This window comes from Saimiri boliviensis, chromosome 3, assembly GCF_048565385.1.
Source record: "Saimiri boliviensis isolate mSaiBol1 chromosome 3, mSaiBol1.pri, whole genome shotgun sequence".
NCBI classification, from domain to species: Eukaryota; Metazoa; Chordata; class Mammalia; order Primates; family Cebidae; genus Saimiri; species Saimiri boliviensis.
In genome coordinates, this window is record NC_133451.1 from 145,931,754 (window position 1) to 146,003,842 (window position 72,089).

The 72,089-nt window shown below is 36.6% G+C and overlaps 1 protein-coding gene across 2 annotated transcripts; it reads right to left on the reverse strand.

The window, feature by feature from the left end:
• Positions 1–3,263: 3,263 nt before the first annotated feature.
• Positions 3,264–50,629, reverse strand: USP38 (ubiquitin specific peptidase 38). Of its 2 annotated transcripts, XM_003928019.4 has the most exons (10): positions 49,400–50,629; positions 47,702–47,837; positions 39,750–39,879; positions 37,025–37,126; positions 31,392–31,550; positions 28,754–28,947; positions 25,237–25,330; positions 17,936–18,042; positions 15,425–16,781; positions 3,264–9,996 (listed from the first exon to the last, which is right to left on the reverse strand). In XM_003928019.4, the coding sequence occupies exons 1-10, from the start codon at positions 50,079–50,081 to the stop codon at positions 9,835–9,837; spliced, it is 3,123 nt and encodes a 1,040-aa protein (XP_003928068.1). In that variant the 5' UTR covers positions 50,082–50,629; the 3' UTR covers positions 3,264–9,834. The 2 variants fall into 2 exon arrangements, with proteins under 2 accessions (XP_003928068.1, XP_010336944.1); XM_010338642.3 differs by lacking the exon at positions 37,025–37,126.
• Between the last annotated feature and the right edge of the window lie 21,460 nt (positions 50,630–72,089).

Here is a 72,089-nt window from a genome sequence, read left to right on the forward strand (position 1 = left end):
AAATGTAACATTAATTACACCCTAGAAGTCCCCTATTCATGATCTTTTCTGATCACTTCTCCTTCTCTTTCTCCAAAGGTAATATTATCTGTACTTCCAATACCACAAATTAGCTCTGCCTATTTTATACAAATGTAATCATAAGATAGTACATTCTTTTGTGTCTGGTTTGTTTCCCTCAGTATTATAGTTGTGGAATTCAAATGTTGTGACATGTATACAGAGTTCATTCATTTTCACTGCTGTAAAGGAATTTAATATATATGAATGTCCATCCATAATTTGTTTTTTTCCTAAAAGCAGCAAGAAAAAAATGAATATCCACAGGTTATTTATCCATTCTGTTCTTCATGAATATTTTGATTGTTTCAAGTTTTAGGCTACTATGAATTATACTGCATTGAACATTTAAAAGTTTTTGCGTATACAACTTTTAAAATGTGCTTTAGGCACACATTTTTGTAGCAGCTATCTTTAGCAGTGAAATTACCAGATAACACAGTATGCACATGTTCAGTTTTAGAAGATAGTGCTAAAGTTTTCCAAAGTAGTTTTTATCAATTTACACTCTTGCAAGTCGTATATGAGAATTAACTTTCTACATCCTCACCAATGTTTGGTATTGTCATTTTTTTTAAGTTTGTTCATTCTATGAGCATTTAATGTTGTATTATCGAGTTTTTGGTGAAGTCCAGCATGTTTTTGTATGTTTACTAGAAACTTCTTTTCTTTTGAAGTGCCTGCTCAAGTCTTCTGCTCATTTTTCTATGGCTTTTCTATGTTGATTTGTAGTTCTTTATATGTTCACTTATGATTTACACAGACGTACCACTTTGTGGCTTTGTATTTTATTCTCATTTATTTACTTATTTTTTAAAATTAGTGACGATGTCTCACTAAATTTCTCAGGCTGGTCTCGAACTTCTGGGCTCAAGTGTTGAACACCTTGGCCTCCCAAAGTGTTGGGATTACGGGTGTGAGCCACCGCATCCGGCCTGTATTTTTTTTATTCCTAATGAAGTTTTAGATGAAATGTTTTTCACCTTAATGTAGTCCAGTTTATCACTGTTTTCCTTCACGACTAAGGATTTTTTGGTCCTGTTTAAGAAATCTTTCCATATGCCTAGATTTTAAAGATGTTCTAGGCCGGGCGCGGTGGCTCACGCCTATAATCCCAGCACTTTGGGAGGCCGAGGTAGGTGGATCACGAGGTCAAGAGATCGAGACCATCCTGGTCAACATGGTGAAACCCTGTCTCCACTAAAAATACAAAAATTAGCTGGGCATGGTGGCTTGTGCCTGTAGTCCCAGCTACTTGGGAGTCTGAGGCAGGAGAATCCCTTGAACCCAGGAGGCGGAGGTTGGAGTGAGCCGAGATGGCGCCATAGCACTCCAGCCTGGGTAACAAGACTGAAACTCCATCTCCAAAAAAAAAAAAAAAAAAAAAAAGATGTTCTAAGTAATTCCTTGGAAGTGTAATTTGACTTTCAGTTTAGAGTTAAAATCCACTTGAAATATATTTTTTATATATAGTGTGCAGTAAGAGTTAAGTTTATTTGATATGAGTACCCACTGTACCACTAAAATTTATGGAAAAGACCATCCTTTTTACATTGCTTTGAAGTGCCACCTTTGTCTAGGGGGCCAAGTCATTGCAGTTTGCCTGAGACTTTCTTGGTTTTAACTGAAATTTCTATGTCCTGGGAACAGTCTCAGTCCATTTTGTCATAAATTACATATGCATGTAAGTATGGGCCTGTTTCTGATAAGCCCCTTCATTTTAATTATTTTAGCTTTCTAAGTCTTGTTTATCCTGTAAAGAAATTCACTCTACCTTGTTCCTTATTTCCAAAAGTCTTGACAATTTTTGGAATTTCCCCCTTTACACTTCAGAATCAGCTCAATACAAAATAGAATTCCAAGATTCGGATTGCATTGATTCTATAGACTGGGAAAAGTTAACTATTTATTTTGAGGAAAAATTAGGTATTTATAATATTGAGTCTTCCAAGCTATGTTTTATTTAGGTCTTCTTTAATATCCTAAATAATGTTTTGTGGCATTGCATGTCAGTCTTTTTTTTTTTTTTTTTTTTTTTTTTGAGACGGAGTTTCGCCCTTGTTACCCAGGCTGGAGTGCAATGGTGCGATCTCGGCTCACCGCAACCTCCGCCTCCTGGGTTCAAGCAATTCTCCTGCCTCAGCCTCCTGAGTAGCTGGGATTACAGGCACACACCACCATGCCGAGCTAATTTTTTGTATTTTTAGTAGAGACAGGGTTTCACCTTGTTGACCAGGATGGTCTCGATCTCTCGACCTCGTGATCCACCCGCCTCTGCCTCCCAAAGTGCTGGGATTACAGGCTTGAGCCACTGTGCCCGGCCGCATGTCAGTCTTATGCATCTTTGAGTTCTAAAAAACGGTTTCTTGATTTCTAAAAAACTGATTTTTTACATTATTATAAATATTTTAAAATTTCATTTTCAAATACCTGTCACTGGTGTATTAATATACCCTTGAATTTTGTATATTGCCTTTGTATTTAGGGAACTTGCTAAATTCAATTCTAGAAGTTTGTGTGTCTGTTAAACATTCTTATTTTGGATTCTACATAAACAGGTGGCTGGGTCAAAGGCTGTGGTTTGCTCACCTCTGTGTTAGTTTGTTTATACTTTTACTGGGGCTCTTTGTCTGTTCAGTGTACGTTTGATGCACAGTGGATGGAGCAGGAGGTCCAAATTGCTGCTCATGGGCACAGTGCGTCTTGAGCTTCCCAAAATTGTCCCTGCTTTCTTGTTTTGTAAATTGAGTCAGTGGTGTCAAATCCATTTCTAAACCTTATTTTCTTTTTATAGATCCAAGTTTCCATCTGGTATGTTTTTTCTCTTCAGCTTGAAGAATTTTAACCTATCTTGCTGTGCAAATATTCAAGAAAAAAAAATTCTCTCAGCTTTTGTCTAAAAATATCTATTTCACCTTCATGTTGAATGAATATTCACTGGATATCGTAAATATTCACTAGGTTGACACTTTTTTTTTCCACTTCTGTACTTTTTAGATGCCATTCCACTATCTTCTGTCTTTCATATTCTGATAAAATGACTGGTCTTTTGTTTCTCTATATCAAGGATCAGAATTTTTTTCTCTACCATAGTAGATATTTTAGGCTTTGCAGGCCATATGGAGGTATGGATAGGTTTTGCGTTCCCACCCAAATCCCATCTTGGATTTAATTTCCAGGTATTGAGGGAGGATCCTGGTGGGAGGTGATTGGATCATGGGGGTGATTTCCCTCACGGTGTTCTTAGGATAGGGAGTTCTTATGAGATCTGATGGTTTTATAAGGCAGTTTTCCCTGCTGTCTCTTGCCTGCCACCTTGTAGTGTCTGCTTCCTTTTCTGTCATGATTGTAAGTTTCCTGAAGCCTCCCAAGCCATGCAGAACCTTTTCTTTATAAATTACTTAGTCTTGGGCAGTTCTTTACAGCAGTATGAGAACAAACTAATACATATGGTGTCTGTCACAACTACTCAGCTCTACCATTGTAGGGTAAAAATAGTTATATACAATATGTCACAGGTATAGCAGTGTTCCAATAAAACTTACAGGATATAGGATAGACTTGGCCTGTGTGCTGGGTATTGTTTCCTGACCTTATATTCTTTTCCTCTGGGTGCTTTTAATTTTCTCTTAGATAACTAACTCTTGGATCTTCCATTTTTCTCTTCATTGTGCTCATAATTTTCTTTAGATTCCTTTTAAGCTCCTACTTCACAAATTCCTTTCTTACCATAATTTCTGGATTTTTCTCCTTCTTTGAATGCCTCATACTTTTTGATCAGGTGCTGGATATTGTAAATTTTACTTTTTAAATGCTGGCTATGTATACTGCATTTCTTTTCTTTTCTTTTCTTTTTTTTTTTGAGACAGAATGTTGCTCTGTCACCCAGGCTGGAGTGCAGTGGCACGATTTTGGCTCTCCGCAACCTCTGCTCCTGGGTTCAAGAGAATCTTGCCTCAGCCTCTTGAGTAACTGGGACTACAGATGCATGCCACCATGCCCAGCTAATTTTTTATTTTTAGTAGAGACAGGGTTTCATCATGTTGGCCAGGCTGGTCTCAAACTCCTGATCTTGTGATCTGCCTGCCTCGGCCCCCTCAAAGTGCTGAGATTACAGGCATGAGCCACTGCGCTTGGCTTGCATTTCTTTAAAGAGCGTTGCACTTTGTCCTGTATGCAGACAAATTAAAGAATTTAACCAGCATTAGAATTCGATCCTTTTAAGACCTACTTTTAATCTTTGTTGGGTATAAACTTTACACGGTAAAGAATTGGACTTTACTCCAGTGCTAATTTAGCCCCACTGCTAAGCTATGGCCTTCTCAAAGGGAAGCACAATACATACCCCAGGATAAAGGAAGGTGGGGTGGTGGGGGGGAGGGACTAATCTGTTTGGGAGGTCAGTATGAGAAGATATGAACATACTGAAGAGTGAGAGGCAATTAGTCAGCTGAAGGCTGGGAAGAGAAAGTAGGGTGAGGCAAATGATATGCTATCCTGAGACCTGCATGTACCAAGGTCTCGAGATGGCAAGTATATGGTGCTGTGTGAATAAAAATGATGTAAGGTCCAATATGCATGAGAGAGGACATAAAGGCAAGAATGGAAGAGATAAGGGTAGTAAAGCAAGCAGACACTAGATGGATTTAACAAATGAGTTTGTTAAGAACCACATTTCTCAACCCTTTATATTATCACATAAAGGTTTGAACAAAGTAAATTTTATTTTTCTTAAAGAATCATGTTTGGAGTGCAAAAGGATAAGTGAAATACACTGAGACTTCATTTTATAAAATGCATTACGCTTTTGTTAATATGTAATTTGTTGAAGTCCTGTCGCTTTATTAGAGTATTGATTTTGGAGTTCTGAAGACTTGGGTTAAAATCTTAGTTCTGATTTTTACTAGGTGTGTGATGTTGAGCAAGTTCCTTAATTGGTATCTTTATTTTCTTTGCCCATTAAGGTGTGAGGGACGATATGGGTATGAGCACACTTACAGGGCTGGTGTAAGTTAAAAAGACACATAAATAACTGCCAGCACCCAGCACATGGTAGACTCTCAGCATACGTTGATAATCCCCTTGAACAAAAGACCTACGAGGGGAAAAAATTCCTTTTGTAGTCCAGTTAGTTCTCAACCCAGGTGGCACAGTAAAATCATGTGAGGAACTTCAAAAAATGTTGATGCCCAGTCTCCACATTAACGTAATAGGTCTGGGATGAGGCTTGGATGTGGTATTATTTTAAAAAAAGCTCTTCAAGTGATTTTTAACATGAAATGCAAGGATAAAAACTGATGATCTGGCCAGGAAAGCCTAAATTTTTCACCCTCTGAAATCAAGGGGTGTCCGTGTGTGTTTCAACAACACAAGCAAAACATGAAAACATGAGATCCATGAAGAGAAAAACAACTGCAGGTCATAACAGACACTGATGAGAGCTGGCAATACACTTGGCTGACTTCTTAGATTCTATTTTTAATATTAAGTCCACTCTGGTTATATAACTGGGGCTAGTGGTTTTACATAATAAATCCTTTTGAATTTGTGAAACCTAGATTGCTGATTTTATAAAAATCTTGATTCTCATTTCTTTAAAAATTATTTCGATGATTATTATTCCTAACTTCTTCATATGAGAAAGCTTTTGTTTTAAACAAGCTAGTTTTTTAAAAAGCAGGTTTTTTTTTTTTTTAATCCCCCATTCATTTTGAGGTTTGTTCACTTCTAAAAAAGGATTCTGTTAAAAAATTAACATAGGCTAACACTGAAGATATGGAACAGTTTGATAAAGCTTAAGAATAGACACAGGAAATAGCTTATATTTTAGAATTATTTGTTTCTTTGGGATAACAATTTTTAATTCACATTTCCTTACTGTTGTGCTTTAACTTCCTAGTTACAGGTTTGCATTATCCAAGATTTAACCTTACTCTTCTGGATGATGCCACTGAGTTGCTAATGACAACCAGTTGGCATTTCCTAATAAGTTTTCTGTAAAATGTGAATAACTTACTATTCTCTACCTCAGGACTATTTAGTTCTAGAAATCTAAACTCATTAGAAACAATGAATGATGAAAGGATATATAAACTATAGCATTTTTATGAGAAAAAAATATATAAATGTACAGTATTTTTGAAATACTCGTTTTAAAAGTGCTCTTTAGGGCCGGGCGCGGTGGCTCAAGCCTGTAATCCCAGCACTTTGGGAGGCCGAGGCGGGTGGATCACGAGGTCAAGAGATCGAGACCATCCTGGTCAACATGGTGAAACCCTGTCTCTACTAAAAATACAAAAAATTAGCTGGGCATGGTGGTGTGTGCCTGTAATCCCAGCTACTCAGGAGGCTGAGGCAGGAGAATTGCCTGAACCCAGGAGGCGGAGGTTGTGGTGAGCCAAGATTGCGCCATTGCACTCCAGCCTGGGTAACAAGAGCGAAACTCTGTCTAAAAAAAAAAAAAAAAAAAAAAAAGGTGCTCTTTATATTGAATATATTTTATGAAGTACACAATCAGAGGAAAAGATAGACTGAGAATTAAAACCTGGAACAAAGTACACAGCAGCAAAATGAAGATTTCCAGTAACTGGACAAATTATGCCAATTATTTTTTTCCAAAACTGTGCTGGGCACACAATAAGCATCCAACCCCACTTATAAGAGAATAGCTTTAAAGAGGTAGTATGTTAAAAGAAAACAACTACCTTTGTAAATAATGTTGTGATACAAAGAACAGAACTAAAGAGAAAAAAAACATGATTTAAACTTAAGACTTAGCTTGAAATATTTTTATTCCTTCCAGATGTGCTGTTTGAACCTTTCACATGGACCCCTCAATACCTCTAGACATCATAATGGATTTTTATCTCTATATCCAAAGGATCTACCAATAATTTAAGATATGGAGACAAAAGTCAGGGACCTCCAGGCATATGTTGCCCTGCTTCTCTGATTATTTAGCTGGAAGAGAGGCAGTGGGAAGATGCTTGGAGAATGAGTTAGAATCCTTCCTCCAATTTGAGATATGTTAATGCTGTAAGTCAGAGTTGCATAGGCAACTGCTTAGTAGATAGGTTACCGGGGCTTGTTTGACATCATATATATTTCCTTCTTTGCATCTCTCTAAACAATTTTTTACTTTTTTAAATGTGTCAATAAACATCTTTGAAAGAAACAAACCCAGATTTATAGTTTTTCATTTTGCTAGCAGTGAAGCCTATGCTTCTTAGCAGCAACGAGTAACTTCATTTACTGATTACTTTGGACTAAAGAAAAGACAAAGAGCAATTGTACTCTACTCAGTTTTCAGAGTCAAACCTCACAACAGTATTTCCTAGAATCAGAACTAAGTACAAGGGTTAGAAACACAAGAGAAAGAAAAAACCTAATATGACAAATAAATCTGTAATTAAGTAAGAGGGATCTGTTAGAATCAGAGCAGTCCTGAGTATTACCTTACTAAAAAAGTTCAGCTGCATAGGTTTTGAATGAAGCTTCTGATTATTGTGGTTCCACATATGTTGAATTCAACAAATAATTTAAAAGTTTACTATATTTTTAATGTTAAAAGGAAGTCTTCACATTTTTGGTATTGGTATAAAGTTATCATTTGAATACTCTCAGTTACTATATTCAGTCAGCTTTCCAAATCCTCAGGCTCTGTATCTGTGGATTCAGACAACTTTGGATAGAAAGTTGAAAAAAACCAATACATATTATAAAGGATAATACAAATGAAAAAACAATACAGCATAACAACTACATAGCACAATGTAAGTGCTATGCAATCACATCTAATCATCTAGAGATTATTTAAAGAATATGGGAGGATGTGCATAGGTTATATGCAAATACTGTGCTATTTTATAAAAAGGAACTTGAGCATCTGTGGATTTCAATATGAGGGGATGGTGTCCTGGAACCAGTCCACTGTGGATACTAACTAGAATTCATTTTATCATTTAAAAAAGTCAATATATATCATCTTGATACATAAAATCCTTGAGAGACCTGATATTCACAGATAAAGCTGTGTAAGTCTAATTGCTTTCATGAAAGTTCCTAGAAGCATCTTAGCCCAATATCAATCTACCAAGTATTAAATGACTTTACCAATTTCAATAAATGCCAAGACTGATATAATCTGATCATAAGTTACTATCAAGTAAGTGGATAACTGAATACACAGGGTAGTTCAGAAATTCACTGTTGGGAATGGAAGATCACAGAAAAGCATGATAATTGGTTCATTCATTTATAAGGAGGAGAATCTTGAGTAAACCTGCAAATAATTTTCAGTTTTTAGTCTAATCTGCTTTCCTAATCTTCCCGGTGACTAGAAACAGGTTAGGAATGGGAGGTAGTGGAATAAACATGAGGATTTCTGTTTTTTAACCACTGCCATAAAAGCTTGGGAAAAAGATAAACTCCAAATCACCCAAGAACATTCTTTCCGTAAAATGTTTTCAAAATAAATGAGACCAATCTTCAGAACAATGCACAACTGTGGATAAGTTAAAACCTTTAGGAAGGGGGATAACTGGGATAACTCTTGAGTACTGTATAATCCAGACTCAGGAGAAATGACATGTTTCCAGTTTCCTGGCAAAAGAAAAGTATAGGAAGGTAGGGTTTGGCATTTTAACATTTTATCTAAAACTGTGAAAACAGAAACAAATGTGCAAAACATATGACTGAAACAAACAAAAAACTCAAATGTACAACTCTAAAAATATGTGATCAATGTTTAATATTCTGAGGAATAAGTAACAAAATCAAGAAAGATTTTTTACTTAGCTGGATTCATTTACTCTGAATTCTTCTGAGAGTTAAAAATGAACTATCACACTCATTGATTTAGAACGATCAGATTTTACTTCTGGAAAATCTAATTCCTTTCAAAAGTTATAATTTTAATGTTAGCACAAAAATTACTTCCTAACATTTCATTTTTAAAAAAACATTTTGCAGCCAAAGATTCCTATTTTTGAATTACAGTACTGCAAGGCACATACAGAACTCACCTCCTTCAAAACACACAGAAGATATACTCCCTGAAATAGAATTTTAAAATCCTTGAACAATTAGAAATACTACAAAGTTAGCATTTTTTAGGTAAAAATGTTGCTCCTACAGGATCATGCAACTTTCTTAAAATCAATTCAGCACATATGTCTAAAGAATCCTTTTTAAAAACATTTGCACTTAAAATGCAGATACAGTGATGCTGAAGACACTAAACAAAAAAGGAAAAGTACTATATCTTGATAAATTTTGTTATTGCCTTCTTTAGAGATTTTATCATCTCTAGTTGATTTTCAAAGACTTGAATTTAATATTGAATGGGGTAATTACACAAGACATGAAGGATTTTTTAAAAAACAATTATTTTCTTACCTCTAGCATCAATTCTTTTATAAAGAATGCTAAATAAATTACATTTTTTATTCAGTAAAACCGAAGATAGACCATTTAAATGCTTCTACCAAATTTAATGCAGCTTAATTAGGGACCGGGTACATATTTTCTTCTGAACGTTTTTGGTCAAGCATGTCTAACCATAAAAGCAAATGGAATTTAAGAGGTAGATTTTTTTTTTCCATGATGCATTTTGTTAATAAATGTGTCAAGAAAATAAAAACAAGCACTGAGTGTGTTCTCTTGAAGTATAAGGGTCTAATGAAAAATAAAAGATAGATATTTGTTATAGTCTGACATTTTAACAGTCATAGTATTAGACGTTTCGTGACCAGTGCATTTTGGACTCTCTAAGGATCAAAATACGAGTCTGCCAACTGTATTAAATCCTCCTCCGCCCCCTCCACCAGTTGGTCCGCAGCTTCCTGGTGGGTCATTGTCATCAAATCCATTGGGCCGAAATGAACAAGAAGCAGATGAAGCTTGTAGCGCTCGGGCTCGAGCATTCAACTCTTGTTCCTAAAATTAAAAATAAATTTTATAAAATTAAAATGCTAAATACAATGGATGGTTATATCACCTAGAGAAATATTTTAAACTACCTTAATCCTTGTAAGCATTCTTCAAATCTTAGTAACTTTGAAATTAAAGCACCTAAGAAAAAAAATTTCTCTAAGAAAACATTACAGTTCCTGCAACACTCTCTAAAACATATTGGAATAGATTGTTTTCTAGTATATTTAACATAGAATTCAAAGATTATCACAATAGATTATTCCCCAGCAATTGGGGCTATTTTGGGTGATAACAGTTAAAGGTATGGCTAAAGGAAGAAGACTGAATTTTTTTCTACCCTTTCCATAGACTACTTCTCAATAAACAATAAGACTAGTCTCAGAAAACACTGACAAGTAAAATGAAGCCTACCTCCTTACAGTAATATCTAAAACTTTTCCTTATCAGGAAAACTTTTATCAGAAATCAGTTATATTCATCTAGATGCCAGGCATATATTAGGTACTCAATAAATATTAATGATTTCAGATTAGAATAGTATTAGGTGCTTAGCTTCCAAGGGGGCAAATGTGAATAAATAACGGCAGATTCATTTGGCAAGGTGTACAACTGTATTCTAAAACTGGGGACCCACAAACTCTTTGGAAAATATGCGGAATATCCTGGCATGTGCCTATTTTTCTGGGAGAGGATCTATAGATTTCAAATGGAGTTAGTGAAAATAAGGTTTAAAAGTTACTGGTCACAGGATAACCCTGAACTTGTTAGCATAAGCATCCTGAAGGGCTTTTAAAATACAGTTAACATTAATAACAAAAATTTTATTATTTCAATTTTTCAACTTAACACCTAGTGACTTTGTTCCACTTGGCAAGGTAATGTTACTATAATTTCTAGCTAAAATGATTTAGTTAACTATTCTTCCCCTTTTACAAAATGCTCAAGTTTTCATTGTGAAGAAAATACTCAGGCATACCCTAACACTTACCCCTCACATTATGGATACCTTATTTTTTCAGTAGAATACAGGACCTTCTGTTCAAGTCTCAATACACAAAATCATCAAGAAACACCTATTTTTATGGCTGAAAGGGACCTTTGCTAAATCCTTGTAACAAAGTGGCTTAACTAACCAGTCTCTGATACAGCTTTTAAAACTTAATTTGCAAAATATTTCTGAAAAACATTTTTGTAATCTACTGCATCATTTACATTTGTAATTGCTGGCTCTTTGGTATAATGTCTACCTACACAGTATTTTTGAGGTGATATATATATATATTAATTTATCCTTTTATCTATAAAATTAAAGAATTACAAATGTTTTACAGATTTAAAATAAGTGCCATAAGTAAAACAGACACACAACCCCCGCCAATCCTCATTGTTCTATCTCTCTAATGTATTAAATTATCCAAACAAGCAATGAAACTATGACTCTGTATCTGAGAAACAATACACGGTTTCAGATATATAGATGACGTTCCCTAATAAATTAAAACTTAACAATCATGTAAGGTAGAGCTCAAGAAGTTCTGCCTGAACTTCTGCTACTAAAAAATATGGCAAATTTTGCATACACATTTTTATACAGTGATTCCCTTTCAGAAACTATGTCGAATGACATAAAATATAAAATTAGTAACTCCATTGCATCTGTACCCATGAAACCTATATTGTATTTTAAGATATACAGCATCCCAAAAAAGAAATATTCCTTTTCTGCTTTATTATTTATAGAAGTATACGGCTGACAGAAAAAATGTGTGGTATTCTGTTTTCTGACAATAGACAGTGGATAAAAATAGGAAAAACTGTCTTTCATTTTACTTAATATAGGTAACAACATTGTATACAATGCCAAAATTATGATTATCATAGAATGTGTAATATATATCAAGTACTAAAGTTAATTCTAATTTCAGTTGACTACAGGTTTAGTCACAGAAAAGTTACTGCTCCTTAGACAAATAATTTTCAGTATATATTTCTCATTCAAGTAAAACTGTTGGCATTAATCCTTTTTTCTTTAAACTGTACATATATGTATATTGAATATACTCTTCTGAATGTATGAAAAAGAAAAAAAAGAAGTTAAACTACCACTTCCTCCAAAGAAACAAAGGAAAGAAATCAAGCAAGGTAAGATGGGAAGCGGCCTGTGGCTGATGCAGGATATAGATGGGTGAGGAATCTGGACAAAGCAATGATGATGCATTATACAATCTCTCACTGGATCCTAACCAAAGGCTTAGTTTTTGTAATCCAGACACTAAAACAATAGTGATACTCCTAATGGAAGCTGGACTGAAGGGAAATAAATATATGAAGGAAAAAGCCCTTTCAAAAAATTTGAGATTCACAATTTGTATTGTTTTCTCAAATGTCAGGCAATGATACACAGAGTAGAAAATGGTTTGTCATGAAAGATTTTTTGCTTGGGTTTTAAAAAACCACAGATCTTGCCAATACTTAAAAGAGCAACATTTTTTAACACCTGTAAATCTGGTTGTGGCTAGATTTAAAATTGAAAAATAAAATCTTAAAATTTAAAAATGAAATCCTAAAAAAAACCTCCTTAAAATTGTCACAAGGTGAGTTTCTCTTGTGATTATGAAACATTAAAATGAAAGCAGCTACCCTGATATGAACAAAAATGGTAGATTAGCAATATTGTTTAAGAACAGAGGAAATAAAAATGTTCACTTCACATCCTTACTTTTACTATTTAAGTTTTTATAACTGTTTTATAAATAGGTATACTGCTATTTCTTAAAGCTATAGTACAGACATAATAATCTATTATGAAGCATGACTTATTTTTATAATTGTATCTCAAAAATGGATATAAAAATGAAGATAGTAGTAAGAATGAAAACACACGTGTACATGATCCATGTGTTTAAAACTAAAAAGTGATAGCTGAAAACTGCTGTATACACAACCTCAACACTATAGTTTCCTATTGCCTGGCAATTATGAGCACGTGTGCATTCACATAACAGAATAAACAACGTAGTCTCTTAACATGCACTTAAAATACCAGAATGATCTGATTAAATGGTATGAAAAACTTCACAATTTAAGCCTTTATCAATCACTGTATTTAAAAGTAAATAGGCTGGGCACAGTGGCTCATGCCTGTAATCCTAGCACTTCGGGAGGCCACGGTGGGCAGATCACTTGAGGCCAGGAGTTTGAAACCAGCCTGGCCAACATGGCAAAACCCCATCTCTACTAAAAATACAAGAAAATTTACTGGGCATGGTGGGGTATGCCTGTCATCCCAGCTACTTTGGTGGCTGAGACCTGAGAATTGTTTGCAGTGAGCTGGGATCGCACCACTGCACTACAGCTTGTGTGGCAGCATGAGACTCTGTGTCAAAAACTAAATAAATGTAAATAATCACACTCTTAACTATAAATTTCTAATCAAGAGTTGATTATTGGGCCACATGTAGTGGCCCAGCACTTTGGGAGGCTGAGGAAGAAGGATTGGTTGAGCCCAGGAGTCCGAGACTAGCCTGGGTAAAATAGCAAGATAGTCTTAAAAAAAATTTTTTTTTTTTAAATTAGCCAGGCATGGTGACATATGCCTGTACTCCTTAGCTACTCAGGAAGCTGAGGCAGGAGGATCACTTGAGCCAAGGAGCTCAATGCTACAGTAAGCCATGATCATGCCACTCTGCACCTCAGCCTGGGTGACAGAATGAGAGTCTCAAAAAAAAAAAAAAAAAGAAAATTGAATATTTATTATATATTATATTTTGCTTTCAAAGGGTACTCTGATAATGAAACTTTGATTTACTACCTAGTCTTAATACATGTAGATACCTTAATGGAAAATTTGGCAGTATCTTTTTTTTTGCATTAAACAACTTGTCAATATGAAACTTAAGATCAAATTTAGAACTGCACAACACTGAAAAACTGAATTAACAAAATACATAATGCTTTTTCTTTAAAGTTACATAAGAGCCTTAAAATAATAATGAAAAATGGTTCCTCATGCTCAAATACTGCATAATTAGAAAGTAATGGCCTAAACTGCAAGATAAAATGGACAATCACTTAAAAGCTAAGCTACAAACAAGTGTTGCTCTGACTATACAAGCATTTGGGATTCTAATCACAGAAATGAGGTAGTTTTTTGTCTTTCAAAACCTGTATTTCTCCTTTGACAAATATATTTCACTAAATCACTGATACATAATAATCCAAAAGTCAAAACTGTAATAGGCCTTGTATCTATCTTTTATATTATAGAAATTTTCTATTTCAAACTAACCCTTTCCTCCTCATTCCACCTTTTCAAACTTCAAGAATTGTGAAGATCTAACTAGGGCTTATATGATATCTAGGCAGAACACAGTTGAATATATTCTATTTCTAGTATGTTGATCATAAGCCATCTGACTGGATGTTAGAGTCTTTGGTAGTTAATCAGTTCAAACAAATATTCTGATTTTCTTTTTTATTTTCCGTAAAGTTAATTTTTTTGTATGTCATGCAAGAACACTGCTATACTTCTTTAAAAATGTGTCAGATGAGTATTTTATAATGCAGTACATTTGAAAGCTTTTGAAAAAATTTTCCTCTAAAAATCAGTATTATATTGGCTTACTTATTTTATCTGTATTTTTTAGGAGTGACATTCAAACACAAAAATTTTAAAACATACTCATTAAAACTCTAAATCACTTGGACTACCTAATTAATGTACCTAGAATTTCACCTGTAATTACTGCTAGCCCTGTATGTTGAGAAATTGGTAAGCTTCCAAAAAAAAAAGAAAATTCTTTCAGCAAGACTTTTTTATTAGCTTTTACTTAAGTAATAAAATCACTAACTTCTTGAAAGAAGTATATTTATGAATAAACTGGTATCATATAAAAACATTCCATGGCTTTTATTTACAATTTTATTATCTCCTTGGTTTTACTGCCCACATCCTCAAAGAACATGAATACTTTTCTTTACATAATCTATCTTTTAGTGTTTTTAAAAATCTTATCCACTTAAATATCAATAAATGGCTCTTAAAATATTTACACAAAGTTCTTGCAGGTATAAACATCACATTTAGCAGTTGCTTCCCCTGGTGGGTGAAGAGGGAGGATATGTCCACTTTATTAAACATTCTATATTTCTGTATGGCGTGATTTCATCATGAGCCATTGTTTGTAATGAACACATAAAGTGCTACATTCTGTATTACATCTAATTGCCACTTTTCATTTAAATTAAGTCACAATATTAGAAAGTAAGGCAATTTAATTTTACAGGCTGAGAATGTCATATAAATCGAGAATCAAATTTCAGAATTTCATAAAAACTTATCAGTTAGATTTTAAAATTAGGGCACTCATTTAACTATCTGTCAATTATTTAATATTTCCCACAAATAATAAAGCTTATAATTCCAACTTACCTGTAAATATAGTTTATTGTCTTTTGTTATAGCATCCATAAGTTCTTTCTGTAGAGGTGGGTCTCCATTTATCCAGAGTCCACTGGTTGGGTTATTACCACTTAAGCCATTAGTACTATTCTGTTTTTTATACAAAAGCACATAAGCTGTGTCCTTTGGAAATCTACTTGTAATTTTCTGGACTGACTGAAATGAAGTAAATGTCACTCTACTGTCATTAAATAAAAACCATTCTTTTGACATTTCTTTATTTTCTAAATCCTGTTCGATAATTGCACTGGGACTATCTCTCCCTAGTAAATGACTCTGGGAGGATGCTAATGCCAGAGCTTCAGATTGGTGGCACATCTGATATGAAGACTCTCTACTTGTGACATTTCTGGCATAAGAATAGTAATGGCCACTTTCAGAGGATATACCAGAGTGAACCACAACAGAACTTAATAGATAGGGCACCAATTTTGTGCAGGAAGCTTCATCAGTCCCTGAAGGCTTTAATTTTTTAGCAAGGTTCTCACTAATATCAGTGAGGTCAACATCTACAGACCAACTTTCTGACAATGAAGAGAAAGAAGTAGTTCTTTTAACTGGCAACTCCAAAACCAGTGGCAGTGATACATTGTCTAAAATTTTTCTTCTCACATGATACTTCTGATCATATGAAAATCTCAGCAGAGTAAGAATAAGGTATTCCGGTTCCTCCGTGATTTGCATAGTTTTCTCAGCATTCTGCAGAGAGGCACAGTTTCCACAATAATATTGGTTATCGCCAGTAAGAATCTCTGGAGCCAAAAAATAATTTAGTAAGTCAGTTACTGAAGGTGTGGTTTCACCTCCTGGTTTCTGAGGTACATCTTTATTAACAAGAATCTTGTTAGATTCATTAGGGACAGAAGTGTTTTCGGAACAGTAAAACTCATCAGGAGGACTGCCTATGGTTCTTTCGTTCACAACTGAGTCACAGATAAAGGCAGCTGTCGTTGGATTATAAACTACTGGTTCTTCTGAAGGACTGGGTACAGTGGCTTGCATTAGACCACCGTCTTGTGTACTGGGTGATGACGCTGTATCTTGGAAAGACATGTTTTCCAAAGAGGAAGGACAAAAGGCAAGGGAAAGATCTGTAAAGGCTTCCACTTTTTGTGAGGTACTCCTGCAGTTCAAACAACATATGTGAGTTCGTAGTTTTCCTCCAAACATTTTTTCTATTAAAGTCTTCTCACCATCACTTGTACAAGGGGTCTCTGTTAGTACAGCTGTTTTACTAGTTACTTCCTGTAAAGAAGTTTCACATTCTAGAATTTCAGAAGCCTTGTGCGAGGACTGAACTCTCAAGATCTTTTCTTCTTCATGAAGCCTGCAGGAGAGTATATCATTATATAGTTACTTAAATTAACTTCAAATGTCATTTCTATTTAAAAATATTAGTGGCTTCCATAAACTGTTTTAATCAAATTTAATGCTTAATATAAACAAATCAGGTTTTATTTCTGTTTTAATTGAAAACAAATTGAACAGTTTGAGAATGCAGAAAAAATAGCCAAGTGGCTATTACTACTCTATATTCTCATTACATCTTCTTCATACTGCTACTTAATAGAACTTATTACATTACAGTTAATTATAAATGTTCCTTAATTGTCTTATATATCTCTGTCTTTCTGACATTCCATAGAAAGTCAGGCACAAAGAAACTACTGAATAGATTCTTAGCTGAATGAAGGAAAGCTACACATACCAAGCCCAAATAACTTCATTCCACACAGTAGAACAAAGACAGGAAGATAACAGATGATAACAAGTTTTATTAATTAAGTGGAAAGGTGACAATAAAATATATCGAACCCATACAATTATGAACTAGTCTAAAAGAGTGGCTCTTAAATTTTTTGGTCCCAGGACCCCTTTATACTCTTACAAATAATTAAAAAACAAAGAGCTTTCCTTTATATGGGTTATATCTATTGATATTTACTGTCAGAACTGAGAAAAGTAATAAAATATTAACATTTAACAATAATAAACCCGTTATTTAATATTAATAACATTTTAAAAATGAAAAAGTTATATTTTTTAAAACAAAAAAAGCAAAAATGGTAGTGTTTTACATTTTGTAAATATTTTAAGTATCTGGCTTAATAGAAGACAGCTGGAGCCTCATATCTCTGCATTCTATTGTTATATGCTTTTTTGGATGAAGGATATAGAGAAAATCTGGCCTTACACAATTATGTTGTTGGAAAAGAGAAGACCTCACAGATTCCTGAAAGTGTTTTGGGAACCCGCAGGGGTCCTTGTATCACACTTTGAGAACAGCTGGTCTCAAGGAAGAAAATTCAAAAAGGAAAACAAATTAAAAACAAAAGAAAACATTAAAAAAATATAAGAAATGCAATGGTATTTTAAAGAGTAACATTTGAAATATGTTTTTAAAGGTAAAAACAATATTAAGTAGAATTAAACTGTTATGAAAGACAACATTCAAATCATGATTTTAAGAATACTTTTTACCTGTCAAGGAGAAATCTGAGGTATTCAGAACAGTCTTGCTGTGATCTGGGAGTAAACCATGGAGGTCTGGAAGCCTCAAAGAATATCCGAGGTGCATATGCTTCCCTCTTTTGATGGCAGTTGAGAAAATATAAGGAAGTGATTCTTATAGCATGAACCAAGTAACTGAAATCTTAATATACAGTGTTTAACAATTTAAAGTTACATTGCATCAGCCTTTACTAAAAAGTGCCAGATACGGCAACTTAGGGACAGGTAAAATTATTTAGAAATAAAATTGGATAATTTTTAGCTATAACTTGAGGAGAATTAAGAGCTAGAGAAACTTATGTGACTTGCCCAGGGTCATACAGCTAAATGAGTGGCACAGGGCATTAAAGTAGAACCCATGTCTACTTTACTAAACCCAATACAGTATATATCTGCCTATGTGTACATATATACATAGGTATTTTATATATAATAAATACAGACTAGTGATAAAGTCTCTCTTAAGTCTTGATATAATGCTCTTGGTATCACCCCTCTATGATAGTCACATGTTTGAGTTCACAATTTTTTGAAATATGAAATTTTAAAAAGATTAATGTATATTTTATTAATGTATATTTTGAACAAAGTAATAAGGGGAAAAACTCTACAGAGTTATGCATACTTACTAATTTTCCTTGACTAGGTACATGTCATAAATGTGCAGATTGTGAGTTTACTGGTTAGGGACCCTTGCTAATTTTTTTTTTTTTTTTAAAGTATAGGGGCAGTGTAAACTAGTGATTAAACAGTGGACTCTGGAATTATCTAGGTTCAAATCCTAGATTCTGCCATGACAAAAAAGAACTGAAAAGGCATCTAAAAGATGTGACTATAAGTTGAAACTTCAGAATTCTCTTGACATTTTGATTGTTTGTGGCATATAACAATGAAGTTATCAGTTAAGAAAGATTTTAGGGTAAAAAGGAATGAACAAAGTCTTCAAGAAATATGTGAAAAGACCTAATCTACGTTTGACAGATGTACCTGAGTGTGACGGGGAAAATGAATCCAAGCTGGAAAATACTCTTCAGGATATTATCTAGGAAAACTTCCCCAACCTAGCAAGGCAGGCCAATATTCAAGTTCAGGAAATACGGAGAACACCACAAAGACATTCCTCAAGAAGAGCAACCCCAAGGCACATAATCGTCAGATTCACCAGGGTTGAAATGAAGGAGAAAACGCTAAGGGCAGCCAAAGAGAAAGGTCGAGTTACCCACAAAGGGAAGCCCAACAGACTCACAGCAGATCTCTCAGCAGAAACCCTACAAGCCAGAAGAGAGTGAGGGCCAATATTCAACATCCTTAAAGAAAAGAACTTTCAACCCAGAATTTCATATCCAGCCAAACTAAGCTTCACAAGAGAAGAAAAAATAAAATCCTTTGCAAATAAGCAAGTACTCAGAGATTTCATCACCACCAGGCCTGCTTTACATGAGCTCCTGAAAGAGGCACTAAACATAGAAAGGAATAACCAGTACCAGCCACTCCCAAAACATACCAAACGGTAAACAGCATCAACACAATGAAGAAACTGCATCAACTAATGGGCAAAACAGCCAGCAAGCATCAAAATGGCAGGATCAAATTCACACATAACAATATTAACTCTAAATGGAAATGGGCTAAATGCCCCAATCAAAAGATACAGAATGGCAAATTAGATAAAAAGCCAAAACCCATTGGTGTGCTCTATCCAGGAAACTCATCTCACATGCAAGGATACACAAAGGCACAAAATAATGGGATGGAGAAAGATTTGCCAAGCAAATGGAGTGCAAAAAAAAGCAGTAGTTGCAATTCTCGTCTTGGATAAAATAGACTTTAAACCAACAAAGATCAAAAGAGACAAAGAAGGACATTACATGTGGTAAAAGGATCAATGCAACAAGAAGAGCTAATGATTCTAAGCATATATGCACCTAATACAGGAGCACTCAGATATATAAGTCAAGTTCTTAATGGTTTAGAAAGAGACTTAGACTCCCACACAAGAAGAGTGGGAGACTTCAACGCCCCATTGTCAATATTAGATCAACGAGACAGAAAATTCACAAGGATATCCAGGACCGGAACTCAGACCTGGACCAAGTAAACCTAATAGAGATTTACAGAACTCTCCACCCCAAATCCACAGTATATACATTCTTCTTAGCACCACATCGCACCTACTCTAAAACTGACCAAATAATTGGAAGTAAATCACTCCTCAGCAAATGCAAAAGAACGGAAATCATAACAAATAGTCTCTCAGACCACAGTGCAATCGAGTTAGAACTCAGAATGCAGAAACTAACTCAGAACTGCACAGCTTCATGGAAACTGAACAACTTGCTCTTGAATGTTGACTGGATAAACAATGAAATGAAGGCAGAAATAAAGATGTTCTTCGAAACCAATGAGAACGAAGACACAACATACCAGAATCTCTGGGACACATTTAAAGCAGTCTCTAGAGGAAAATATATACCAAGAAATGCCCACATTAGAAGCAAGGAGAGATCTAAAATTGACACCCTATTGTCAAAATTGAAAGAGCTAGAGAAGCAGGATTAAAAAAAACTCAAAACCTAGCAGACGACAAGAAATAACTAAGATCACAGCAGAACTGAAGGAGATAGAGACACAAAAAACCCTTCAAAAAATCAATAAATCCAGGAGCTGGTTTTTTGGAAAGATCAACAAAATAGACAGACCACTAGCCAGATTAGTAAAAAAGAAAAGAGAGAATAATCAAATAGATGCAATAAAAAATGATAAAGGGGATATCACCACAGATTCCACAGAAATTCAAACAATCATCAGAGATTATTACAAACATCTCTGTGCACATAAACTAGTAAACCTGGAAGAAATGGATAAATTCCTGGACACTTGCATCCTCCCAAGCTAAACCAGGAAGAAGTCAAAACCTTGAATAGACCAATAACAAGGTCTGAAGTTGAGGCAGCAATTAATAACCTACCAACCAAAAAAAGCCAAGGTCCAGATGGGTTCACAGCCGAATTCTACCAGATGTACAAAGAGGAGCTGGTACCACTACTTCAGAAACTATTCCAAACATTCCAAAAAGAGGGAATCCTTCCCAAATCATTTAATGACACCAGCATCATACTGATACCAAAACCTGGCAGAGACTCAGCAAGAAAAGAAAACTTCAGGCCAATATCTATGATGAACATAGATGCAAAAATCTCCAATAAAATACTGGCAAGCCAATTGCAACAGCACATCAGAAAGTTTATCTACCATGATTAAGTAGGATTCATCCTAGGGATGCAAGGCTGGTTCAACATACGCAAGTCTATAAACATAATTCACCACATAAACAGAACCAAAGACAAAAACTACATGATTATCTCAATTGATGCAGAGAAGGCCTTTGACAAAATTCAACAGCCTTTATGCTAAAAACCCTCAATAAACTAGGTATTGATGGAACGTATCTCAAAATAATAAAAGCTATTTACGACAAACCAACAGCCCACATCATATTTAATGGGCAAAAACTGGAAGCATTCCCTTTGAAATCTGGCGCTAGACAAGGATGCCCTCTCTCACAACTCTTATTCAATATAGTACTGGAAGTTCTAGCCAGAGCAATCAGGCAAGAAAAAGAAATAAAGGGTATTCAAATGGGAAAGCAGGAAGTCAAATGGTCTCTATTTGCAGACGACATGATTGTATATCTAGAAGACCCCATCGTCTCAGCCCCAAATCTCCTGAAACTGATAAGCAACTTCAGCAAAGTCTCAGGATACAAAATAAATGTGCAAAAATCACAAGCGTTCCTATACACCAATAACAGACTTAAAGAGAGCCAAATCTATTACGAACTGCCATTCACAATTGCTACAAAGAGAATAAAATACCTAGGAATACAACTCACAAGGAATGTAAAGGACTTCTTCAAGGAGAACTACAAGCCATTGCTCAACGAAATAAGAGAGGACACAAACAGATGGAGAAACATTCCATGTTCATGGTTAGGAAGAATCAATATCATGAAAATGGCTATACTGCCCAAATGAATTTACAGATTCAACACTATCCCTATCAAGCTACCAATGACCTTCTTCACAGAACTGGAAAAAAACCACCTTAAACTTCATATGGAACCAAAAGAGAGCCCGTATAGCCAAGACAATTCTAAGCAAAAAGAACAAAGCAGGAGGCATCATGCTACCAGACTTCAAACTATACTACAAGGCTACAGTAATCAAAACAGCATGATGCGGGTACTAAAACAGAGCTATAGACCAACGGAACAGAACAGAGGACTCGGAGGCAACACAACATATCTACAATCATCCGATCTTTGACAAACCTGACAAAAACAAGCAATGGGGAAAGGATTCCCTGTTTAATAAATGGTGTTGGGAAAACTTGCTAGCCATGTGCAGAAAGCAGAAACTGGACCTCTTCCTGACACCTTGCACTAAAATTAACTACAGATGGATTAAAGACTTAAACATAAGACCTAACACCATAAAAACCCTCGAAGAAAATCTAGGCAAAACCATTCAGGACATAGGCGTAGGCAAGGACTTCATGACCAAAACACCAAAAGCATTGGCAGCAAAGACAAAATAGACAAATGGGACCTAATCAAACTCCACACCTTCTGCACAGCAAAAGAAACAGTCATTAGAGTGAATTGGCAACCAACAGAATGGGAAAAAATTTTTGCAATCTACCCATCCGACAAAGGGCTGATATCCAGAATCTACAAAGAACTAAAACAGATTTACAAGACAAAAAACAAACAAGCCCATTCACAAGTAGGCGAAGGATATGAACAGACACTTTACAAAAGAAGACATACATGAGGCCAACAAACATAGGAAAAAATGCTCATCATCACTGGTCATTACAGAAATGCCAATCAAAACTACATTGAAATACTATCTCATGGCAGTCAGAATGGCGATCATTAAAAAATCTGGAGACAACAGATGCTGGAGAGGATGTGGAGAAATAGAAACACTTTTACACTGTTGGTGGGAGTGTAAATTAGTTCAACCATTGTGGAAGACAGTGTGGCAATTCTTCAAGGACCTAGAAATAGAAATTCCATTTGACCCAGCAATCCCATTACTGGGTATATATCCAAAGGAGTATAAATCGATCTACTATAAGGACACATGCACACGAATGTTCATTGCAGCACAGTTTACAAAGCAAAGACCTGGAACCAACCCAAATCTCCATTGATGATAGACTGGACAGGGAAAATGTGGCACATATATACCATGGAATATTATGCAGCCATTAAAAACGATGAGTTCGCGTCCTTTGTAGGGACATGGATGAACCTGGAAACCATCATTCTCAGCAAACTGACACAAGAACAGAAAATCAAACACTGCATGTTCTCACTCATAGATGGGTGTTGAACAATGAGAACACATGGACACAAGGAGGGGAGCTTCACACACTGGTGTCAGTAGGGGGAAATAGGGGAGGGACAGCGGGGGTGGGGAGTTGGGGAAAGATAGCATGGGGAGAAATGCCAGATATAGGTGAAGGGAAGGAAGGCAGCAAATCACACTGCCATGTGTGTACCTATGCAACAATCTTGCATGCTCTTCACATGTACCCCCAAACCTAAGATGCAATAAAAAAAATTTTTACCCAAATTAAGGCTGTTTATAGCAATCTGAAGGAAGGAAGTTTAGCCTACATGGGCTTCAGAGCTGTTTGGTTCGTATCTCAATCCAGCTGCTCATTTGCATGACCCTGAACAGGTAATGTAAACCTGTTTTCTTCATTTGTAAAATGGGGATATACCTTACTAGACTCTTTTTGATGATTAAGACATAAAAGATATAGACCAGGAGCTAAAAAAATGTAAATGTTCAATAAATGTTGCCTTTATTAATTATAAGAAAAAAGGACTTTTCAATTACATGGGAAAATCCATCTGCCTAAGATAATCTCTGTCAGGCTGCTACCAGGACTTTAATCAGGCTCTTGTTAATTTCTACTTTTCTTTTCTTGGGAGGAGCACGGAAACCTCCCCTAAGGTTTTTTTTTCTAATAGCTCTGAGTTAGTAAGTTAATACAGTATATATCTGCCTACATATACATATACATATACATATATATTTTATGTATAATAAATACAGACTAGTGATAAAGAAAGCACAACAATCAATTTACAAGGAAACAACAGGGGAGTGAAGAAGGAGATAGTTTTCATTTCATGTCCCTTGGTCTAGAAAAAAAAAATTTAATTTCTGAACATACTTCCCCCAGATAAAGAATAATGAAATCATCTGAGTATAACTACTCATAGGCCATTACTATCATCTTATATCAATCCTGTCTAGATTCTTTCCATTTAAGGAGTTACACTTGAGATAGTTCTCAGCTTGTAGAAAGAAAACAAAAGCATTCCCATCAATTGAATCCCATCAATTCTCAACCTATTTTTTCTTCTGTCTCTAAGTACTACTCCTTCAGACCGCTGTGAAATAAAAGCAATGAAAGTAAAATCAGAAAAGTAATCATACATATTACAAATAAATGATATATATATATCATTCATGCATATAGGCTCAAAATCTAATCTAAAACTTCTGTGAACATAAAGACTCTTAATGCTTATCATTGACTGCATATAGTGTCTCTTAATAAATGTCTGTTGAGTGAATATTTACTATATATGACCACCTTGGTGCCATTAACATAAATTAATTACCTTGGACTAATGTGTGGATATGAAAGATCACCACAAAAATTTAAGCTCTGGAACTTATCAGATAAACAGAACTGCAGAGATCTTGATTTACAATGAATGGGTATATATAAGAAAAGAAAAAAAAGCCCAGGCACCACAATATTATTTTAGAAAAGAAAAAAAGCCCAGGCACCACAATATTAATAAATTTATACAATAATAACTCATTATTGTACAAATCTATTAATTTAGTGTCAGGAAATAAAGATGCATTTAAAAATAATTCTTCATGAAGGAGCTTATTTATTGGATAGAAAATCATATCTTCTTTGTAAAAATTTCTAGATCAATGTGTCAGCATAACATTCAGCTACAAAAATAGGAAGCAAGAGAAAAATATAGAAACTTAGGGGATATCCTGATATGTAGATATTTCAGGCAGTACCTCTTTAGCATTTCTAAGGATTTGTTGTACTGGGTGAGATACCTAATATATTATTTCATCAGTTAAAAAGGTATCATGTAAAGTTTAATGAATATTACCATGCAGTTAACCTAAACATACTTTATGCAGATACACACTCACCTGTGTATGAGCCAAAAAGGCAAAAAGATGCTGTAATTTTTTCATTAATGAATTGCACCCATTTAGATTTAAAGATAACACTTGTCTCCTGAAACTGAAAGAGAATATAATAATTTATGTATATGTGTGTAAACACACTTGCATTTTTTTAAAAGCTTTTTTTTTTGAGACAGTCTCCTTTGGTTGCCCAGGCTGGAGGGCAGTGGCACAATCTCAGCTCACCGCAACCTCTGCCTCCCAGGTTGAAGTGATTCTCGTGCCTCAGCTTCCCAAGTAGCTGGGACCACAGGTATATGCTACCGTGCCCAGCTAATTTTTGTGACTTTTGTAGAGACAGAGTTTCACCATGTTGGCCGGGCTGGTCTCGAACTCCTGGCCTCAAATGATCCAGCCACCACGGCCTCCCAAAGTGCTGGAATTACAGCCATGAGCCACTGTGCCTAGCCATTTAAAAGCATTTCTTAAAAGCTAAAAGCAAGTTAGTTTAAGAATTTATTATCCTTAAAGTAAAACTTCATTTACCTACGGAAGTTATCTACCTGTATTACAGTAAAGGAGGAGGGGAGAATGGCAATAAACTAACACTTACTATATAGCCTGTTAATGGCCAATGTGCTATAACATATTATTTCTATTTTCTGGATGAGCAAATAGAAGTAGGTTAAGCCACTAATTTATAACATAAGTAAACAACTTAAATCCTTTCAAATCTTCATGAAATAAAAAATATGCTGTCATTAAAATACACTATAAAGTTAAAGTGATTTCAAGAGCATAGCATGAGAAAAGGATAAACTACTCAAAAACAAACAACAAACAAACAAACAAACAAAACAAAGGGACAATTGGGTGTCCATCTGATAAAAAATGTAGTTATATAAGATTATACACCATCACAGATACCACAGGACTAATGAGCTAGATATAAAATATAAAACTACGGAAGTCCTTAAAATAAAGAAAGAACAAATTTAGAGTAAAGGTTTTCTAAAGTCTGGATACTATAAATGAAAAGTGGAAGGCTGGAATACATAAAATAATCATAAATAAAACACCCCATAAACTTGAATTGTGACTCAAAAAAAGCATGTAGCAAAAAATGATCATCCGAGTATATATAAATCAACAGAAAAACAAAAAAGACCCAACAAAAAGATGTACAAAAAGAACAGATTATTTGGAAGAAAAACACAAATGAATAAACAAAAATAACAGAGGGAAAAACTCTACAATTAGCAGCAATATGCAAAAAACAGAGACTTTTTCTTTATATTGGTGAAAAATTAAAAAGATTGTTTTGCTGCTAAAGGTACAGGGTCTATGTAGAATTTTATATTAGCATCAGAGTTCAAAATGCTACAGCTTTTTTGGAAAGCAAGTTGAAAGATATTCAAAGGATATTCAAGATATGGAAGATATTCAAAGAAAATCCCCTATATCAGTATAAGGGCAGAGATATGTTAATTATAAGGAGAACAATCTAATATTCATCAATAGGAATATTACTAAATAAATGATGGCATACACATTTACTGGGAATGACACAGATCCGTATTGCCTTAATATGGGAATATTTCCAATACAAATTATTAAATGCTAAAAGCAAGTGGCTGGAAAAGATTATATAATTAGGATTCTCTGGAAATTTTCTTAAAAAAACAATGCATTTGTTTTCACATTAGACACAAACATGTAACTGTACCAAAAAAAGTCTGAAACAATGTAAACTGTTAACAAATTACCTTTGGAAATGGGAGTGTCTGATTTTTATTCTATATACTTTAAAATTTAATTATTTTTAAACTATGAAGAAGAATTCATATAATACTTAAGAAATAATATATGCTGTCTTCCTATTCAGAGATAATATTATTGGCCACTGTTCAGTAAGACATAACTTTTATTTGCTCTTGCCAGTTACAGTTGCTTTGGGTGTCTGTTTTCTCTGCCATCTGTTAAAGGAGATGTCTGGACTAGATGACCTCTGGTGGTAAGACAGGGATTCTTTCAGTCTTACACCTAGTATCACTTTTGTCCAAAGGTACACCTTTTCTTAAAAAAACAAAAATAAAACCTTCCCAAATTCCAAATACAAACAAATCAAAAAATTAAACGCTAAGCTAAACCAAAAACACCTGAGTGCTGACACTATAATCTGGGGCCCAAAAATAGAGCAAGTTCTACATTTCATAGTTTACAATTCCTCTGGGCAGGCATAACAACTTGGAAAAGCTTACAACTCAATTTGTAAACCTCTCTGGGCAAGTTCCATGAATACTTTATTGGTATTCAAGAGAAAAATTCAACCATGTTTTTATCTTCAGGAAAAGTATATCATTATTTTGTACCTTTGCAGATAGCATTCACATAACTGGAACAGCATTCTGATTTCTTTTTTCTTTTCTTTCTTTTTTTTTTTTTTGAGATGGAGTCTCAATCTATTGCCCAGGCTGGAGTGCAGTGGCACAATCTTGGCTCTCCATGCCCGGCAGGTGCATACCACCACACCCGATTAATTTTTTGTATTTTTAGTAGGGACAGGGTTTCACCATATTGGCCAGGCTGGTCTTGATCTCCATATCTCATGATCCGCCTGCCTTAGCCTCCCCAAATGCTGGGATTACAGGTGTGAGAAACTGTGCCTGGCCCTGATTTCCTATATGCTTAGTTGCAAAAGAAAATGGATTCGAAAGAAAATTCTTAAGAGGGGAAAAGAATATGTCTGTTTATGTAAATGTGTTCAGTAATTATTGTCCTGGGTTAGAAGTAGAACTTAAACTTCATAAACGGCAACAAAGTTGTTGATCTGATAAACATGAAACTACCAACAGGCAGATAAAATTATATATGACTTCCCTCAAAACACATTAAAAAAATGACAGTCTCACGGGATAACAATGAAGTACTCTAGTAAAAAAAACTGTTTGGAATAGTTGCAATCAATCCTTCTGTTACACTATTAAAAAATTAGAATTTTTAAAGTGCCATTTAAATGCAATGAATAATAAGCAGAATTAATGTTAACATTTTCTTTTCTTCTTTTTTTTTTTTTTGAGACTGAATCTTGCCCTGTCACCCAGGCTGGAATGCGATGGCACGATCTCAGCTCACTGCAACCTTTGCCTCCCGGGGTCAAGTGATACTCCTGCCTCAGCCTCCCAAGTAGTTGCGATTATAAGTACTCACCACCACGCCCAGCTAATTTTTGTATTTTTAGTAGAGATGGGGTTTCGCCATGTTGGCCAGGCTGCTCTTGAATTCCTGACCTCAAGTGATCCACCTACCTCAGCCTCCCAAAGTGCTGGGAATACAGGCGTGAGCTGCCACACCCAGCCTAATGTTAATATTCTCATGGTTTCTGAGCACTAAAAGCAGTTTCATTTCTGAATAAGGCAATATAAGAAATGTTAACAATTTATGCCATTTATAAGGAATAATGTGAAAACAATTCTATCATCTTATATTTCATCAGCATGCATCAACTTTTACAGTTAAAAAGATTCAAATTTAAACTTACTCTGTGGCCATAAACAAGGCTTGTATAACACTGTTCATATAACATGTATTGCCTAGGTTAATAAGACCAGTTTTCCCAGTTTCAGATTTTCCAGAAAGTCTAGACAAGCAAGATGCCAAAGAATTGGATTGAGAAGTCCAGGCACTTTGATTGAGAATTAACTTAATCTTCTCTTCACTGGGTTTAGGAAAATCCTATAGATCATAAAGAAGAAAAGCAATTTAAAAGTAAAGTAAAAACTATTTTTCTTGTTAATTAACACCATTATGAAGATTCTTACACTGACATTTGAACTTTCTTTCCCCCAACTTAGTTTTGTAGTAACTGATAGTACTTGGCTAGTCATCAAAATATCAAATTTCACTGCAAGGCAAAAATAAGTATCTTCTAATAACAGAGTTTATCAAGTTGAAGAATACTCAAAAGTCAGAAATTCAAGTTACATTTGAACTATTTACATTCTATATGCCAGCAAAATGTCTATAAAAAGTCTGAGGTCAGAGAATATACTATAGTGCTATTCAAAGGCAGTAGAATGAAGACTTAAATTTTGGCTATCAGTTAAGCAAGATAAGCCAACAATTAGTTTTCAAATTTTATAATAAAATGTCTCCTTTTCATTAAATACTAATATTTACTCAGTATTAACACTTAGAAATAAAATCCCAAAGTAAGAAATGAGAAATCAAAGTATCAATGCACAATGACTTTTAACTTTAAGAAAATAAAACTTACTCTCATGTTATCCATATAGAAAATTATTACAACATATAGATTTTTCTTATTACTTTTGTGAAATATGAAATAACATTTTAAGTGTAATTATTTCGAGCATGAATAGAGTACTGAAGAATAAGGAAAGTTGGTAAAATCATTAGGACTTATCTGGACTGCTATTAGCATTTAGCACTTAGATCTTAGCAAACATTTTCTGAAGGAGTTTCAATCTTCTGATTTTTTTTTTTTTTTGACAACTAAGAAAAAGTGTTTTCTTTGGGCTTACAGTGAGCCCCTTGTTTCTTCTGAGCCTATATGAGTTATCAGAATTTTCAACATAAAAACTCTCATGAACAAAGAATGGCAATCAATTAACAAGTGCAGCAACTATCACCTATGGATCCAGTGACAATGTTGAAAGAGATGAATATTATCATCAAATCCACTCCACAATGCTCCTATACATAATTTACTTTTAAAGTGTCAGTGTCACACCAGCAATATACATTAATTGCTTAACAGTCTTTGTGTTCTGAGCTCAATCAAAATAAGTTTGATTTAGTTAATGATATAGTAAAAAGAACTGTTTTAAATCCATCTCAGATATGGAAGTAAAGATAATAAGACCTTTATATTGAAATTCATATCTCAAATAAAAACACAATAGAATTGATTTCTAATAATTTCTGATTAAGTTCGACTGAGTTCAGTTCTCCAATTCTTTTGCTATATACACTGATTATGCAGCAAGTTTACTAAGAGAAAAGTTAGCTTATTGTGATCCATTCTTCAACAACAGAAATACTTTTTAGGCTAGGCACAGTGGCTGATGCCTATAATCCCAGCACTTTGGGAGGCTGAGGACCACTGGAGCTTAGGAATTCTAGACCAGCCTGAGCAACATAGTGAGGCCCAGTCTCTACAAAAAATAAGAAATTAGCCTGGTGTGGTGGTGTGCACCTGTAGTCCCAAAAAGTTGGGAGGCTGAGGTGGGAGGATCACTTGAGATCAAGATGTAGAGGCTGCAATGAGCCATGATCATGCCACTGCACTTCAGCCTGGGCAACAGAGCAAGACTGTTCCCCCACCAAGAAAAGTGCTTTTTAGATCCATTTCCATATAAAGTTGAAAAACAGTGTAACTCCACAAATAATTCAAAGATTATAAACATTCATGAACAATCCACAGCAAAAATAGAACTAACTAAAAAGGGGGCCAGGCGCAGTGGCTCACGCCTGTAATCCCAACACCTTGGAAGGCCGAGGCGGGTGGATCACTTGATGTCAGGAGTTTGAGACCAGCCTGGCCAATGCGGTAAAACCCTGCCTCTACTGAAAATACAAATATTAGTCAGGTGTAGTGGTGGGCCCCTGTAGTCCTAGCACTCAGGAGGCTCAGGCAGGAGAATCACTTGAATCCGGGAGTCAGAGGTTGCAGTAAGTGAAGATCGCACCACTGCACTGTAGCCTGGGTGACAGAGTGAGATTCAGTCTCAAAAACTAAAAAAAAGAAGAATTAAAAAGGGGAAGAAATCAAATATTTTATTGAACTCCATTTCCTGTATTCCAAGATGTACTCTACACATACTTTAACACTTCTAATATTGGGGTGCAAATCTGATGTATGCATTAACTTAATGTAGCATTTCTTTTTAAACAAATTGCCCTAAAAGATATTATAAATTTAAAGCTATGTCTTACAATTGATGACACTGCAGAAATGAGAAAATATGGTTATTAATTTAGAATGGTGATAGCAGCAAGAAAGCAGTTACTCCCTAAACATAAATGAAACCTGATTCTAACTGCATTTTTCAAACAAAAAGCATTATTACCATAAAATAGTAAACTGCATAGCTGGTTATAACAGTGTTCACCATATTAATATAACAACTCTACAGATACTGGTACAACTATCATACCTTTATTGCCTCCAGAATAGGCTCATAGAGATCTGGAAATCCAGAATAATGATACATCATACAGTGTATCAATTCTGTTAATTGCACTAAGAAGGCTGTGCTGGAAGGCAGACCATCACTTTTGAAAGAATGAACCAAATTAACCACATGAGGAACAATCTGAAGAGAAAAAAGGACAAACAGTGCTGAATTTATACAAATTGGTAACACATTCTCTATCGTACAAAGAGAATACAAATGTTATGATCAGCAAATATTTTTCTGTATGTTCAGTCAGAGTTTTTTTGTTATTAAGTTAAATGTTTCTAAAATATCAAGGTAAATCTGGTTTTCAGTCACATATGACTGTAATCCCATATATGACCCCCTCCTCATCCTTATACACCATCTAAAACATAAACTAAGGTACAAAATAGAAATCTTAGTAATTGTTGCCATTTTGGAAAACGCTGTAGGTTGAAATTGTTAGGGCTATTGTATTTACCAGATCATTCAATGGGAATAAACTTTTGAAAAATAATCCTAGAATTGGCTAAAGAGCTCCATCTAGTGTGAATTAAACATTTTTCACTTGAAAGTATCAAAAGTACATTGCATGTTAAAGTCTACTTCAAGAAAACCTTTACAAGTGTAACTAAAATTACAGCTCAGGTAATAGGATTAATTTTAGATGAGCACACAGAACACAGCAAGGTCTCTGTGTTTATCTAAAAGTAATCCTATTATCTGACATATGCTTATGCTTATGTTATTACCTAAGACATACGCTCACGTTAGAGTGGCTATTCTTACTAACAAATCCCATTTCCCACCCTCCAAAAAATGAGATGGTTCTAAAAATAAAGGACATCAGCAACTTCTGTTAGTTTTAAAGAACTAAGGCTAAAAATAAAAGTGAAATAAAAAATGATCATTGCTCATAAACATATAGAACATTGTTAAAATTGATCATCAGCATAATCTTCTTTATTTACAAAATTAAACTAAAAAAGTCAACCAATCCAGGGACAATCATATCTTTAAGAGGTTATTAAAATGAAACAACTTCTATTTTATAGACATGGCTCATTCCATTAGCATACATTTTTTTCAATTAATTTTTAATTATAACCTGATACTACATATTTACACTTCTTATGGTAAAAGGCATCTTCTGTTTTATTTGTAGAACATTTTGGGGTTGCTAACTCATGGTAAAAAACAAAGTGGTAACTCTACTAGGGCCGTATCATCAAACAGCAATAACTACAATGATAGTAACAACCCATCAATTCCCTTTCCTCATAAAAAGAACAATCATAGTCTTACATTAATAGTGCTATTTCCATTCTGCTCTGTCTAGCTTTACTTTTGTACTTAAATCATATTGTAACTTTTGCACTACCTTCTATCTTACTGCCATCAAAGGTATTGATGTGACCATAAAACTACCAGTTCCTAGTGAGTTCATTCTATTGCTATCATCTCTATATTTCTAAGCAAACGTGAATTATACTTATATTTCATAAAGCCACACCTATCAGATATTCTCTTGCTAAAATAGAAATCCAAAATTATTTGGTTTTCTCAAAGGTGAAGAGAAACAGAAGAGGCAAAAATTTTAGGAGTGTTTGTAATCAGATTATATGGTTTGTCTATTACTATATCCTAAATGGTCAAGATTATCACGACATGGAAGTAAGACTTAGTCTTTCACAGTTACACAGTTACTTCCAAGCAGGCTATTACTGTCTAAATATATGAAAGTTGATTTTTTTGAATAAGTGAACCTAAATGATTCTTGATATTATAATACTAAACTTTTTAAGGGAATATATAAAACTTATTTAATTAGCAGCTTTGATTTTTTTTCTTTCTCAATTATTACTATCTGCCATAGTGTCTGTTTAAAATAAAATTTTTTCACTGGGTAAAATGCATAAGAAAAGCAACCTGACCCATAACACCACATATTCTAACATAAATCTTGGTTTGCCCTAAGATGTTCTTAACATATAAGAAATTATGATGATGCTGATTCCAGACTATTGCTCATACTTAGCAATTCCTAAGCCCAAGTCATTTACTGAGTTATTTGGAGTTACAGGTGATTTAACTATCACATTTCCCACTATTAGAAAAAGGAATATCCTCAATGTGGACAGTAAACATTTGAATGAATGATAAAGTTAAGTAAGAGAATCTCCTAGAAATTTAAAAAACATCTTGAGTTGATTTTTGTACACGGTTTAAGGAAGGGGTCCAGCTTCAGTCTTCATATGGCTACCCAGTTTTCCAAGCACCATTTATTGAAGACGGAGCCTTTTGCCCATTGCTTGTTTTTTGTCAGCTTTGTCAAGATCTGATGGTCGTAGGTGTACAGCCTTGTTTGTGAGCTGTCTATTCTGTTACATTGGTCTATGTACCTGTTTTTGTACCAGTACCACACTATTTTAATTACTGCAACCCTGTAGGATAATTTGAAGTCAGTAATGTGGTGGTTCCAGCTTTGTTCGTTTTGTTTAGGATTGCCTTGGCTATTCAGGTTCTTTTTTGGTTCCATACAAATTTTAAAATATTTTCTTTTAGTTCTGCAAAGAATCTCATTGGTAGTTTGGTAGAAACAGCACTGCAACTGTAAACTGCTTTGGGCAGTATGGCCATTCGAATGATACTGATTCTTCCTACCCATAAGCATGGGATGTTTTTCCCTTTGTGTCTTCTTGATTTCTTTGAGCATTGTTTTGTCCTTCTCATTGCAGAGATCTTTCACTTCCCTGGTTAGCTGTATTCCTAAATATTTTATTCTTTCTGTGGGAATTGTTAATGGGATTACCTTCCTGATTTGGCTCTCTGCTTGGCTGCTCTTGGTATGTAGGAATGTTAGTGATTTTTGTACATTAACTTTGTATGCTGAGATTTTGCTGAAGTTGTTTATCAGCTGAAGTAGCTTTTGGGCTATTTGTAGAATATCTTGGGGTTTTCTAGATATATATAGAAACATGTCATCTACAAATAGTCTCACTTCTTCTCTTCCTATCTGGATGCGCTGTATTGCTTTCTCTTGCCTTACTGCTCTGGTTAGAACTTCCAATACTATATTGAATAGGAGTGGTGAGAGAGAGCATCCTTGTCTTGTGCTGGTTTTCAAGGGGAATGCTTCCAGCTTTTGTCCACTGAGTACAATGTTAGTTGTGGGTTTGTCATAGATGGCTCTTATTATTTTAAGATATGTTCCTCTAATACCTAGTTCATTGAGAGTATTTAACATGAAGAGATTCTGAATGTTACTGAAAGCCTTTTCTGCATCCATTGATATAATCATGTGGTTTTTGTCTTTAGTTCTGTTTATGTGATTGATTTGTGTATGTTAAACCAATTTTGTATCCCAGGGATGAAACCTACTTAATCATGGTGGATTAGCTTTTTGATGTGCTGCTGGATTTGGTTTGCAAGTTGAGGATTTTTATACTGATGTTCATTACATCAAGGATAAGACTTATGTGTAAAATCCAAAACCATAAAAATCCTGGAAGACAACCTAGGCAATACCATCCTGGACATAGAAACGGGCAAAGATTTCATGACAAAGACAACAAAAGCAAAAATTGACAAATGGGATATAATTAAACTTAAGAGCTTCTGTACAGCAAAATAAACTATCAACAGAGTGAACAGACAGCCTATGGAATGAGAGAAAATACTTGTAAACTATGCATCTGACAAAGGTCTAATATCCAGCATCTATGAGGAACTTAAACAAATTTACAAGAGAAAAACAACCCCATTAAAAAGTGGGAAAAGGACGTGAACAGACACTTTTCAAAAGACATACATGCAGCCAACAAGCTTATGAAAAAAAGCTCAATATCACTGATTAGCAGAGAAATGCAACTCAAAACCACAATGAGCTACCATCTCAAACTAGAATGGCTAAAAGTCAAAAAAGAAGACATGCTGGTGAGGTTCTGAAAAAAGGGAACACTTATACATTTGGTGGGAGTAAAAACTCATTAAGCCATTATAGAAAGCAGTATGGTGATTCTTCAAAGAGCTAAAAGCAGAACTATCATTCGACCCAGCAATCCTATTACTGGGTATACACCAAGAGAAATATAAATCATTCTACCATAATGATACATGCATGTGAATGTTCACTATAGCATTATACATGATAGCAAAGACATGGAATCAATCTAAATGCCCATCAGTGACAGACCGGATAAAGAAAATGAGGTACACATATACCATGGAATACTATGCAGCCATAATAATGAGATCATGTCTTTTGCAGACAAGGATAGAGATGAAGACTATTATCTTTAGGAAACTAACACAGGAACAGAAAACCAAATACCCCATGTTCTCACCTGTAAGTGGGAGGTAAATGGTGAGAACTCATGAACACAAAAGAGGATACAATAGACATTAAGGTCTACTTGAGGGTGGAGAGTGGGAGGAGGAAGAGGAGCAGAAAAGATAACAACTGGGTACTAATAACTGGTTCATGCAATAATCTATACACCAAACCCATGTGACATGAGTTTACCTATGTAAAAAACCTTCACATGTATCCCTGAATCTAAAATAAAAGTTAAAAAAAAAATGTGGAAAATAAAGCCTTTTCTCAAATGTCTTACACATGATTGTGCCTGAAGACAAGGACAAATAATTGATGTTTTTTTCTTGGAAGACTTTGCTAGTACACCTGCTATCTTAGTTCAAGTTTGGGTTTTGTTTATATTATACACATACATAAAGTTATTGCTTGATGATTTAAACTCACCAAAATTAGGGCAATTAACTGCAGAAATCACTCACCCTAAGTGGTAATGTATAATGTAATTACTTGCTAGTAAGTTTTACTTACTACAAAGCCTGTGGATTTTCCTTCAGTAGAAATGAGGCACTAAGCAACCTATGTGAATATATTCTAGCTAAAAATAAACAACTGGAATTCTGAACTTCATCAGTCTTCTCTGAAGTTTATGATGAGTCAGTATTCCTAAAATTTTTCCACTGTGGGTTTATTGACAAAGTTTCTAGTCCTATAAAACAGGATTAGACTTTGGAAAAAGTAAGTATACACAAAGGCACTACTTTCCTATGATGCCCTAGAGTGATAAATGGACAGTTGACCAAAATAACTATTTGTTATTTCCCAACTGCAGTAACTGATAATCAAATAATTGAAATCAAATCAAAGCCAATGATTCCGCTGGCTTAAAGTGATAGGATTCTAGATATATTTTAAAGGTAGTGTCAATAGGATTTGTAGGATGCAGGCTGAGAGTAAATGAAAAGCCTGAATACTGAGGCTGTAAAACCAAAGACTGGTGTGTCTTCATGCTTTTGAAATTCAAAAGCAGTGGTTTTCAATCATTTGAATCCTTCTATACTGCTCATATGTGCAACAGACATCCATCAGTGACATATCCCATGTGAACCGTAACTCAACTGCTGGTAGTTGTTGCAAGTGGAGTAGTTTGAAGGAGAAATGAAAATATATTCCTTGGAGGGAAATCTCACAATTTCAATTTTTTAGGAAATCATAAAGCAATATGAAAACAGATTTAGGACTAACTTGCAATATTTTCAGTATGAAAAATGTGACTCAGTATTAAACTAAATAGAAAGTGTATGTCATAACTTACCAAGTGGAACGCCTCTGGAGAATGCTGAAAGCTAAGCAGCATGTGAGAAAGAACTGCAAGAGCACCAGGTCTCACAAGAGGAAACCAAAGTCGATTAAAAACCTTCAAAATAAGACAAGACACCATCTTAAGAGTTTGTAGAAAAATCATTAATCTAACAGTGGTTATTTTTCTAGGGCTAAAAATTATTCATATGAATGTCCCCCTTCTGGAAATTTCTATCATAACTTACGGTATTAAACTTTGAGAGAAGGATGAAGTTAGGAAATAACAATACAACAGAGATCAAGGGGAATGTAACTGGCCTAACCAATTGTTAAAACTCTCCAACTAAATAAAAATTTGTCAAATTATGTTTACAAGGCGATAGCTCCCTAGTCCACCATTCATTCAATTCAATTGACAAATATTTGTTACGCACATACTATTACTTGTCCTACTTCTAGGAACTAGTGCTACGACAGTGGATCAAAAAAAAAAAAATCTCTGTCTTACAGAGTTTATCATCTAGAGGGTAGGTAGAAACAATAAAAAATAACACATGGTGGTAAGTGTTATCAACAAATTTAAAGCAGGGTATGATACAAGGACTGCTACATAGCAAAGATCTGCTGTTTTATATAGCATTCAAGAAATGGCTCATGAAAAAAGTGGTATCTAACTACAAAACTGAAGGGAGTGAATAAGCCTGGCAAATACCTGGAACAAAAGCATTATAGGCAGGGCAAACAAGATTGCAAAGGCTCCGAGGCCTTCAGGCTGATGTGCTACAGATGAAGCAAAAGGGCAGTGTAAGTGAAGCAAGAGACCAAGGTAAGAACAGTGGGAGATGGGATTAGTGAAGAAGTGGGCCAGAACACATAGGACCTGTGTGACAAGTATAGGGGACCAAGGACAGGAGCAGGAAGGCTGCTGCAACCTTGCAGCAAGAGATGAGGACGTAGGATCGGGTGGTAGGATTCTAGATATATTATAAAGGTGGTGTCAGTAGAATTTGTAGGATATGGGCTGAGAGAGAATTAAAAAAAGGTAAGAATAGCTTCAGGGTTTTTGGCCTGAGCAAGTGAAAGGATAGAGTAGCCATTATTAAGATGGGGAAGACCTAGTCTGGGAGAGAAAAATCATGAGTAAGATTGTGGATAAAGTGAATCTGAGATCCATGTAAAGACAGATGGACACATGAATATGGAGTTCAGGGGTGACTAAAAATATAAATCTGGCAGTCATCAAATTAGGGATGTTATTTAAAGCCATGGAACACCTATGCTGTGATTATTCACTGATAAGAAAATGGACCAAAGACTGACTTGTAAGGTATTCTAAAAGTTAGAAAGAGTAAGTACAAGAGACTGATATGCCTGTGAAGGACGACAAAAATCAAGCGAGTATAATATCCCGAAAAAAGAGGGAGTGACTGACTATGTCAAATATTACTGACAGGTCAAATGAGAAGAGGCCTGAGAAATGACTCTTGAGTTTAGCAACACTGGAAAGCATTGGTAGAGTAATAGTGGTAAAAGCTTGATTAGTTGGATTCAAGAGATGATGGAAAGAATGTTTTTGTATTGGATATTTGAAAATAAAAAAAATTGTTTTAAGTACTTTTTTTTTTTTTGAGACGGAGTTTCGCTCTTGTTACCCAGGTTGGAATGCAGTGGCGCGATCTCAGCTCACCGCAACCTCCGCCTCCTGGGTTCAGGCAATTCTCCTGCCTCAGCCTCCTGAGTAGCTGGGATTACAGGCATGTGCCATCATGCCCAGCTAATTTTTTGTAGTTTTAGTAGAGATGGGGTTTCATCATGTTGACTAGGATGGTCTCGATCTCTTGACCTCGTAATCCACCCGCCTCGGCCTCCCAAAGTGCTGGGATTACAGGCTTCAGCCACCGCACCTGGCCTAGTACTTTTTTTTTTTTTTTTTTTTTTGAGACAGAGTCTTGCTCTGTCATCTAGGCTGGAGTGCAGTGGTACTATCTTGGCTCTCTGCAACCTCTGCCTCCCAGGTTCAAGTGATTCTCATGCGTCAGCCTCCCAAGTAGTTGGGACTACTGACATGCAGCATCATGCCCAGCTGATTTTTGTATTTTTAGTAGAGATGGGGTTTTGCCATGTTGGCCAGGGTGGTCTTGAACTCGTGGCCTCAAGTGATCTGCCTGCCTTGGCCTCCCAAAGTGCTGGGATTATAGGCATGAGCGACAATGCCCAGCCTAATTACTTACACTTAAATGACATTTTTTGTTTGTTTGTTTGTTTGTTTTTGTTTGTTTTTTTTTGAGACGAAGTTTCGCTCTTGTTACCCAGGCTGGAGTGCAATGGCGCAATTTTGGCTCACCGCAACCTCCGCCTCCTGGGTTCAGGCAATTCTCCTGCCTCAGCCTCCTGAGTAGCTGTGATTACAGGCACGTGCCACCATGCCCAGCTAATTTTTTGTAGTTTTAGTAGAGACGGGGTTTCACCTTGTTGACCAAGGTTGGTCTCGATCTCTTGACCTTGTGATCCACCCGCCTCAGCCTCCCAAAGTGCTGGGATTACAGGCTTGAGCCACCGCGCCCAGCCTTCTTAAATGACATTTTAAAAAATTTCTAAAGCCTTTTCAAAACTGTTAGACAAAACAAAATAACAATAACATATTCAAAATTAGATGCTTTCAAGGATATCACCCAAAGATAAAAATATTGATTTTCATGAGTCCATATATTCTAACAGATTTCCATACTCCCACTTACCAGTTCTATTTTCAGCAAAGTAACATCTATCAAAATAGTAAACTTCTGGACAGCTGCCAGTCCTTTCAAGAGTGCAATTACCCATGTATCCACATGCTGAGCCAATGGCCAGGACAGCCAGTCAATCATTCTGAAATTGAAGGAAAGCAAAACAATCAGTATTGAAAATATTTTCATTTAGTTAGAGATAACAAAAGCTACAGTAGACGACCACTCACTTTGTGAATAAATATTTACTGAATTTGCTGGTGAAAAGTACTGACCAAGATGTAGAAATGAGTGTAACAGGTGCTTGTTCTAATGGAGTTTCCAATCTTGTAAACTGACAGTTTCTCATGTTCAACATATTTCCATAAAAATAATTTCTGATAAATTATTTTGCATAAATACAAAACTTAAAATTTATGCTATATAGTGGCACGGGATGAATATTCCTTAACTGAAATGTTGGAAACCAGAAGTGGTTTGGATTTTCAGTTATTTGCATTATATACTTAACTAGTTGGGCATTTCAAATCCAAATATTTGAAATCTGAAATGTTCCAATGAGCATTTCCTTTGAGCATCATGTCAGCACTCAAAAAGTACTGGATTTTTGAACATTTCCAATTTGGGATGCTCAACTTATATCAGTAATTTATTAGGCAAATTTTTACTCTAAAAAGAGCAGCCGAAGTGTAATCCGAACTAAGACATATGAATATGAACCAAGATTCCTCTTTCCTGGTGAGTACAGTCTAATATAAATGTACTGTTAAAAAAGACTTTATTTTGAATTATGAAAGAGGTATCTTCAGCATTTTCAAAATCCTACTATCCAAAGACAACGAAAAGAAACTTCAAATATATAAAAGAGCACTAAGTCTATAAATACTGTATTGGCCTCATTTTGCACTATTGAGTGCTTTTCTTGAATATCAAACCAAATTAATGAAAAAAACAAAGTAATATGGGATCGGACAGAAACACTCTCCAAAGTTGGATCTCTAACACAACGAACGTTGGTACAGCTCTTTCAGAAAGCAACTGAAGGCCAGGTGTAGTGGCTCATGCCTGCAATCCCAGCACTTTGGGAGGCCAAGGGGCTAGATCACCTGAGGTCAGAAGTTTGAGACCAGGCTGGGCGCGGTGGCTCAAGCCTGTAATCCCAGCACTTTGGGAGGCCGAGGTGGGTGGATCATGAGGTCAAGAGATCGAGACCATCCCGGTCAACATAGTGAAACCCCGTCTCTACTAAAAATACAAAAAATTAGCTGGGCATGGTGGCACGTGCCTGTAATCCCAGCTACTCAGGAGGCTGAGGCAGGAGAATTGCCTGAACCCAGGAGGCAGAGGTTGTGGTGAGCCGAGATCGCACCATTGCACTCCAGCCTGGGTAACAAGAGCGAAACTCTGTCTCCAAAAAAAAAAAAAAAGAAGTTTGAGACCAGCCTGGCCAACATGATTAAACCCCATCTCTACTAAAAATAAAAAAATTAGCCAAGCATGGTGGCATGTGCCTGTAATTTCAGCTACCTGGGAGGCTGAGGCAGGAGAATGGCTTGAACCTGGGAGCTGGAGTTTGCAATGAGCCGAGATCCCGCCATTGCACTCCAGCCTGGGCAACAGAGTGAGACTCTGACTCTTAAAGAAAAAAAAAAAGAAAAAAGAAAGCAACTGAGGCAAATGTTCATATACTTCGACCTAGTAATCCTATTTTTAGGATTATACACTAAGTAAAAAGAAGAGGGAAAAATGAGTTTTTGAAGCCAGAGTGACTGGTTTAAAAATCTCAGTTCACCATTTATTTGATAGGGCACCTTAAATATCTAAACAGGTTTTTTAACCTCTCTATGTCTGTTTCTTTGCCTATAAATTACAGATAAACATGCTTATTTTATGGGACTGTTGTGAAGATTAAATGAATTAATCCATAACACTGGAAATACTCATTGTGAATGCCTCTTTCCCCATCAAATGTTAATACATGTGTCAATAAATAAATACCTTGACTGTATAAAATGCAAATATAAATACTAAGGACATAAATACATTACTAAAATAAAAACTAATATGTTAAAATGACTGACATCTTTTTTTTGAGACGTGGTCTTGCTCTATTACTCAGATGGGAGTGTAGAGGCATTACTTCGGGTCAGTGCAATGTCCGTCTCCTAGGCTCAAGTGACCCTCTCTCCTCAGCCACCTGAGTAGCTAGGACTACACAGATGTGCATCACCACATCTGGCTAATTTTTGTATTTTCTCAGATGGGGTTTCACCAAGGGGGTTGCCTGAGCTGGTCTTGAAATCCAGGCCTCAAGTGATTTGCCCACCTTTACTGCCTAAGGTGTTGGGATTACAGGCGTGAGCCACTGCACCTGGTCAAAGGACTGACATCTTCATTGATATGGTTATTTTCACAGCAGTTGTGTTATATAACTATCTACATTAATACTAGAATGTTATTTTTATTAAGGTTTTTGCTTTTAAGATTAAAAGGTCCATTCAAATATTAAGAGTTGCCCCAAAGTCCAAATGCATGTTAACTATAAGTTATGTGTGTATTCCCTCCATTCGCTACACAAATTTTATTTCCTTTCTTGTTTTTCTGGCCTTTTCCAACAATGATGGTTACAAATCATTAAAGTAGTCCTTGACAGTTGTTTCACATCTTCTAACTATTGTGGGGGTGATTTTCATAAAATCTTGTGGTGATTCTACTTATACAGAGTAGCAAAGCAGAGACACACTTGCATTTGTGTACAAAAGGTATTCACTGTAGCGTTGTTTATAATATAGAAAAACTGAACAACTTAAATGATTGTCAATAAGGAAATGGCTGAAGATACTATGGTATTGATACTATGGAAACTATATAAAGTTTTAAATAATAAGATAGATGTACATGATCTATCCATGAAGAGTCTAAAATAGAAAGAGCTGAGAAATTGTTGAATTAAGATGGAAAAAAAAATACCAGCAGTTTTTATGAAAAACAATTTTAGTTTAAAAGAAAATCATGTGAATATATATATGTAAATATGGACATAGAAAAAAGATGTAATCTAGAGGCAGGGCATGGATGACCACACCTTGGCTCTGTGGATTCTTTGCCTCATGGGAAGTCACTGTCAGAATAGAGGCAACAGAGCTTGCCAGAATACAGGTCTCAAGGCCAGAATCCCCTTTAGCTCAGTCTAAGGCAAGTATCGAGAAAGGGTTAGAGCACAGAAAGTACAAAAATTCCACTTGGCCATGGCTTTTCACTATCCATTACTCAGTCAGCCTTTTTCTCATCCTCTCCATTTCTGCCTTTCTATCTCATAAGCTTTTATTCTTTACCTTATTTTATGTACACCACTCTCCCGACCACCTATAAATAAACTTCATATCAGATGGTACACAAATAAAAAGCTGCTATGGTCTGAACGTTTGTGTCCCTCTAAAATTCATACATTAAAATCAAACCCCAATGTGTTGGTATTAAGAGGTGGGGCCTTTGTCAGGTGGCTAGTGAGTGGGATTAGAAGCTGAAGGGGGCACGCCTGCTCTTTCTGCCATTTGAAGACACATAGAAAGCTCCATCTAAAGAAACAGGCCCTTACCAGATACCAAATCTGCTGGCAACTTGACCTTGGATTTCTCAGCCTCCAGAACTGTGGGAAATACATTTCTATTGCTCATAAATAACCCAATCTAAGGTATTTTGTTATAGTAGCCCAAACAGACTAAGTCAGAAAGCATTCATGAAATAAGTATTTGTGTATTATATAGCAGGTACTGTGTTTGGTGCTGAGAATATAACCATAAGACATGGTTTCTGCCCTTAAAATGGAAAGAAAAGTTAGGAAATTTGTCAACAATCACACAATTATCAAATAATAGTATGGGCATTTAAACTAAACTCTGCCAGCATAGAATGCATTTTTTTTTTTCCGCTACATTTTAATTATATTCCAGTTCTGTTTCAATTTGACTGGACTTGCCCATGCCTGTTTCTTCTCCAGTAGAGGCAGGGACTGTAGGATTTTTATGGCTAACTATAAGAATCTTATCTACCATGTATCAGTGATTATCAATTTGAATTCTCAGGACACTTTCTTTTAACCCTGGTATGCTGATTTTAATATCTTACTATTTAAATAACATTTAACTATATACTTACTATTCATATACTCCAAGACCTGTCTCCTCCATTAGACTGCGAGCTTGAGAGCAGTGATCTCTTACATATCTTTGGATTCCCAGCACTTAGCATAGTGCCTGGCACTGAGTAAGAACTTAAATTTATTAAATAAATGAAACCATTTCTTTATATAGCTAAAGAAAAATACTTGCAACTTTAAAACCATAATAGTAAAACTGGCAAAATTACGAAAGATACCAAGATTGGATTAATCATAATTTATGGAGAATAAAACCAATTTCCACTTTTACATGGCAGCTTGTGGACTATAGGTAGCCTTCCCTTATATTTGTCTTTATGTTTTAAACATTGGGAAATTTCACATAGAAAACTGGATTTCAGGCTTCTTTTGAAAAATCACATCAAACAAGACTGGATTCCAATTTCCTCACATCAATGGACAACTGGAGTTGATGATCAGTTTTCTCTTTCAGAAGGTGCTTATGTATCCCATTCCTTATCATTTCACTTATACCTGGCCTATTTCATATTTTAATATTATCTGTTTGGTCCTGGTATGGTATTTGCATTTGCATTTCTATGGATTATGGAAAATGATTGTGAAACATGATCACTGCTATATTTGGGAAAGTATAGTGCACGGGGAGGTATAAAGTGGAAGGAGTGGTAAAAACAATTATCACTATCCCTTTCAGTTACATTTTCTATATAAGAATAATTACTTTATGTAGGTTATGGGTAGATAGGTTCACACAGGAAATACTGGAAATGTAACACAAAAACTGAGTCACAACTCCCCATAGAAACAAATAGGTACAAATTAATTTCCAAATACATCTTGAAAAAAAATCCTAAATTGGGTACTATGACTGTTTTTGAAGAGACTAGAAAATTAAGATGACTAAATGCTAAGAAGTGGAATTTGCATTCAACTTGGCAGTGGAAGTTACTACAATGTTTTTATTAGAAGACAAAAATCAGGAGTCCAGAAGATTGAGAGAAGAAAAGTCAGCCACAGCTAGCAAAAAGACCAACTAAAAAACTATGCAGAGAGGAAAGCCTGATTTCTTCAAGATAGTGGAGATAGAATAAGTGTCATTTTAATAAATGTCCTTAATAAATAATCCAAAGGACTTATTAATTATGTTAATCAAAGGAAATAAAATAAAAGAAAGGATGGAGTGGAAAATTGCTTATAGGTTTGTGACCAGATATCTAGAATTAGTGTCAACTTAAGTTAAAAAAAAAAGGAAAAAAAAAAAAAACCAACATCAGTCCATGAAGATAAGTTCTGCCTTTAAGTGAGTGGCCCTAAGTGACAAACTTGACTACTCTGCTTTGTTTCTTCATTGGTGACTATATTGTAACTCTAAGTTCAAATACAGAATTCACTGTTTATTACCTGAATGAGATAGGGTACATTATTTAACCTCTCAGTTTCCTCAACTATGAGATGGGGCCAACAACAGTACTGATTTCAAAAGACTGTGGTGAGTATTAAATAATTTATGTCATGTAAAGAAAATCTGCTACTATGACCCTATGCAATGAAAGTGATGGACTAACTAATCTCCAATTTCACTTCCAGCTATAAAATCTATAATTTTCTGAATCTGTTTTATCAGGAGGAAATATAAGTTATAAAATATTCATTCCAAAGAGAAAGAGACTTTATTGCTGCTTCAGTCACACTGACAAAAGCATGTTGCTGCTAAATAGGGCACAGAAGGAGTTTCATTATGAGGACATGAACAAGATAAGAGTTTCTTAACAGAACAATGAGAACTTTACATAAAGACTTAGAAGTCAACCACATACAGATCAGAACTGATAAAGTGATGATAATAATGGGAAGAAAATAAAAAGGATACAGAAAGAAATTCCTAATAATATGGGGTCAGAGACAAGAATTTCAAGAACAATGAATACGAAGACCTCGAGGAGATGAGAATAAAAATATAGATTGCCAAATACAGCAAGGGGATCATCATAAATGAAAAGCAATGAGGCTATAGGTCACATAACAGGAAAAACATTTACACAACGTTTTCTCAAACATACAAAGTACTTTGACAAACCTTGGAAAGTCAAAGTAAAAGCTACAGATAAATTGATTCAATTATGTTTAAGAACACAAGAAGAAAGAATAAACGCTAGACGTGGAAGACCTTTTTAAACAAGCGAAAAGGGGGAAAATGTGGAGAAAATCAAAGTCCCTAGAGTTTGTGTTACAAAGAGTGAAATTAGTACAAATGGAGCTGAGAACTCAATATGAATACCTCAGTTTATATGTTACCTTATGATTATAATTTTATAACAAGGGCACAGAAACCATTTTGTCCAAATCCTTATATTGTATTTAAATTAGCTTAATATACACACACACAAGAAAAGAATTAAACCACAGAAACTGGCAGGTATTAACAGGTAGACATAAAAAACTCAATTAGAAAAAAATAGTAATTGAAATAAAGGAACGCAGTAACTAAGATCCACAGATGAGCACCTTTGAAGAGAAAATTAGTGAACTATAAAATAGCACTGATATTCTTCCACTCAGATATCCACAGGTTTGCTTCTTCACATCCTTCATGTCTTCACTTCATGGTCACTTCAGTGAAGCCTTCTTCATCCATCTTATTTAAAATTGCAAACCACTTCCCCATAATCTATCCCCTTCCTGACTACTCCTATCCCTCTTTTTATCTACTTTTTTCCCAAGCATGTATCACTATCTAACATACTAAATTATTTTACTTGTCATATTTAATTAAATCTAAAACAAAATCAATTTTAAGATGCATAATTAGCTTATGTACCACTAAGGCAAGAAAAGTCATGCCAATTTAACTAGGACACGAATGACTGGGCATTTCTACATTTAAATATCTTTGAAATTAGAAGGCATGTTGGAATCAAAGAAGTGTGTTATTAAATTACTGTCTGCCTCCCCAACTAGAATGCAAGCCCATAAAGGCAGATATTTTTATTAGTTTGTTTGAGGACGTTTTGAACACTGCCTGGCACTCATGGTAGTGTGTACTCAATAAGTGTGGTTTGAATAAATGAATGAATGACTAAATAAAAGTGACAAAGTGCTGAGAAAGGCAAATAAGATTATACCTAGAACTGTAAGAATAAAACTATAGAACATTAAGGATAAAGAGAACATAAAAGTTTCCAGGAAAGCTGACTACACACAAAGGAGTAACAATCAGATTGACAGTTGACTTCCTACCAGCAATAATAGATGCCCAAAGGTAACACAGTATTATTTTTAAAATGCAAAGAAAAAATGGCTATCAAGTTAGAATTCCGTATCTTGCAAAATCATCGATTTAAAACTGAGAAAGAAAAAAAATTCAAACAGGCAAAGGCAAAGAGCGTATTACCCATTGAGCCTGGTTGAAAGAGAAAGTAAAGTATATACTTACAAAAGAAAGAAAGGAAAGAAAGAAAGGAAAGAAAGAAACAAAGAAAGAGGGGGAAAAACGCAGAAGAAATAGGTTGCAGGAAACAATAATGAGCAAAGAAATTAGTTATACTATATAATGATAACCCAACCAACTTCTGAGTGTATAATATGTGTATATGCGTGTATATTTCGGGAATTAAAAAAGCTGAATTGAAAATAGATTTGTGAATTATTGGAATGCCTGTAAACACTATAAGGTAAACAATTCCAATCTATTTGGAGAATCTTTATACATGTGATTCCATGATTTCAGTTTTAAACATTCATAAGTTTTTCATTACTCACAAAATACAAAGTATTTCCTCTTCCCAAATCTACAATTACCATTAATAGCGGCATGAAGAAGTACCTGCAAAGGGCTTGGGTCATACTTGCATCTTTTACATTTGGATCTGTAGTAAGGCTCCTGATGAGAACGGTAATCATCTGAAGAGGAATATGCTGCACAAGGCTTGCCAATGCTACAGAAGGTTCAAATGATGCATCTGTTTTTTCAAAAAAGAAAAGGAAACACGGCAAGAAGGTTCAAGTATTTAAAAAGAACACCACTTTCCAAAAAAGAAAAGGAATTGCAGCAAAGGCGTTAATTAGGAAGGAGTTATTATGCTACACCCTCATGGGTAGACTCTAATTTACAAGCAATGTTAAATTACAGGAATGAAAGATTAAGAGTGAACAGAAATGATCACTCATACTATAGACAGAATACTGAAATATTTTGCCATGGTTAGTCAATAAGTTACTTAAATTTTTCACAATTTATTGAGTTACTGTTGCACTAAAATATTCACTTGTAAATCAATCAGAAAGAAAATATAAAGAAATATAAAGTATCATTTCAATTCCTACTTTAGACCCTCCAAAATAACTTGAAACTATTAATCATTTCATTGCTCTAAGGAAGATTTAAAAAAATCTCTTAAAGTAGAAATTAAGGTGACCTTTGGGGGAACTTTGCTTGAACTATATACAAATTAAGCAAATAGGCACCTTTCCTGCTACAGTTGAAAAAATTTTGGGGGAACCTAACTGTCATGACAACATAGGCAATAGATGTAAAATTACAATAAGAAAAAAAAAAAGCAACTCAGATACTGCAAATACATCGTTTGTAATTCTTTCATAAATATATTAAATTCATCAGAACATAGGACGTTTGTTAAAACTCTACCTTTACTTCTGGTTCTTAAGATAAAAAGAGGACACGTCCCTCACAAGTTCAATTTTGAACAGCCAGACAGTCCCCATTGGTGGTATAAATGAGGCAGAATGCTTGTACCAAGTAGAGCGGAAATGAACATGGTTTTGAATGTATTATCTCACAACCTACAGACTTGAAAGTCCACGACAGAACAAGGAATGTAGAGGTACTGGTAAAATATCTCGGCGAGAAAGCGTGTTCTAGGCAAGTATCATGTGACCCTTCTCTGCTTTCCGAGGATGCAGTTCATGGGCACAAAAGTAAATATTTAAATCCACGTACTATTCCTTCCCTCCTTCTACCTGTATCCCTCCTTTGTCTACTACGTAGATACTGGATTATCGCAGTATTTAAAAACTTCACCGTTAACTGCGATAATCCAGTAATAAAACAAACTGCATAATCCATTAATTCCAAAATAAGGGAATAAAAAAATGGGGGAAAAACTCATTACAAAATATGAGAGATACGTACAACAAATACTATGGTAAACATCATGCTACCATTAGTCACTAATGAATGGAAGCTTTCTGCAGTAGCTGTCATCCTCAAAGCATTCCAAATAACTTGAGCAGAGGCTGGGTAATTAAGCAACTTGTTTACTGCCAAAGGTCTTGGACCTGGACGTTCTCAAACTTTAAAATGGGAACACTGCCTATTTTAAAAGTACGAAGTGACATCCTGAATAAGGTAGTGAATGTTAATAAATTTGGGATAAGGGTATTAGGATTTGCTCACCCTTAAGAATGTTTTCAGGGCAGAAGGCAAACATGGTGTGAATATATGTGTGCAAGAGTGACATATACTGAATTTTTATGAGATATTCTGAAAGATAATGACCCTTACCTGTGGAAGAGATGCTTGCAAAAACTTCTTGCAGGGAAGGCAGTAGGGTGGCAGGCTCGGCCTTCCAGATGTTCTGCAGCAAGTTACTCACTTTTGTCACCTGGGAGACATATTCCCGCAGCTCTCTCTCCTGCGTGGACACGCACTGGAAGTGGCTTATCGTTCGAACCAGCTGCTGACAGAAGGTGATGGACAATTTCCCCTTGGGGATGCATTGCACGAAGTCGGTCAGAAGATCGCTTAGTCGGGCACAGAGCTGCGGCTCTGGCCTCTCACACACCATCCGTAACACCTCTACCTGCAGGAGGCTGAAGAGATCCAGCACCGACGGACAGCTCATAATCAGCTTCAGGCCGTTGTGAATGTAGTCCAGGATGGCTACGTCCTTCCTGTCCAGAGAGTGGTAGCCCTGCTGAAGGAGGCTCAACACGAAGGTCTTGTTGAAGAAGGACTCGAACTCTGGCCGGTGGTACCGTGCGTAGGCCTCCAGCACCTGGTGCCCCACCTGCCGCTGGAAAGTGTCCTGGCCCTCCAGGATGAGCCGGGTCGTCAGGTCAAACATGGCCTCGCACTGCGCCTTGTCTAGCCAGTGCTCCGCCGATTCCACCACCTTCCGCACAATCACCCGCTTGAGGGGCAGCGGATGCGAGGAACTCACCAGGCCCTCCAGGATCTTGTCCATTGTCGCCACGCTGCAAGGCCAGGGCCAGGGGATAAGGAGCCGGTGGCGGCAGCCCAGAGGTGGGGCAGGAGAGCCCCGGGGCGGAGGTGAGCTTGGAGCGCCGCAGCAGCAGCGTGAAGGGCCACCAACACCGCCGCCTCAGCAGCCACATTTATCGGGCGGGGAGACCCATCCAAGCCGGGGCGGGAGCTGGCGAGCCTGGAGAGCGTAAGAACCGACACCTGCGGCTGGCCTAAGGCGCCAGAGGCCGGTTTTCCGCCGCCGCCCCGGGCCCTCGATCCCTCTTAGCATCAGCGCGGAGGAGCCAGCCCGGGCCCCCTCGGCGGCGTCGGCGGGCGCTCAGGGACCCGGGCTGCGAGCCGGTGCGGGGAGGACGCGAGCCTCCGGGCTCCGAGTCAGGTGTGGGCGTCCAGCCTCCGGCAGGTGGTGAAAAGCCGGCCCCAGGCTGAGTCAGGAGGCGCTGTCACGGAGGGTGCCGGGATCAGCCGGGGAGAAGAAAACGAAGCGACACCCTCTGACCCGGATTTTGAAGTGCCGGCAAACAGGAAGTGGAGGACCTAGGGACCTCCGGAAGGGACCGCCCCTCGTTTCCTCCTTCTCTTCCTGCTCCTTCCCCTCCGTCCCGACTCTTAGATTCCCCTTCCCCGGCGCTCGGACCCTCCTTCCCGCCCCGCCGCGCACGTGTGGCACTTCCGCGTCACTGGAGAGTGTGTCGAGTCACAGGCGGTCTTCCGCGCGGAGCGTCCCTGGGTGGACGCTGCTCGGATGGCTGCGACTGTAGGATTCTCACCGGCTAGTTTCCGTCGGTTCCGCCTGGGTCAGGTTACTCGTGAGAACTCGAGAAAGTGCTATTGATGTGAAATCCGAGGAAAAGAGCATTTAGGGGAAAAGTAAGGAAAACTCAAAATTCGGATTGAGAAGTCTTTGCCCTGGCCCAATGCGTCTAGAGTTGCGCTTGCGCACCTAAATGCGACGTTATTAAAGTAAGAGCAATACCGATGGCATACCTACCATTTAGCGACCATCAGTATCAGTTGCAGGCCTGTAGTAAAGACCCAGTTCGTGAGCTTTTATACCATATCAAAATTGTAAGCTGTCCAAAAAAATGTGAGGAGAGTAAGGAAAATGGCGTATTAGAATCAAAGTGTTTTTATACCTGTGTCATACGAAAGAGTACGTTGAAAACAGAAAACCAGGTCGAAATAAATACCATAAAACTTAATGTATATGTTGACACTGAAGATGGTTTACAATAGGAAAGAATAGATGCAGTCATCATGCTTGTTCTCTTTCATGCCAGATTCCAAAGATTCACAATAAGAATTTAAACTTTAATCAGAAGTCTTTATATTGGAAAATATTGCCTAACTATACCTCCTTCAGGCTTGGTTAATATAGTTGTGAAATTAGACATTAAGGCCCTGTAATACAGACAATTTAAAGAAATAGGTCATTTAAAATGTCCAGTAGAAAAATGAACAAAATTCTGTTATTTCAATTTGCTAAGTAATTTTTTTTTCTTTTTAACCAAGTTACAAACACGATTACAGTAATATATTTAACACGTTGATTATGGTAGCCTTAAGAAGAGCAGTTTAGAGGAGACAGGAGCTGGGTAAAAGGGAACTTAAGACCAAGTTGTTTTATAGGAAGACACTGAAGATAAAAGAGAATTGAAGTAATTGATCTATCAGTCATGCTAGAGACAGGAATGATTTTGGAGCTTTCCTTTTTCCAATAGGCAGGAGGTAGAGGTACAGAGATGTTTGTCTTTACTGGGAATAGTGCCACAGTGAAAGACAAAAATAATATAGAAAATAAAATATTAAGGAATTAAGCATTAAGCATCATGGATTTGAGATGGAGTGGAGGAGATTTGGAATTAGTCTTTGTGCTAACAAACTAACAGGATGAATGAAGATTGCTGAATAGTAGCAATGAAGTGATTATTCCAAAGCAGACAAGAAAAAAAATGATTAATTTAAAAGTTGACAGATTACTTTGATTTGTCTGTAACATTTTCTTCTTTCTGTTGATATTAGGTCTTGAAAAATTGAATGTTAACAAAATAATTTGTCTGAGAACATAATGCTATTAGTTTTCAGTCCATATAATATAAATTGCGTAATGTCATAATAGACCTGGTTTGCCACTGGTTAAAAAAAATTATGTATATAGTACGCTCTTTTATGTTTATAAGATTTCAATTGCAAGTGGCCAACTTTATTTTTTAACATAGCTAAAAATTCTATAATAATACCATGTTCCTTTTTAATATTTTAAAATATTTTCAGAAGTCTGTGGAAGGTTTTGTTACAGTGAGTCATGCCACTAATCATTGGATTAGTGGGTGCTATTGTAATGGGCTTTAAAATTTTGTATAAAGATTTAGTCTAAGGCCTCAGTTGCTAATTACATGGTTTTACAAATATCTTAAATCTGAGAATGGGAGCTGAGTGGTGGGGATGAAAGAGAAAAAGCACAGGATAGGGAATGATCATTTACTGAGCAACCTCTTTGTGCCCGGAATTCAATATATTATGCTTTATTCTTAGTTCCCAAAGCAGGGTTTGGAAGTAGATATTAATAGCTGCATTTTATAGATAAGGTACTGAAGCCACGAGAGGTTAAAAAAATGCTAAAGTCTGACTCTAGAGTCTTTATTATTTCCATTATACTATTAGATGAAAAGTGTGTGTGTGTGTGTGTGTGTGTGTGTGTGTGTGCGTTTATGTTTGTGATAAGCAAAGAGAAAAGGCAGTTCCAAAAGCAGTGGTTAGAGTTGGCCAACTGCAATAACATTATTATGAGGTTAGTTTTCTCCTAGGAAGTTTATATCACCTTATAGAATCAAAAGAAAACCAAAATGTATAGGTTAGAGAGGACTGTGATCAATAAATCATCATATGAAGTAATTACAAATAATCCCTGACTTTATGAAATTTATGTTCATATACTTTTTTTAAGCTGTAAAGAAAAACAGACTCCAACCGCTTTTTTTTTTTTTAATGACTTAAAGTGGACACCAAGCTAATCTCATGACCCTATTTCATTTAATGTTTTTCACAGTGTAGAGTTAAAGCAAGTTTATTAAGAAAGTAAAGGAATAAAAGAATGGCTACTTCATAGGCAGAGCAGCCTTACTGCCCTATTTTAAATCTTCAGTGCTTCTCATCTTAAAATTTAAATGGCTACTATTGACTTTAAGGCTCTACATAAAGTTGCTCTTGTGTCTTTTCCTCCCATTCTCTTCATTTACTATATGTGTACAGCCTTTTTCTGTCCTCTAGAATCTAAGCTTCATGAGGTCAAAAAACCCTTAATTTTCTTAGTTTTATCTAGCAGTTAGAACACTAGGGTAAACAATCTAACAATTTTTTTTCCTTTTTTTTTTTTTTTTTTTCTTGTGAAATGGAGTCTTGCTCTGTTGCCCAGGCTAGAGTGCAGGGGTGTGATCTCAGCTGACTGCAACCTCTGCCTCCCAGGTTCAAGCAATTCTCCTGCTTCAGTCTCCTGAGTAGCTGGGATTACAGGCATCTACCACCATGCCTGGCTAATTTTTGTATTTTTAATAGAGGTGGAGATTCACCATGTTGGCCAGGCTGATCTCGAACTCCTGACCTCAAATGATCCTGCCACCTCGGCCTCCCAAAATGCTGGGATTACAGCCATGAGCCACTGTACCCAGCCGAATCTAACAATTTTTTGAATGGATGAACTTTTAAAAAATGAAATGAAAAACATGGTTAAAAAGTCTTAAGGAATCTGCACAATTTCTCAGACTAAAAAATGAATGCAGCAGGGTCTTAGAATATAAAAGCATAGACAAAAGTTGATTGTACTTTTATGTACTAGCAATGAACACATGGAAACCAAAATTAAAAATACACCATTGGGCCAGGTGTGGTGGCTCATGCCTGTAATCCCAGCACTTTGGGAGGCCGAGATGGGTGGATTACCTGGGGTCAGGAGTTCAAGACCAGCCTGATCTATATGGTGAAACCCCACCTCTACTAAAATTACAAAAATTAGCCAGGTGCGATGGCACATGCCTGTAGTCCCAGCTACTCAGGAGGCTGAGGCAGGAGAACCCAGGAGGTGGAGGTTGCATTGAGCTGAGATCTCACCACTGCACTCCAGTCTGGGCGGCAGAGCAAGACTCTCTCAAAACAAAACAAAAAACAAAAAACCATTGATAATTGCTTAAAATAAAAACTACGTAGGTGTAAATCTGGCAGTGCATGTAAGGACTCATGCTGAAAACAACAAAACACTGATGAAAGAAATCAGAGATCTAAATAAATGACCATGTACATGGACAGGAAGACTTAATGATCCCTAAATTGATATACAGGTTTAACACAATTCCTATTAAAATCCCAACAAGGTTTTTTGTTTCTTGATATACAGGCAAGATTATTCTAAAATTTATTTGGAAAAACAAATCAGAATAGCTGCAATATTTCTGAAAAGGAGGAATTAAGTGGGAGGGATCATTTTACTTGTATTAGTTTGTTTTTATGCTGCTAATAAAGACATACCTGAGACTGGGTAATTTATAAAGGAAAGAAGTTTAATTTACTCACAGTTCAGCATGACTGGTGGGGGGGACCTCAAGAAACTTAAAATCATGGTGGAATGGGAATCAAATATGTCCTTCTTCACATGGCAGCAGGAAGGAGAAGAATGAGAGCTGAGCGAAGGGGAAAGCCTGTTGTAAAGAACTTACCAAGAACAGGATGGGGGAACCTGCCTCCATGATTCAAGTATCTCCACCTGTTTCTTCTTTCAACATGTGGGGATTATGGAAACTACAATTAAGGATGAGATGTGGGTGGGACACAGCCAAACCATATCACTAGCCAAATACAATACTCATTATATGCCAGGGTAATTAAGACAGTATGGTAATGGCAGAGAGATAGACACATAGATCAGTGAAATAGACAGCAATACCCTAGACCCACACAAATATCTTCAACTAATTTTTGTCAAAGATTCAAAAGCCATTAAGTGGAGGAAGGATAGTGTTTTCAACAAATGGTGCTGGAGTAATTGGATGTTGGTAGGCAAAAAAAGAAGTAAGAAAATCCTAAAACTGGGAGAAAACAACAGTACCATTGGACTATGCTGCCACAAGGTTTCATGGAAGCCCCAAACTTATTTGGTTAAATCTTAGAAAAAGTCCTGGAGGAATTCCAAACTTCAGGGGAACCCAGTTGTTACAATATGTAGATGAACTTTTAATTTCTTGGGAAAGGAAGGCCAAAGTATCAGAAACCAGCATAAGCTTGCCTAATTTCCTATAAGAAAGGGGATTGCGAGTCTCTAAGAACAAATTGCAGTTTGTAGAAAAAGAAGTTAAATATTTAGGACACCTGAATAGTGAAGAGACATGGATAATAAGCCCAGAGAGAATATCGGGAATAATAGGTTTGCCTTTGCCTAAGACAAAGAGAAAACTCCAAAAATTTTTAGGTTTAACTGGTTACTATAGATTATGGATTGACTCATATGTTTAAGAGACAAAAATTCTGTACCTTAAGTTACTGGAAGAGGAACCTGATCCCTTGCAATGGTCCGCAGAGGAAATTCAGGCAGTGAAAAAGTTAAAGCAGGCCCTCTTATTAAATAAATAGAGAATCCTTTCCCATTGCTTGTTTTTGTCAGGTTTGTCAAGGATCAGATGGCTGTAGATGTGTGGTATTATTTCTGAGGCCTCTGTTCTGTTCCATTGTTCTACATCTCTGTTTTGGTACCAGTACCATGCTGTTTTGATTACTGTAGCCTTACAGTATAGTTTGAAGTCTGGTAGCATGATGCCTCCAGCTTTTTTTTTTTTTTTTTTTTTCTTAGAATTGTCTTGGCTATGCAGGCTTTTTTTTTTGGTTCCATATGAAGTTTAAGGTGGTTTTTTCCCCCCATTTCTGTGAAGAAAGTCAGTGGTAGCTTGATGGGGATAGCATTGGATCTATAAGTTACCTTGGGCAGTATGGACATTTTCACGATATTGATTCTTCCTAGCCATGAGCATGAATTTTTTTTTTCATCTGTTTGTGTCCTCTCTTATTTCCTTGAGAAGTGGTTTGTAGTTCTCCTTGAAGAGGTTCTTCATATCCCTTGTTAGTTGTATTACTAGGTATTTTATTCTCTTTGTACCAATTGTGAATGGATTTCACTCAGGATTTGGCTGTTTGTCTGTTATTGGTGTATAGGAATGCTTGTGATTTCTGCACATCGATTTTTGTATCCTGAGACTTTGCTGAAGTTGCTTATCAGCTTAAGAAGATTTGGGCAGAAATGATGGGGTCTTCTAAATATACAGTCACATTGTCTGCAAATAGAGACAATTTGACTTCCTCTTTTCCTGATTGAATATCCTTTATTTCTTTTTCTTTCCTGATTGCCCTGGCCATAACTTCCAATACTATGTTGAATAGGATAGGTGAGAGTGGGCATACTTGTGCCAGTTTTCAAAGGTAATGCTTCCAATTTTTGCCCATTCAGTATGATATTGGCTGTGGGTTTGTCATAAATAGCTCTTACTATTTTGAGATACATTCCATCGATAACTAGTTTATTGAGAGTTTTAGCATAAAGGGCTGTTGAATTTTGTTGAAGTTCTCTTGTATCTATTGAGATAATCATGTGGTTTTTGTCTTTAAATGGTGTGGTGAAAACTGGCTAGCCATATGCAGAAAGCTGAAACTGGATCCCTTCCTTACACTTTATACAAAAATTAACTGCAGATGGATTAAAGATTTAAACATAAGACCCAACACCATAAAAACCCTAGAAGAAAACTGAGACAGTATCATTCAGGGCATAGGCATGGGCAAGGACTTCATGACTAAAACACCAAAAGCAATGGCAACAAAAGCCAAAATAGACAAATGGGATCTAATTAAACTTAAGAGCTTCTGCACAGCAAAAGAAACTATTGCTAGAGTGAACTGGAAACCAACAGAATGGAAATCTTTCTTTCTTTCTTCCTTTCTTTTTCTGTCTTTTTCTTTCTTTCTTTCTTTCTTTCTTTCTTTCTTTCTTTCTTTCTTTCTTTCTTTCTTTCTTTCTTTTTCTTTCTTTCTTTCTTTTTCTTTCTTTTCTTTCTTGTTCTTGTTCTTGTTCTTCTTGTTCTTCTTCTTCTTCTTCTTCTTCTTCTTCTTCTTCTTCTTCTTCTTCTTCTTCTTCTTCTTCTTCTTCTCGTTCTTGTTCTTCTTGTTCTTGTTCTTATTTTTTCTTCTTCTTCTCCTTCTCCTCCTCCTCCTCCTTCTTCTTCCTCCTCCTTCTTTTTTCTTTCTTCTTCTTCTTCTTCTTTTTTTTTTAAAATCTACTCACCTGACAAAGGGCTAATATCCAGAATCTACAAAGAACTTAAACAAATTTACAAGAAAAAAACAGCTCCATCAAAAAGTGGGCAAAGGATATGAACAGACACTTTTCAAAAGAAGACATTTATGCAGCCAACAAACATGGAAAAAAACTCATCATCACTGGTCATTAGAGAAATGCAAATCAAAACCACATTGAGATACCATCTCATGCCAGTTAGGATGGTGATCATTAAAAAATTAGGAGATAACCAATGCTGGAGAGGATGTGGAGAAAGAGGAATGCTTTTACACTGTTGATTGGAGTGTAAATTATTAGTTCAACCATAGTGGAAGACAGTGTGGTGATTACTCAAGGATCTAGAATTGGAAATACCATTTGACCCAGTAATCACACTACTGGGTTTATACCCAAAGGATTATACATTATTCTATTATGAAGACACATGCACATGTATGTTTATTGTGGCACTGTTCACAATAGCAAAGACTTGAAACCAACCCAAATGCCCATCAATGATAGACTCAATAAAGAAAAGGGGGCACATATACACCATGGAATACTATGCAACCATAAAAAGTATGAGTTCATGTCCTTTCCAGGGGCATAGATAAGGCTGGGAAAAACCATCATTCTCAGCAAACTGACACAAGAACAGAAAACCAAACACTGCACGTTCTCACTCATAAGTGGGTGTTAAACAATAACACATGGACACAGGGAGGGGAATTCCCCATCAAACTTGGGGCCTGTCAGGGGTTGGGGGGTTGGCAGAGGGGCAGCAGTGGGGGTAAAGGGATTGGGGAAGGATAGCATTAGGGGGTAAAGGGATTGGGGAAGGATAGCATTAGGAGAAATACCTAATATAGATGACAGGGTGATGGATGCAGCAAACCACCCTGGCACATTTATATCTATGTAACAAACCTGAAAGTTCTGCACATGTACCTTAAAACTGAAAGTATAATAAATGAATTTACAAAAAAAAAGCAGACCCTCACTACAGTCCTGACCCTCCCATCTTTAGAGAAACCATTCCATCTGTTTGTAACAGTAGGCCAGGGCATGGCCCTTGGGGTGCTTACTGAAATCTGGGGAGGGAAGAGTCAACCTGTTGCTTTTGTCTCCAGGCTTTTCAATCCTGTTAGGGATGATCTGAATGTGTGAAAGTAGTAGCTGCCACAGCCATGCTGGTAGAGGATTGAAAACTAACCTTTGGTGGGGCTCTAATAATAAACACACCACACCAGGTCAGGAATATATTAAATCAAAAAGTCAAGAGATGGTTAGTGGATTCTCAGATTCTAAAATATGAAGCCATATTACTAGAAAAAGATGATTTGTTTGTAACAACAAATACTTGCCTGAATCCAGCCAGTTTCCTAGGGCAAGGAGAGGAGAACAAATAGACATCAGACCATCACTGCTTAAGTATCATAGAATACCAATCCAAAGTTAGACCAGACCTTAGGGAAGCTCCACTACATGATGGAATAAGGCTGTTTGTAGACAGGTCATCCCGAGTGATAGATGGCAAGGGATATGATGGTTATGCTGTTCTTTAAGGAAATAAACACTCATTATGTGAGAAAGGTAGGTTGCCTAATGGCTGGTCAGCCCGAACCTGAGAATTATATGTTCTTAACCAGGCCCTAAAGCTCCTTGAAGGCCAAAAGGGCACTATATATACTGATTCTAAATGTGCCTGTGGGATAGTACACACTCTTGGAAAAACCTGGACAGATTGGGGCCTGGTAAATAGCAGAGGAAAATAATTGGTACATGGGGAACTGGTCAAACAGATTTTAGAAAGCCTCTGCTTCCAGCAGAGGTAGCCATAGTTCATGTAAATGATCATCAGAAAGGGAACACTATAGAAGCTGTAGGAAACAGGCTTGCAGATGAAGCTGCTAGGCAAGCCTCCCTGGAGGAAGAAATTAGTCTGATACCAGACATCCCTAACGTAGTATTAAGGCCCCAGTTTACCAGAGAGGAGAAGGAAGAATTAGGATAGGGGTGTCTCAAACTGAAGATGGGAAATGGGTACTTTCTGATGGGAGAGAAATGATAAGTAAACCCCTGATGAGAGAACCGATGTCTGTATTACACAAAGGGAGTCATTGGGGACCCCAGAGTCTGTGTTATATAATACTTAAGATTTATGGGTGTATAGGGATTTATAGCCTCACTAAACAAGTATGTGGAAGTTGTATAAATTGTCAAAGGATAAACAAAGAGGTAATTAGAAAACAGGTCACAGGAGGAAAACCTCCTGGACTAAAACTATTTCAGAGCATTCAGGTAGATTTAATAAATGCCCAAAGTAGGAAGACTAAAGTATTTACTAGTGATTATAGATTACCTTTCTAGCTGGGTGGAAGCCTTTCCCCTTCCAACAGCCACTGCCAAGAATATGGTCAAAATAATATAACACTATACCTAGATTTGGCCTGGTGAAAAATACTGATTCAGACAACGGGATTCACTTTACTTCCAGGATGTTAAGGGGAATTATGGGAGGTTTACAAATTAGATGGAATTATTATATCCCTTGGCATCCCCCTTCTTCTGGAAAGGTAGAAAAAATGAATCAAACTCTCAAAAAGCATATCATCAAACTAATCTTAGAAACTAAAATACCTTGGACCAAATATCTCCCAACAGTATTCCTTAGGATTAGAACAGTCTCCAAAAAAGACTTGGGATTGTCCCCTTATGAGCTATTATATGGGCTCCTGTATTTGGGCAGAGCTACGGATCTCCCTGCTATGGAAACCAATGTTCAATTCTTTTTTTTTTTTTTAATTGCATTTTAGGTTTTGGGGTACATGTGAAGAACATGGAAGATTGTTGCATAAGTACACACATGGCAGTGTGATTTGCTGCCTTCCTTCCCATCACCTATATCTGGCATTTCTTCCCATGCTATCTCTCCCAAACTCCCCACCCCTGCACTGTCCCTCCCCTATTTCCCCTGACATACCCCAGTGTGTGATGATCCTCTCCCTGTGTCCATGTGTTCTCATTGTTCAACACCCTCCTATGAGTGAGAACATGCGGTGTTTGATTTTCTGTTCTTGTGTCAGTTTTCTGAGAATGATAGTTTCCAGGTTCATCCATGTCCCTACAAAGGACACAAACTCATCATTTTTTATGGCTGCATAGTATTCCATGGTGTATATGTACCACATTTTCCCTGTCCAGTCTATCATCGATGGGCATTACAAGTCTTTGCTATTGTAAACTGCTGCAATGAGCATTCGTGTGCATGTGTCCTTATAGTAGAATGATTTATAATCCTTTGGGTATATACCCAGTAATGGGATTGCTGGGTCAAATGGAATTTCTATTTCTAGGTCCATGAGGAATCACCACACTGTCTTCCACAATGGTTGAACTAATTTACACTCCCACCAACAGTGTGAAAGTGTTCCTATTTCTCCACATCCTCTCCAGCATCTGTTGTCTCCAGATTTTTTAATGATCACCATTCTAACTGGAGTGAGATGGTATCAATGTAGTTTTTATTTGCATTTCTCTAATGACCAGTGATGATGAGCATTTTTTCCTATGTTTGTTGGCCACATATATGTCTTCTTTTGTAAAGTCTGTTTATATCCTTGGCCCACTTTTGAATGGGCTTGTTTGTTTTTTTCTTGTAAATCTGTTTTAGTTCTTTGTAGAGTCTGGATATCAGCCCTTTGTCAGATGGGTGGACGGCAAAAATTGTTTCCCATTCTGTTGGTTGCCCATTCAGTCTAATGAGTGTTTCTTTTGCTATGCAGAAGCTGTGGAGTTTGATTAGGTTCCATTTGTCTATTTTGGCTTTTGTTGCCAATGCTTTTGGTGTTTTGGTCATGAAGTCCTTTCCTATGCCTATGTCCTGAATGGTTTTGCCTAGATTTTCTTCTAGAGTTTTTATGGTGTTAGGTTTTATGTATAAGTGTTTAATCCATCTGGAGTTAATTTTAGTGTAAGGTGTCAGGAAGGGGTCCAGTTTCTGCTTTCTGCACATGGCTAGCCAGTTTTCCCAGCACCAAATTATATACAGGTCATATCCTCCACCCTGTCATCCCTTAGGTTAAAAGGACTTCTGGCTCAAACTCTGCCTCTTGAGTTTGCAGTTCACCACTTCCAGCCTGGCAACTAGGTGCTGGTTAAGACTTGGAAAGAAGACAAACACCACTAAAGCTGGAAGGTTCCTGTCAAGTGCTACTGACCCTGAGATGGCCATGTAAACAACTGAACAGGGATGGACTCACTATACTCTTCAAGGGACTGCTAAAAGAGACCCTGGAAGGGCAGGAAAAAGACAAATGGAAAGTACAAGGGTCACCTGAAGAACCTTTAAAGTTAACTCTGAGAAAAATCTATAAAGAAAACTGACTGGTACCATTTTTGGAAGTTAATATGGTGGGATGAGCTACTATAAGAAGAGAAGGTTAAGGTAGAAACTTGTGGGGGACTCCTCTCTACCCAGTCAGGTTGGTAATTAATGTAACAAAGACAGTAGCAGCCAAGACTGTTTTACCTTGTGAGAACATGGAAAATCAGAGACAGCTCTTGCATGTGGATTAATATCCACTTCATATGAGGTACCTAAGATAGTCAAATTAAAGGTTACTAGGGGCTAGGGAGAAAATAAATGGGGAGTTATTGTTTAATAGGTACAGAATTTCTGTTTCAAAGGATGAAAAGTTCTGTAAATGGACAGTGGTGATGATTGCACACCATTGTGAATGTACTTAATGCCACTGAACTGTACACTTAAAAGTGGTCAATTTTAGGTTATATATATCTTAACACAATAAAAAATTAAACAGTAAAAAAGTCAAGCAATCCAATTAAAAATAAACACAAGAGTTCAAGACATATTTCAACGAAGAGGATATACAGATGGCAAACAAATGAAAAGATCTTCAACATTACTAGCTAATATAGAAATGCAAATTAAGACCATGAGAATCGCTAAAATAAAAAAAATGGTGACAACGTTAATGCTAGCAAAGATGCAGTCAAATGAATTTCTCATATGTTACAAGTGGAAATGCAAAATGGTTTAGCTACTCTGGATAATTGTCTGGCAGTTTCTTAAAAATTAAATATGCAGCTATCATATGATCAAGCAATTGAACTACTGGGTATTCCAGAGAAATGAAAACTTATGTTCACACAAATACGTATACACAAATGTCTAAAGCAGCTTTATTTGTAATAGCCAACAACTGGAAACAATCAAAATGGTCATCGATAGGTGAATGGCTAAACAAACTGGTACATCCTTACCATGGAGTATTACTTAGCAATAAAAAGACACTATTGATAGACACCACTTGGATGGAGTTCAAGGGCAGTATTATTATTATTATTATTATTATTATTATTATTATTTTATTATTTTTGAGATGGAGTCTCGCTGTTGCCCAGGCTGGAGTGCAGTGGCACAATCTTGGCTCACTGAAACCTCTGCCTCCCAGGTTCAAGTGATTCTCCTGCCTCAGCCTCCTGAGTAGCTGGGATTACAGGTACATGCCACCATGCCTGGCTAATTTTTTGTATTTTTAGTAGACATAGGGTTTCACCGTGTTAGCCAGGATGGTCTCCATCTCCTGATCTCATGATCTGCCCACCTCAGCCTCCCAAAGTGCTGGCATTATAGGTGTGAGCCACTGAGCCTGGCCTCAAGGGCATTCTGTTAAGTGAAAAAAAGGTAGTCTCAAAAGTCACATACTATATGACTCCATTTGTGTAACATTCTCAACATGAGAAAATTTTAGACTTGAAGAACAGATTAGTGGTTGCTAAGGGCTAGGTATAGTTGGGAGAGGCATAGGGATGAGTGGAACTTTTAATAAAGGGGTAGCATGAGGGTAATCCTTGTGACAGATAGTTCTGTACCTTGATTGGGACTGTTATATAACTCAACACGTGGTAAAATGACATGGAACTATACATACATTGTATCAATATCAATTTCCTGATTTTGATATTATGCTATAGTTATGTAAGAGATAACACTGGGGTGTAACTGAGTGAAGAGTACAGAGGATTTATCTGTATTTTATTTGCAACTATGTGTGAATCTATAGTGATTTCAAAATTAAAAAGTTCACCTCCTAAAAAACCAACTCTGGTTTTTTACAGGTGTGAAATAGCACTGGACATAAGTGGCCCGTACTTATAATTAGGTGACTTTAGTGTGCCCTGTTTGATCTTCCCCACCAAAGCAAACCCCCAACTCCATAATATTTAGGAACTATGAGATTGGAACTTCCAGGATTATGTTTTTTATTAATTTTTTGTGAGACAGAGTCTTGCTCTGTTGCCCAGGCTGGAATGCACTGACATGATCTTAGTTCACTGCAGCCTCCACCTCTTGGGTTCAAGAAATTCTCCTGCCTCAGCTTCCCAAGTAGCTGGGATTACAGGGGTGTGTCGCCATGCCTGACTAATTTTTGTATTTTTAGTGGAGACGGGGTTTCAACAGGCTGGTCTTGAACTTGGCCAAGCTGGTGTGAACTCCTGGCCTCAGGTGGTCCACCTTCTTCAGCTTCCCAAAGTTCTGGGATTACAGGTATGAGCCACTGTGCCCTGCCAGAATCATGTTTTAAGAGGCAAATGGATTCATGATTATGCATGGACAGTGGACTATGCAGCCTACTAGGCCTACTACACATTAATTCTTGCTCTTATCTAATTAGATGCAAATGGGAAATAAGTTATTAATAAATCATGGTGACTGGAAGTAAGAGTTTTAGTTTAGTAATTATTAAGATTAAAAAGTAGGGATTATTTATATGTTTATTTGAGTTCTGTATAATAAAGATTCCAACATGGGACGTCTATAAATTGGAATTGTGATGACAGATTCTTTATGGGAAATAATCTAGATAGTAATTGTGTTAGTCTGCTTGGTGTTAGTCTGCTTGGGCTGCCATAACAAAATACCACAGACTGGGTGGCTTAAACAGCAGAAGTTTATCTTCTCACAGTTCCGGAGGCTGGAAGTCCAAGATCTAGTTGTCAGTAGGGTGGGTTTCTGATAAGTGCTCTCTTCCTACATTGTAGATGGCTGTCTTCTTGCTGTGTCTTCACATGGCCTTTCCTCTGTGCTTGAGAGGAGAGAGAAGGATCTCTGTTTTGTTTTTTAAATAAGAACATTGGTTCTATTGGATAAGGCCCCACCTCTATGATCTCATTTAACCTTAATTACTTCCTCAAATGTTCTATCTTCAAATGTGCATTGAGGCTTAGGGCTTCAACATACACATTTTTGGGGGTAGAGTAGGCAAAAATTTAGTCCATGAGAGAAACAATTGTTTTCCCTGTGGACTGCATTCTTGCTCTTATTTAATAGACTTTAAGCCAGTGTTTTTTCAGTGAAACACCTAAAATTGAGGTGATTTTTTTTGACTTGTTGCCAGATCTATTATAATTGGAGTAGGGTGCAGAAATCTGTGTTATTAGTAGACCCCAATTGACCTTTCAGTATTACCAGGTGTGAGTACATTAATCTAAGCAAATCCTCTCCCCACATTAAATTATGGGTGAGAAACTAGGTGGAGAAAAGTTAAGCCTCTTATTGACACAGCCGTAACTCTGCTAGGTTATGAGTTTCTCAGTGTATAGTGGATTGGACTAAAGACTTTGGAGAGATAGTATAAAAAGAAACTCACTTTGAGAGACGTAAATATTGAAGCCATCTTAGACTTCTGGCAAAAGCCAGGACTGAAGAAGCGAGGAGACTAGGGTCTAAATTTAAGCATTGTGAACGTCTGCAAGCCTTCATTTCTCTGAGGCTAAATAATTCATCTTAATTAGATTAGTAAACTAAGACTTGATATTATAAGCAAAGGCAATTTAGATAGTGATAATACTTAGAAGATCTGTTCCAGATAGAGTTGGTCTAAACAAAGTTTGTTAGAATACTAAATTGTTTTTTAAATTAAAAAATTAATTTTTGGTTGGCAATTTAATTCTCTCTGGGGTACATGGAATTTACATTCAATAAGATGCAAAGATGCATGATAACTAAGTAAAACACGGTGTGTTGGTATAAAGTGCTATGAGGAAAAATAATTCAGTGAAAGGGATGATAGTAATTAGAATTTTATTTTATTTTATTATTTTATTTTATTTTTAAATTGCATTTTAGGTTTGGGGGTGCATGTGAAGAACATGCAAGATTGTTGCATAGGTACACACATGGCAGTGTGATTTGCTACATTCCTCCCCATCACCTATATCTGGCATTTCTCCCCATGCTATCTCTCCCCAACTCCCCACCCCCTGATGTCCCTCCCCTACTTCTCCCTGACAGACTCCAGTGTGTGATGCTACCCTCCCTGTGTCCACGTGTTCTAATTGTTCAACACCCTCCTATGAGTGGCAGTGTTTGATTTTCTGTTCTTGTGTTAGTTTACTGAGAATGATGGTTTTCAGGTTCATCCATGTCCCTACAAAGGACATGAACTCATCGTTTTTTATGGCTGCATAGTATTCCATGGTGTATATGTGCCACATTTTCCCTGTCCAGTCTATTATCGATGGGCATTTGGGTTGGTTCCAGGTCTTTGCTATTGTAAATTGTGCTGCAGTGAACATTCATGTGCATGTGTCCTTATAGTAGAACGATTTATAATCCTTTGGGTATATACCCAGTAATGGGAATGCTGGGTCAAATGGAATTTCTATTTCTAGGTACTTGAGGAATCACCACACTGTCTTCCACAATGGCTGAACTAATTTACATTCCTACCAACAGTGTAAAAGTGTTCCTATTTCTCCACATCCTCTCCAGCATCTGTTGTCTCCAGATTCTTTAATGATCACCATTCCAAGTGGTGTGAGATGGTATCTCAATGTAGTTTTTATTTGCATTTCTCTAATGACCAGTGATGATGAGCATTTTTTCCTATGTTTGTTGGCCTCATATATGTCTTCTTTTGTAAAGTCTGTTCATATTCTTGGCCCACTTTTGAATGGGCTTGTTTTTTCCTTGTAAATCTGTTTTAGTTCTTTGTAGAGTCTGGATATCAGCCCTTTGTCAAATGGGTAGACAGCAAAAATGGTTTCCCATTCTGTTGGTTGCCCATTCAGTCTAATGAGTGTTTCTTTTGCTGTGCAGAAGCTGTGGAGTTTGATTAGGTTCCATTTGTCTATTTTGGCTTTTGTTGCCATGCTTTTGGTGTTTTGGTCATGAAGTCTGTGCCTATGCCTGTGTCCTGAATGGTTTTACCTAGATTTTTTCCTAGAGTTTTTATGGTGTTAGGTTTTATGTATAAGTGTTTAATCCATCTGGAGTTAATTTTAGTGTAAGGTGTCAGGAAGGGGTCCAGTTTCTGCTTTCTGCACATGGCTAGCCAGTTTTCCCAACACCATTTATTAAACAGGGAATCCTTTCCCCATTGCTTGTTTTGTCCGGTTTGTCAAAGATCGGATGGTTGTAGATGTGTTGTGTTGCCTGTGAGTCCTCTGTTCTGTTGCACTGGTCTATATCTCTGTTTTGGTGCCATTACCATGCTGTTTTGATTACTGTAGCCTTGTAGTATAGTTTGAAGTCTAGTAGTGTGATGCCTCCCGCTTTGTTCTTTTATCTTTTATTTTTTATTGTTTATTACATTTTACTTATTACATTTACCATTTTTTTTCTTTTATTTTCTTTTTTCTTTTTTTTAAATTGCATTTTAGGTTTTGGGGTACATGTGATGAACATGCAAGATTGTTGCATAGGTACACACATGGCAGTGTGCTTTGCTGCCTTCCTTCCCCTCACCTGTATCTGTCATTTCTCCCCATGCTATCTCTTCCCACCTCCCCACACCTGTCCCTCCCCCATTTCCCCCCAATGGATCCCAGCATGTAGTGCTCCCCTCCCTGTGTCCATGTGTTCTCATTGTTCAACACCCGCCTATGAGTGAGAACATGCAGTGTTTGATTTTCTGCTCTTGTGTCAGTTTGCTGAGAATGATGATTTCCAGGTTCATCCACGTCCCTGCAAAGGACACAAACTCATCATTTTTGATGGCTGCATAATATTCCATGGTGTATATGTACCACCTTTTCCCTATCCAGTCTATTATTGATGGGCATGTGGGTTGGTTCCAGGTCTTTGCTATTGTAGACAGTGCTGCAATGAGCATTCGTGTGCATGTGTCCTTATAGTAGAATGATTTATAATCCTTTGGATATATACCCAGAAATGGGATTGCTGGGTCAAATGGGATTTCTATTTTTAGGTCATTGAGGAATCGCCACACTGTCTTCCACAATGGTTGAACTAATTTACATTCCCACCAACGGTGTAAAAGTATTCCTATTTCTCCACATCCTCTCCAGCATCTGTTGTCTCCAGATTTTTTAATGATCACCATTCTAACTGGTGTGAGATGGTATCTCAATGCGGTTTTGATTTGCATTTCTCTGATGACAAGTGATGATGAGCATTTTTTCATATGTTTGTTGGCCTCCTGTATGTCTTCTTTTGTAAAGTGTCTGTTCATATCCTTTGCCCATTTTTGAATGGGCTTGTTTTTTTTTCTTGTAGATCTGTTTTAGCTCTTTGTAAATTCTGGATATCAGCCCCTTGTCAGATGGGTAGACTGCAAAATTTTTTTTCCCATTCTGTTGGTTGCCGATTCAATCTACTGACTGTTTCTTTTGCCATGCAGAAGCTGTGGAGTTTGATTAGGTCCCATTTTTCTATTTTGGCTTTTGTTGCCATTGCTTTTGGCATTTTGGTCATGAAGTCCTTGCCTACGCCTACGTCCTGAATGGTTTTGCCTAGATTTTCTTCTAGGGTTTTTACGGTGTTAGGTCTGATGTTTAAGTCTTTAATCCATCTGGAGTTAATTTTGGTGTAAGGTGTCAGGAAGGCGTCCTGTTTCTGCTTTCTGCACATAGCTAGCCAGTTTTCCCAACACCATTTATTAAACAGGGAGTCCTTTCCCCATTGCTTGTTTTTGTCAGGTTTGTGGAAGATCGGATGGTTGTAGATATGTTGTATTTTCTCTGAGGCCTCTGTTCTGTTTCATTGATCTATATCTCTGTTTTGGTACCAGTACCATACTGTTTTGATTACTGTAGCCTTGTAGTATAGTTTGAAGTCCAGTAGTGTGATGCCTCCTTCTTTGTTCTTTTTGCTTAGAATTGACTTGGCTATGCAGGCTCTCTTTTGGTTCCATATGAAGTTTAAGGTGGTTTTTTCCAGTTCTGTGAAGGTCATTGGTAGCTTGATGGGAATAGAATTGAATTTGTAAATTACTTTGGGCAGTATGGCCATTTTCATGATGTTGATTCTTCCTAACCATGAACATGGAATGTTTCTCCATCTGTTTGTGTCCTCTCTTATTTTGTTGAGCAGTGGCTTGTAGTTCTCCTTGAAGAGGTCCTTTACATTCCTTGTTAGTTGTATTCCTAGGTATTTTATTCTCTTTGTAGCAATTGCGAATAGCATTTCATTCTTGATTTGGCTCTCTTTAAGTCTGTTACTGGTGTATAGGAATGCTTGTGATTTTCGCAGATTGATTTTGTATCCTGAGACTTTGCTGAAGTTGTTTATCAGTTTCAGGAGATTTTGGACTGAGACAATGGGTCTTATAGATACACAATCATATTGTCTGCAAATAGAGACAATTTGACTTCCTGCTTTTCTATTTGAATACCCTTTATTTCTTTTTCTTGCCTCATTGCTCTAGCTAGAACTCTCAGTACTATATTGAATAAGAGTGCTGAGAGAGGGCATCCTTGTCTAGTGCCAGATTTCAAAGGGAATGCTTCCAGTTTTTCCCATTCAGTAAGATATTGGCTGTGGGTTTGTCTTAAATAGCTTTTTAAATTTTGAGATATGTTCCATGAATACCTAGTTTATTGAGAGATTTTTAGAATAAAGGCTGTTGAATTTTGTCAAAGGCCCTCTCTGCATCAGTTGAGATAATCATGTGGTTTTTGTCTTTGGTTCTGTTTATGTGGTGAATCACGTTTATAGACTTGTGTATGTTGAATCACCCTTGCATTCTCAGGATGAACTCTAGTTGATCATGGTGGATAAGGTTTTTCATGTGCTGTTGCAATTGGTCTGCCAGTATTTTATTGAAGATTTTTGCATCTATTTTTATCATGAATATTGGTCTGAAGTTTTCTTTTCTTGCTGAGTCTCTGCCAGGTTTTGATATCAGGATTATGTTGGTCTCATTAAATGATTTGGGAAGGATTCCCTCTTTTTGGATTGTTTGGAATAGTTTCAGAAGGAATAGTCCCAGCTCCTCTTTGTATGTCTGGTAGAATTCGTCTGTGAACCCGTCTGGACCTTGGCTTTTTTTGGCTGGTAGGCTCTTAATTGCTGCCTCAACTTCAGACCTTGTTATTTGTCTATTCAAGGTTTTGGCTTCTTCCTGGTTTAGCTTGGGAGGATGCAAGTGTCGAGGAATTTATCCATTTCTTCCAGGTTTACTAGTTTATGTGCATAGAGTTGTTTGTAATAATCTCGGATGATGGTTTGAATTTCTGTGGAATCTGTGGTTATATCTTCTTTATCGTGTTTTATTGCATCTCTGATTATTTTCTCTATTCTTTTTGATTAATCTGGCTGGTGGTCTGTCTATTTTGTTATCTTTTCGAAAAACCAGCTCCTGGGTTTATTGATTTTTTGAAGGTTTTTTTTGTGTCTCTATCTTCTTCAGTTCTGCTCTGATCTTAGTTATTTTTTGTCTTCTGCTAGATTTTGAGTTTTTTTTTGATCTTGCTTCTCTAGCTCTTTAATTTTGACATTAGAGTGTCAATTTTAGATCTCTCCTTGCCTTTCATGTGGGCACTTATTGCTATATATTTTCCTCTAGACACTGCTTTAAATGTGTCCCAGAGATTCAGGTATGTTGTGTCTTCGTTCTCATTGGTTTCAAAGAACATCTTTATTTCTGCCTTCATTTCATTGTTTATCCACTCAACATTCAAGAGCCAGTTGTTCAGTTTCCATGAAGCTGTGTGGTTCTGAGTTAGTTTCTGAATTCTGAGTTCTCAATTGATTGCACTGTGGCCTGAGAGACTGTTTGTTATGATTTCCATTCTTTTGCATTTGCTGAGGAGTGATTTATTGCCAATTATGTGGTCAATTTTAGAGTAGGTGCAATGTGGTGCTGAGAAGAATGTATATTCTATGGATTTGTGGTGGAGCGTTCTGTAAATGTCTATTAAGTTTGCTTGTTTCAGGTCTGAGGTCACGTCCTGGATATCCTTCTTAATTTTCTGTCTGGTTGATCTGTTTAATATTGACAGTAGGGTGTTAAAGTCTCCCACTATTATTGTGTGGGAGTCTAAGTCTTTTTGTAAGTCATTAAGAACTTGCCTTATATATCTGGGTGCTTCTGTATTGGGTGGGTATATATTTAGGATCATTAGCTCTTCTTGTTGCACTGATCCTTTTACCATTATGTAATGTCCTTCTTTGTCTCTTTTGATTGATATTGCTTTAAAGTCTATTTTATCCGAGAGAAGAATTGCAACTCCTGCTTTTTTTTGCTCTCCATTTGCTTGGTAAATCTTCCTCCATCCATTTATTTTGAGCCTTTGTGTTTCCTTGCATGTGAGATGGGTTTCCTGGATAGAGCACACCAATGAGTTTTGGCTTTTTATCCAATTTGCCAGTCTGTGTCTTTTGATTGGGGCATTTAGCCCATTTACATTTAGGGTTAATATAGTTATGTGTGAATTTGATCCTGCCATTTAGATGCTTGCTGGCTGTTTTGCCCACTAGTTGATGCAGTTTCTTCATTGTGTTGATGCTGTTTATCATTTGGTATGTTTTTGGAGTGGCTGGTACTGGTTGTTCCTTTCTATGTTTAGTACTTCTTTCAGGACCTCTTATAAAGCAGGCCTGGTGGTGATGGAATCTCTGAGTACTTGCTTATTTGCAAAGGATTTTATTTTTCCTTCACTTAGGCAGCTTAGTTTGGCTGGATATGAAATTCTGGGTTATAAGTTCTTTTCTTTAAGGATGTTGAATATTCGTCCCCACTCTCTTATGGCTTGTACGGTTTCTGCTGAGAGATCTGCTGTATGTCTGATGTGCTTCCCTTTGTGGATAACCCAACCTTTCTCTCTGGCTGCCCTTAGCATTTTTTCCTTCATTTCAACCCTCGTGAATCTGACGATTATGTGCCTTGGGGTTGCTCTTCTTGAGGAATATCTTTGTGGTGTTCTCTGTATTTTCTGGACTTGAATATTGGCCTGCCTTGCTAGGTTGGGGAAGTTTTCCTGGATAATATCCTGAAGAGTATTTTCCGGCTTGGATTCATTCTCTGCATCATATTCAGCTACACCTATCAAACATAGATTAAATCTTTTCAGATAGTCCTTTATTTCTTGGAGACCTTGTTTATTCCTTTTTACCCTTTTTTCTCTAATCTTGCCTCCTCATTTTATTTCATTGAGTTGATCTTTGACCTCTGATATTCTTTCTACTGCTTCATCAGTTCTGCTGTTGAAACTGTGTATGCTTTGCAAAGTTCTCATGTTGCCTTTTTCAGCTCCATCAATTCATTTATATTCCTCATTAAGTTGATTATTCTCATTAGCATTTCGTCAAATCTTTTTTCATGTTCTTAGTTTCTTTGCATTGGTTTAGAACATGTTGTTTTAGCTCACAGAAGTTTCTTATTACCCACCTTCTGAAGCCTGATT

What these genes read in the sequence shown, in the direction of transcription:
- USP38 (XM_003928019.4), bottom strand. Translation starts at nt 50,081, where the DNA reads ATGGACAAGATCCTGGAGGGCCTGGTGAGTTCCTCGCATCCGCTGCCC. An exon ending in TGCAAGCATCTCTTCCACAG is followed by an intron (nt 47,838 to 49,399) that starts GTAAGGGTCATT and finishes TTGAAAAAACAG; the next exon opens with ATGCATCATTTGAACCTTCT. An exon ending in GCCTTGTTTATGGCCACAGA is followed by an intron (nt 25,331 to 28,753) that starts GTAAGTTTAAAT and finishes ATTCTCTTTCAG; the next exon opens with TTTCAGGAGACAAGTGTTAT.